At 51.0% G+C, this 71,201-nt stretch overlaps 2 long non-coding RNA genes across 2 annotated transcripts; both read left to right on the top strand.

Moving 5' to 3' along the window:
* Positions 1 to 17,957: 17,957 nt before the first annotated feature.
* Positions 17,958 to 22,548, top strand: LOC143271695 (uncharacterized). The gene is made up of 2 exons (XR_013048886.1): positions 17,958 to 18,344; positions 21,983 to 22,548. It is a non-coding gene; the product is annotated as an uncharacterized LOC143271695 (long non-coding RNA).
* Positions 22,549 to 30,760: 8,212 nt separating this feature from the next.
* On the top strand, positions 30,761 to 41,088 carry LOC143271985 (uncharacterized). Its single transcript, XR_013049327.1, has 2 exons — positions 30,761 to 31,472; positions 40,679 to 41,088. It is a non-coding gene; the product is annotated as an uncharacterized LOC143271985 (long non-coding RNA).
* The last annotated feature ends 30,113 nt before the right edge of the window (positions 41,089 to 71,201 follow it).

Here is a 71,201-nt window from a genome sequence, read left to right as displayed (position 1 = left end):
GGGCCAGACAGAGACGAATGAGACGCAGCCTCCAATGACAACACAAAGGGTATCACCTGACAGAACATGATTAATTGCCGGGAACTACACAGGCGGGCGGCTGAAGTTCGCACACGAAGGCTCTGCACCAGGCAAACTCACAGCTGCGGTGGTGGGGAGGGCCTGCCTGTAGCCAGCTGCTTGCTGAGTGCCTACTGTGTGCTAGGAGTCTCTTCTAGGTGCTTAGGCCGGTTGCTGGGAACAACCCAGGCAAGGTATCGGCTCCCCTGCAGATTACAGTCTTGTGGGGGGACCAAGAATAATGACCTAAGCTGGGCCTGGTGGCACATGCTGTTATTCTCAGCATTGGAGAGGCTGAGGCAGAATTGCCAAGTTCTAGGTTAGTCCGAGCTACAGACTGAGGCCCTGTCTCAAACAAAATAAACAACAAATAAAATACAGTAATAGTGACCAGAACACAAGGCAGCTGATTACGGGTGGGAGGGGCTCTGAAGGCAGTGAGAAGGCGGGACTTCCCGTCTGAGGGTGGGCTGCACTGGGAGATGGTGGAGCCAGCCGTCAGAGGGCTTGTGGGAAGGGTGGTGTAGGCGGAGGTTCTGGGGCAGCTGTAAAAGCAGACAAGGTGGGCCTGGCCTAGGCTGGTGTGGGAGGGAGCTGAAGGAGGTGAGTGGGAACGCAGGCCCAGCCCCCAGAGGCCTCAGCAGCCCTTCTCCCTTCTCTGTGGCCTCTCGGTCTGTCTTTGTCCTGGTTGTCAATGTCCTTTCTGCTCATCGGCTTCACGCTCTACCCAGGCTCTTTCCAGTGTCGGGTCTTCGCTTTCTCTGCTCCCTTCACTTTGGAATCCCAACCCTGTTTCCCTGGGGTGGCCAGCTCCTACACATCCTTTCAGGCCTCCTCCTGGAAGTCCCTCCATCCCCAAGCCGCCTCTTCCAGAGAGCCTCACACACTGCCTTATGGTCATCGCTTCCTGGACGTGGGGCCCTACTCCTAAATGTCATTGATGAGACACAGAACCATGCCTCTTCTTGTCAGGAGGTGGGACTGGGGGGAGGAAGGGGAGTCCCGGTTGGGGGTTGCAAACCCAGGCCTCTGGGATGTCCCTCAGAGTCCTGCTGAGGCGGGGGTGGGGGGGGGGTGGGGGGAGGGAACCGAAGCAAGGTATCCCCACCTGGCCCCGCCCCCAGTGGGGGGGGATACCTAAGCTGGGGGCGGAGCCGCAGCTGTGTTCCTGAGTTGATGCTTCTGTGTGCCAGGAAATGACTTGGAGATGCTCTGTCAAGCACAAGATATAAATTGCAGGCGGTTTTAAACGTTTGGAGAGATTGCTTTTTGAGTGGCAACCTGCATCTGTGCGTATCGGAGGGGGCGGGGCAGGGGCTCAGTTACTTTTCTCTATTTGTTCTCTTCCCAGGGGCTTGGTTCCTTCTTGGCCTGGCAGGACCCCCGCTCAGCCTGGGATAAGAGGCAGGGGCCTATGGGAACGGTGGGAGGCAGGCGAGGGGCTAGTAGGCTCTGGCCAGGGGACTAATGGACAGACCTGTAGGGAGGGCAGCGGGCCTAACTGGGGTGGGCCAAGCCCTTTCCCTGCTCCTGTTTCTGGCAAGATGGGCTCAGGGACCCACCCACCAATGCTTCCCAGCTCGTCTGATTTCCAGGGTCTTGATTTTATTGCATTCCTCTCATTCCTCCTGACTCATCAGATCCCACGGAGGCTCCAGCACAGCTTAAACACCCTTGTTCTAGACCTTTGGGGCCATAGGCTGGGACCTTGGGTCTCCCGGGGCATGAGGTGGGTGAGAGACCATCTGTCAACTCTGAGGATTGCAATGGGGGTCACCTGCTGACCCCAGAAGCAATTATTCATCGGCTCCTTCATTCATTCGCAGTAGAAAGGTTTTGAGTGGTTACTCAATGCCTGGTATGGTTTCAGCGCTAGAAATACAGAAGGAAGTGGAACTAAATATGATCTACCTTAGGAGTTTACATATGCATTTCTTCCTTAGTTCAGCATCTTCCTCTCCCTCTCTCCCCCTCCCCCCCCCATTTTACACCTCCTGTTCCACAGAGGAACCCAGGCTGCAGGCAATCCCCCACTAACTACAGCCTCTGTCTAGCTTTAGTGTCTGGTGCAGCAATAGGGATCCTCACTTCCACATCCAGGAAGGATGGGGGAAGTGGGGCGGAGTCAAGAACCTGGTCAAACCTGCAGAGAACGGGCTTGCCCGGAGGGAGGGCTTCTCTCCCTGTCCAGAGGGGCTAGCTGCTGTCCCCATGCAAGGGGGCCTGCCCTGGGACACAGTCTGGGCTAGCCATTGAGTTGGAGGAAATGGCTCCTGGGCATGCAGGGGCTGGGCTGGGTTGGGCTGGGTTTAAGGCAGTTGCCATGTGATTCCCACGCCTGGCCTGGGAAAGGAGCTGGCATTTCTTCACCACGGTTGGGAGGATTCCCAGGGGACCTGGCCTTCCCACTGCTCACAGAAAGCTGGTTACAGTTTGAGTTAATGCTCCTTAGAAGGAGCCGATGGGTCCCTCAGGGGCCTTTCAGGAGATTACAGATTGCGTTCAAGCCCATCCACCCTGGAGAGGGAGAGGGAGAGGGAGGCGAGCTCACCGCATGAGCTGTCTGAGCCCAGAAGCGAGGACACCGAGCCAGGCTTGAGTTAGCCTAGAATGAGGCTGGGGGACACAGAGAGAGAGCTGTGTATAGGTGGGCGTGTCAGGTGGGCGTGTTATCATGCTTGTGTGACACACAGGGGACAGACACAATAGAGGGGGAGCCGTGAGGTCACATCTGTGGTAGCTCTGAGATTTGAACTCAGGCAGCCTGGCCCCAGAGAGGCGATGCTGTCCACCGAGCTAGGTGGTGAATTTGGGAAACTTACTTGGAGCTACAAGCGAATGGGTCTCACTAAGATGGTGCAGAGTCCTGGGCTGGAGCCGTGTGCTGGTTGGAGCTTATACCATCCTAGTGAATAATTCCTGTCTGTGGTGTCCAGTGGCTTGATGGGAGATGTGGGGCTCAAGTCTCTGGCATCCGCCACCCCCACCTTAGAGTCTAAAGGCTGCAGGCCCTGAGGGATGTTCTTTCCCTGCCCTCTTGGCCCCCCTGCCTGGATGCTGGCTTCCCTTCCTGTCTAGATGCCTAGGCGGAGACTGTGCGATATTTTGGGAGGGGATGCTCAGGGCTGGGGATGGGTCTGCTCTGGGTTGAGGGAGGTCTAGGGGCCTGGTAGCAGCAAGGGAAGCTATATCGTGAATTACACACACTCCAGATCCTCGCAGCCCTGTCTCCTGTCCTTCAGAGACTCAGATACATGGCCTCAAGTTGGGCTGTGGGATACTTCTGAAACTCCTAACCTGGAGGTAGAGGGAGGTGGCATGGGTGTAGCTCAGAGACAGTCAAAAACCGTTCGTTACCCAGAAACCAAGGAACACAGCCCTCTGTCTCTGGGGGTCTCGGGTGACTGAAGTTCCAGGCCACTTTCTATCTTAGACGTCAACTGATAGCCCCCACTTAGGCTGTACAGACATTCCAAAGATCTTTTATTTCTGCTTCCCGGGGTTATGCCAGAGTTCAAGGGTCTTCGAGACAGAATATGAGGCTACCTGGCTCCTGGGCTAGTGCTATGGATAATTCACAGCTCTGTTAGACACTTGCTCTGGACATGCTCTGGCTCTTGGCCTGGGTCTGGGACACTGGCTGATCTGTCTCGACAGGGAGGGATCTTATCCTTTCTCCCACCCTGGACTTGGAGTCAGGATCCCTTTCTCTGGGCTTCTGGGACCTCATCCCACAGTCTTGGCACTGATGGAGGTTACCTAAACAATGAAAGACTGCAGGTTACAATGTATGGGATAGAAGCAAGGGATGACATCCCTGTGTCTCCCACTGGCCTTGCAATTTGGTCTCCACAGTCTATTGGCTCACTTGGGGTAATAGGTCTATTTTAAATGGCCACTTTTAGGCATTAAATGGGTTTCAATTACGAAATTAGAATGTGCAGTCTCAGATAAGAATCCACATTTCAAGTTTGCTTCAATGCTGGCTTTTACCCTCCTTAAGCCAGAGCAGCTGACAGGTTGCAGGGATGTGGCTGTTGTGGGAAGGGGTAAGGGAGGGGAGGGGTGACAACCATTTTTCAGTTGGGTCTGGATTGGGCTTTGCATTCCTAAGGCTGGCTGGCCGCAGCTCCTCCTTCCTCCCAGCTTCCGGTCCCCGGGGTTTGGTGGGGGGGTCACACACATTCTTGCATTCTCAGGCTCAGTACCCCTAAAGTTCTGTTTTCTCTCCTGGCTCTGTAGCATACATTTGCTCAGTCTTTGTCTCCATATATTCTGGGTACATAGGCTACCCCCCAGGGCAGGGCTCCTCCAGCCCCAGGATAGTCAGGTTTCCCAGGAAACCTGAAATTTCCCAGAAATTAGACCGAGGAGGATGCTCGGCTTTGGTAGGCAGCACGTATTGTATCATGGTGTGTCAACTTCTTGCTATGTATGTAGTGGAAAACTCTTCTTGCTGTCTGCCACCAAGAGGGTCGCCAATGGGTATCTGGTTCTGGTCAGGTCCAGCTCAGGTCCACCACTCAGATGTGTCTTAGGGAAAAAAAAAACCAAAACCAGAGCTAATTTGGATATTGAATCCCAGCTCCATCCTAAATGAGCTATGTGACCTCGATAGCTCACTTAACCAGCTCTGTCATCTGTAAAACAGAGACTACCTTATAGATGGCTGGGAAGAATAAACGATGTAACCAAAGAACGTGGGGCAGGGTGCCTGGCCCATGTGAGCACCAAGTGACAATGGACCACTGTTCTTATTGCCCGTAGACCCTGGACCTTGGGGGGAGAGAGACAGTGGCCAGAGCATAACTCAAGAAACTGGGAGCAGGAGTGAGGAGTTAGGTGGTAGCTCATGTTTTGCGACTCTGAGCAACACAGCTCACCTCTTTTGAGCCTCAGTTTCCATCGCTGTAAAGTGGGCCTTTCATGAATGCGGTCCGTCTCAGGGCTGTTGGGTGGATTTATTGAGATAATGTGTGATGCTCGGAGCTCGTGGCTTAGTTTATGGAAGGCAGTTGATAAAAGATAGCCACTGTCTTCTGTTACTGATGGGAGACGGGCTTTTCCTAGAGGGCTTAGAAGCACCCGCGCTCTCAGATACTCCTTTAAATCAGCTACCCCTCCCTGGCTTATCTGTTCCACTTTAATCACCCAAGAAACAGTGGAGGGACCCAGATATTCCCAGGAAGCCCTTGATTTATAATTACTGTTCCTCCCAGGCAGTAATTCCTCCCCCACCAGCCCCGTCCTGGTCTTGCGTGCTGGAACACAGTTAGCTCTCCATTGTCTGAGCTGGGAACTTCAGTATCAAATTAAATGCAAACAGATGGATCTTGCTCATCTGTGTTTTTCTCAAGTCCCTCAGCTGTCCTGGAAAAAAACAGGGCAGCGACGAGGACATCTCTGGCCCGCCTTGCTAATGAGCAAGCTCATTTTCCTTGTCCTCCTCCTGCCACAAGGAGAGAAGGATTGTTTCTCTGTTTGGCAAGCCAGTATCAATATTTCCAGAGTGATGCAAGGAAAAAAACGGCCCGAGGCTTGATCGGTGATTGAGGCTGCCGGAAGTTGGCTGGGCAGGGGGCTCCCTTTTTTCTGTACTCATGTACACCAGCCCAGTGGAAAGCCCAGCTAGGAGACCCCTCTCCCGCCTGCTGCAAAGTCATCATGCCCTCCTCTTCACCAAAAAGCTGCCTCTCCCATCCTCTGTCAGATGGAGGCCCAGGCAGAGCGAAGGATGTGCCCAAGTTCATAGGGTAAAAATGGGGCTGGGTGTCATAACTTCTCCTCCATGCTTTTCCGTGATACTGCAAAGCTATACAGTCTTTTAGGAAGTGAAATCTCAACTGAAAACACAGAGGTGCTTAGAATAAAGTGTGGCCAGAAGGAAAGAGCGAGGCAGGAGCCCAGTCCGGGGGACTTAGGTGCCTTTAAGGCGTCCTGGGGCTCTACGGCACCTGGCTTGACAGCCCCTCCAGGAAACTTACTATTTTGATCCCTCATATCTGTATTCAGGAAGGAAAATTCACGGTCTGTAGTCTGGGTACTTCTAAATCGGCTAGATATTTGGGGTCCTGTCCTGTTGGCCTTCTTTTTACTGTGGATATTGAGGAAGAAGGGATGGGGGCCCCCGGGACTTTCAGAAGGGACAGTCAGAGACTAGACTTCGAGCAGAACTCTGCTTTTGGGCGCGCCTTCACTCCAGTTGGGCCTGCTTCGTGTTTGCCCTGGGGTGCAGCGAGAGCACGCTGTGAGGGCCGCTCCTGTCCTTTGCGTCATGGCGAAGGCGGCCCAGGGTTCTCAGCCTCTAAGCTGTCTGTGTCCACTGGGAGGACAACTGACTGCTCCAAGATGTCTGCTGTGAGAAGAGTCTTCTCAGCCTTAGGACAGGGACGACGACGGTGACTCTGTGACCTGGCATATTGGAAGGGCCAGTGAGGGGAGAGGCTTGAAGGTGACTGATGAAGTTCCTGGTTCCAGTGTTCCGCATGCACTGCCCCTTAACTTCCTATGTTCATTTTTTATTCAACAAATGTCGATGTGAAACCCTGGGCCCTGGCTGGTTGCCAAGGATACGAGCTGGCTGGGAGGGCTGCTGGGTGCGAAGGGCAGGGTTGCACAGGATGCTCAGGTCTGCCGCTGACACCCGTGGGATGCTGTGTGCGTTGTGGTGCTTTCTTCTCACAGGGAGGTGGCATCACGGCAGCTACTGGTTTCCACGATTTATCTGTCTGTCTGTCGTCTGACTATCCATCCATCTATTCATCCATCCATTCATTCATCCCTCCATCCATCCATCCATTCATTCATTTAAACGAGAAGCTATCCTCCTATTTTGGCTCCCGATAGCCCCACAACTTTAATCAAGCCTACTTGGCAGCTGAAATGATTGAGAAGGTGTGCCATGATGCTCCTGATGCCACGGAGTTTATGTGGATTCTAACACACAAGGAGGATGGAAACGGCCCTCAGGAACTGGGTGGGGTGCTGACTTTTCCTCTTATCCCTCCCTGCCACACAGTTTCAATACGTATATCTGAATACTGTGGCCACAAGTTGACTTTCTCATTGCCCAGAAGTGGAAACCAAGGCCCTCAGATGGTTAGACTTCATTAAAGTCACTAAACTAGCGAGCAGCAGAGCTGGTGTCTACACTTGGGTCTTTGGACCTTGTCCTTGTTTGTGCCAGGTAAACCGGAGCATCATTTGGCCAAGTGAAGACATCTTCTGCATCCTTTGCCATCAGCATTCCGAGTCTTTGCTCTCCTGAGGTGGGGCTAGGCTGCACTGGGGTGGGGGTGCGTGGTGGGATGCAGGGAAGAAACAGTTCACTTCAGAGGTAACCTCTAGCTCAGGCTTGCCTTCTAACTTCCTCAAGTTTCAGGCCACACAATTAAGGGCTTGCTAATAAGCCATCCGTCTTGTCCCACAAAGAGCGCGGCAGGCCTCCCGCCGGCTCCCTCCTCCTTTGGGAGGGGATCAATGCCTTATCTCAGTCGGGCCTGTGTGGAGGAAGGAGGAAAGTGAAAGGACTTAATTAAGGCGCAGAGAAGTGGAGAGGGAACGGGCCTGTCATCTCTGGCTCTCTGGCTCCCAGTATCCACCCTCTGAAGACAGCACGCAGCGGCAGAGTCCAGGGAGACAGCTGCTTAGGGGTTCTACTCAGGCCACAGCCCTCTGCGGGGGACCTCAGGATGAGATGGCAGAAGATCAGAGACTCACAGGGCTCAGCAACAGCTTGTCCCTACTGTACCCACCTGACTCTCCCCTGCCCAGCCCACCCCAACACTGATCAGGCCTGGCCCTGGCTGTGGGCAGTGAGCTGGGGCCATGAGCTGAGGGAGCTCTGCCATCGGGCCACGAATTTCATGTTCTTCCAGGTAAGAAGAGCTTTCTTGGCCCTGTTTCCCTCTGTGCCTGTGAGTGGAATGTCTCTTGGTGCTTCTGAGGGGAAGGGACTGTGTGTGCTCAGCCACCCAAGCTCCCGCTCTAGGTTTTGGATGTAGAAGGCTTTCCATAGCCCCTGTGCTTGAGGACATGATCACCGGCTGGTGGCACTGTTTTGGGGGAGGCTGTGAACCATTTAAAAGGCAGGATCTTGTGGGGAGTGGTGATGAATGGCTTTCCTCCTAAACATTGTCAAGTTGGAAGACTCAGTAGCCAGGGCCCTCCGGCCTGTGGTGAATACTCCCTCTGAGGGTTTTCCTCTGTCAGGCAAGCCTCTGCCCTCTGTGGGCTGGCTGGTGACATGAGCCATCTCTGGTTTCCTTGGCTTCTGCATCCTTTGTCCTTAGCTATGTCGAATTGTCTGCCTTCACGAACCCTGCCGGCTGCCTCTGGCCCGGGGAGAATGCCTGCCATTGGGGCTCCTCTTTCACTCTATCCTGTCACACCCGGTCCAAGAGAGCAGGTGGCACCGTCTTAGTTCTGCGACTGTGACAGTCCTGCCCGCAGGGGGAGGGCAGACGGGACCCCTGCATCCCAGAGGATCCCTAGAAACCCGTTTCAGCTGCCTCGGTGTGTCCCTGGCTCTGTCCGCTGCATACCTTCCTTCCGGGCTATTCCGGGGCACCAGGAGTGGAGGATGGAAAAAGGATGTGCAAGGGTTATACCTGTAGCATTGTCCTGCTTCTTCACCGCCCACAAGGGATGGGAGTTGGGGGACCAGACTGGGCCTCCTTCTTAAAGCACAGGCTGTATTCGCTGCTTCAGCTGCTCTCAAGAGAGAGGCCTTCATGCTGGGGCCCATTGAGACTAGTTAGTCGAGATAATGCATTCATTCGGGGGATGTTCTCTGAGGCGGTAAAAGGGGATGGTGGAGACTGAGTGACCTCTGGCATGACCCGTATTGAGCTTTACGTTAATGTGAGTGTATATAGGATTGCCCCCCGCTCATCACCCTCGTGTATAACTATACAGCTCTGACCTTACCCACTGCCCCAACTGTCCCTCCTCAGCAGAGCATAGTCTGAGCTGGAGAGGAGAGAGAGAGAGAGAGAGAGAGAGAGAGAGAGAGAGAGAGAGAGAGAGAGAGTGCTCAAGGTCAGTTTTTATCTCACTCTTCCCTCATCTTTTTCTTAGGGTCTGGTCCCTCATCCACACTCACCCCTAAGTCCCATCCTCCGCAGCAGGACTGCGTTTTGACCAGTTCATGGGACAGCGCTGCCTTCCGCCTGTTCGTGCTCCGGTGGGGTCTCTTTTTGAGCAGCTCCCGTGCCCACAGGTACCCCACCATTGTTCTAGCCATCGCTCCCGTGCCGGCTCCAGCAGGTGTTTTTAACAGCCCTGGTGCCGCAGGACTCCAGCTCACACTTTTCAGTCTGTGGCCACCCCTGCGGGGCTTTCCGCCCTTGTGAGGACATGCTCAACAGTCACATACCTGCAGACCCTGAGCATGAGTCAGTGATGTGCTGGCTCATCCTGGCTACCAGCACAATTACATGTTCAGAAAACTTGCCAGGTAGATAGGACGTTGTTTGAAGCTGGTTCCACCCCCCTACCCCCCAAGGCATGCCAGGCAAGTGCTCTGTCACTGATCCATGTCCTCAGCCCAGTAGCTTGAAATCAACTTTGGTGAGAATATTTACACCAGGGCCATGGGCAAAGTGCTATGGACGACCCCTTGTATTCTCATCGGTTTTCCAGCACACTGCTGAACGGGCAACACTTGTCCTGTGGGCGACCCTTTATCAAGGGGCTCAGGCGCTGCTGGGTAAACTGCCTTTCCTTCTAAGTCCTCAGTGGACAGATCAGAGGCGCCGGCCGCAAGGACGTCTTCCTTCTCCCCGGCATGGCCAATCCTGTTCTCACAGTGATGGCAAGTCAGCGGATGCATCCTTGTATTAGATTTCTGCCTCCCCCACTTCATTTGCTGGAACCATGACTCTTACATCTTCGGATACACGCTCTCCATAAGCTCTTTCTTGGCGAGCTGTTGTCCCAGGCAAGCTTGGACTGTTGTTTAAGTGCAGGCTCTGTCTATTTCCCCTGCCCAGAGGGACCTTTTCTACGCTTCCACTCTTGCAGTCTTTCTATTCCTGTGTCTAGGTGCAATTGTTCAGAGTTTCCCCAAAGCAACAACTCCTGATTTGCCTTCAAGCACCTTCAGTGGGAGTGGAAAGGATTTTAAAATATTCAGTTGACTTCGGCAGCAAAAGGAACATTTTCTGGCCTGGTTATCACCTGTGAGTCTCTGGCCTGATACTTGCACAGCTTCCCTCTCTGATTGATTTAGTTTCCATTTGCAAGTATAACCACCACCTGGGTCGCCTCCTGTGCCTTGTACTCCTCTGCCACTTCCCAATCACAGCTGCCCAGGAGCCTTAGCACCCGGGGCCTCCGTCCTCAAGTCATCAAGTTCAGACAGCTCTTTCCCAGTCATGTGTTATATGTCTTCATCTCATTTCCAGTTTCTAACGCAAAGCTGCTCAAACTCCGCCCACTGCCATGCCATCCGTGACTCAGTTTCCCATTTTCAGCTGATGGGCTGCACCCCGTCTCATGGATTGCAATCAGTCGAGCAGGCCTGGTGCCAGCTGGAAAGACTTCTAGTTGACTGGATTGTGGACAATCGCTATGGCAGCCCTGGGCTTGTCTCTTTGGGGTCGTCCCATTCCAAGAAAAGTAGGTTGGGCAGAAAGGAAGAGAACTGGGCACTCTTCCCTCTGTCCCTCTGCTAAAGAACACCAGGTTAAGAAGGCTTTCTTGGGGATAATTGGCTATCAATCAGAGGATCTTAGACTATTCTAGATTTTTTGGGTAAACCTAATGAAGGATGTTAATTCTGTGGTCATTTGTTACGGCAATGGTAGGATACCATGGTTCTCACACGGGACTTTATGAGCACAAGAAAAACAAAAGATCTTCAAGCCACTGAGATTTCAGAGCCTGCCTGTTGTAGCAGCCAATGAAGCTCACGCTGACTAATGCAAGACCTGTTAGCTACCAGCCTCACTGTAGCCTGGAGGCAAAGAGAAGAGACTGGGTTCTAAAGCATGTGAGGCCCCGTTTAGGTTGATGGTCCTGACAGGAGTGGGTGTAGCATCAGTCCATTGCTATAACAACATTCCCAAGGCTGGGTACTTTATAAAGATAAGAGGTTTGCTTAGTTCCTGGTGTTAGAGCTGGAAAGTCCGACTAGCATTATACTGGCTCTGGTGAGGGACTTCTTGGTTGAGTCCCATCGTGGTGCGTGACATCATGGTGGGAACATGTGTCAGAGGAGTGATCATGTGGAAAATCGGAAGACAGGTAGTTAGGAAGGGCCAGACTTCTTATTCTGTAACATCACACTCGGACAGGAACTAACTGGGGTTCCCTGAGATCTACCTTAACCTCTTCCAAGGATGCAACTCCCCCACCAGTGGCATAATCATCCACTAGGTGCTACTTCTGTGTGCACATGTATGTAGGTGTGTGTGGGTGCACATGCAGGTGTGTGGAGGCCAGAGGACAACCTCACGTGTCATTCCTTAGGAATACCACCTGATTTTTGAGACAGGGTCTCTTCTTGACCTGCGACTTGCCCACTAGGCTAGGTTGGCTGACCAGTGACCCCCAGGGGCCCCCTTGTCTCTGTCTCCCCAGTGTTGGGGTTACAGATGTGTGCTACCATGCCTGGCTTCTTTACGTGGGGGTTGGGGGGTCCAAGCTCAGACTCTCATGCTTGTGTGGCGAGCACTTTCCTGCTGAGCCATCTCCCAGCCCTAGGCCCTGCTCCTTAAGAGTCCTTCCACCTCCGTACCCCCCCCCCCAGGATTAAACCTTCAACACACAAACCCTTGGGGGAACAAACCGTATCCACATCCACACCGGTGTTCAAAATGAGGCCGCCATCTCCAGAGCCCCAGGAGGCAAGACAGTGGGCCAAGAGGAGAAGCACAGACAGTGAGCGGTCCATGTGGGGGACCACAGAGCAAAATATTGGTTTAGCTGAGGCTGGTCCCTCAGCCTCCTCGTGTGTGAGGCATGGGTTTGAGTGGGACCCCATACCTGGGTGTGTCTGTGCCACACGTGCGAGTGTGTGGACACCATACGTTTGCTCGTAGCCAGCGCCTCGTCTCCAGCCCCTGGATCTCCAGGGTTAACACTCCGCTCAGGCGCTGAGAAGTGCAGCCTCTCCACATTGGTAATTGAAATCAATTTCTCAGCCTTATCTTTAGGAAACCTATATAGTCTAGACTGTAATCTGAAAGCCTGAGCTCGGGCAACTTTTAAATGAAAACCCTCTGCCTGGGGGGGGACGGGGAAGAAAGGAACAAGTGGCTCACCTCTTGTCGCAATTTCTCAAGCACAAGTGGGGTGGAAGTAGGGGTGGGGGGGGGCTTGTATTTTCCTTTGGGTGGTTAGCTTTGAGGATGTGACAGTGTGCCGGAGGATCTGTGAGTGTGTGTGTGGGTGAAGACGTGAGTGCTGGTGGAGTGTATTAGTGTGCATACATCTCGGTGATGGAGCACGTGTGTGTGTGTGTGTGTGTGTGTGTGTGTGTGTGTGTGTGTGTGTGTGTGCAATGACCACCTTTTTATCTCTGAACCTGGGAGCTCGTGCACAAGGGAGGTGGGTGATTACTGTGGATATGTGTGCAGGTGCGTGGAATAAATTCAAAGGCTTGTAACTGTGACCAGGACACTGATGCGTGCTCATGCCACTCATTTCAGAGGGTGTCAGCCAGTGGGGCGTCACCTCTCCGTTCTCCTGGGCTCAGAACAGCAAGTTTTTTCTCTTTGCTACCTCCAGTGGCTTTACCAATTTGCTGCTCATGCCTCAAACCCTCCTCCTCATCTTTCCTGTACCCATAAGGAGGACTGGCCTCTCCCTGGCTACTTGAAAACGTTTCTCCAGCATCCCTCCTATTCCTTGAATCCTTCTCAGCTTTCCTCAGAACAGATCTTCTCTCTCTCTCTCTCTCTCTCTCTCTCTCTCTCTCTCTCTCTCTCTCTTTTTTTTTTTCTCCAGACAGGGTTTCTCTGTGGAGCTTTGGAGCCTGTCCTGGATCTCACTTTCTAGACTAGGCTGGCCTCGAACTCACAGAGATCTGCCTGGCTCTGCCTCCTAAGTGCTGGGATTAAAGGTGTGTGCCACCGCCGCCGCCTGGCTGAACAGATCTTCTCTAAGGAATGGTATGCCAGCAGGCAGGAAACCTGGCATGGCTCAGTCTGTAGGCCTGGCCACTGGGCATCCCCCATTGGTCTCGAAGAAGGCTGGGAGGGAGGCGGGAGGGTGCTAAGGCCTCTCCCTGAAGCCTCAAGGTAGGGCAGAGAGCAGGGGCATGCTCCCTTATCATAGCCCGTCTGCAGGTGGGTAGCTCCTCCTTTTTGTCCCTGACCCCTACTCCGGCAGAGGGTCCCCGCTCTCCTCGAAGCCCCATGGATTTCTCATTTGAAGTCAATCAGCCTTGAAATCCTTGCCAGTGACTGCAGAGTAATTGTAGAGCTGGTAATCAATGCCAGACGCTCAGCTGCCCAGGGTGGGGTGGGTAACTGAAGCACGACCTCCCCTGGGCTCCAGCAAAGACGGGAGGAGGGGCTGATAGCAGGGTCAGAGGGCCCGGCCCAGAGGCAGCCTCACCCCACCTGGGGCCCAGGCCTCCAATTCAGATCAGGGGAGACTGTGAGGGAGGCAGGAGGATCTCCTAGCAATTGCTTTCCACACAGGGACAGGGTGGCTGTGGCAGCAGGAGGGACATGTGTCTTGCTGCCCCAAGGACAATCAGAAAGTTGGGGGTGGACATGAAGTCTGCACGGAAAGCCAGAAAACCAGCTTTGGATTTGTGATGAATCATCGTTATTAGTCATGGAGGGGCTCTATCTGCTAACTTACCTCTCTTCCCAGAGGACCCCTGAACCCGATGACGCACTCTGGTAAGTGACAGAGATGCTGGCGTATTGGGAATGATGACAGCAGCTAAGGGTTGAATCATAGTGATCATGCCGAAGAGGGCAGTGTGGAGCTGGGGGATTAGGCTGTCTTCTGACCCGAGGGTGGGTGACTGGTGTGGAGAGGTTGAGATGATGATGGTGTGGCTGTGGTGGTGGTGGTGATGATGTCTGGGAGTGGGAAGGTGATGATCTTGGTTGGTGGTGTCTGTGGAATGGGAAGGTGATGGGCTTGGTGGTGTCTGGGGAGTGGGAAGGTGAGGGTCTTGGTGGTGTCTGGGGAGTGGGAAGGTGAGGGTCTTGGTGGTGATGTCTGGGGAGTGGGAAGGTGAGGGTCTTGGTGGTGATGTCTGGGGAGTGGGAAGGTGAGGGTCTTGGTGGTGGTGATGGTGGTGATGCATAATAGAGCAGAGGATGAGGACTTTGGGGAAGGAGATCAGAGGTAGGGTGTGGACACAGGCTGTATGGGACGTAGAGATACAAGCTACAGAAATGGAGGAGGGAGCTGGATTTAGAGCTGAGACATGCAAGGGATGGCCAACGTAGGACTGCTTTGACCAGGTGGGTGAGCTGCTCAGGCAAGAGGTGGATGTCCTAAGTGCCCAGTCACTAAAGCTGGGCAGTGGGTCGCCTTCTCAGTGGCCATGTGTGCTGTGGGTCCCCTGTGGGCATCAAAGTCTGTGAAGGGAAAGCTCAGATTCCCCACGGGGTTGGAAAAGCCAAGGCAAATGGTTAAGAATAAGCGGATACAACTGGGGGACAGGGATGTTCTGAAGTGGGGTGGCTCAGGACAGAGGGCATAGGAAGGGGGAGCAGAGGGAGAAGGTTCAAGGGCTGCCACCATGCACCATGGGCAGGAGGGTGAGGAGCACAGAGACCTAGAGAAACAGAGAGTTGTATCAGGAATCTTAAAAGTTCTTATTAATGAAATCAAACCTGAGCCAGGTATTGGGGTGAACTGGAAGATCAGAGAACCAGAACAAGCCACAGCTACCTCACCTTGCCGGATCCTCAGCTGGTCTTGCTTCCTCAGACTGGAGGCCTCTGAGTCCTCATCCAGAATGGGTCTCAGCTGAATTGCTGCTCAAAAGCCTAAATGCTTAATCAGGCCAAATGCTTAACCAGGCCAAATGCTTCTAGTTTCTGGTCCTCACGCCTTATATACCTTTCTGCCTTCTACCACCACTCCCTGGGATTAAAGGCTCGCTTTATGGGATTAAAGGTGTGATGAGTCAGTCATCATGCCTGTCTGTATCCTTGAACACGTGGATTTCTGCCTCTGTAATGCTAGGATTAAAGGCGTGTGCTACCACTGCCTATCCTTTATGTTTAATATTGTGGCTGCTCTGTCTCTGACCCCAGATAAGTTTATTAGCATGCACAATATTTGGGGGAATACAATACCACAGAGAGGGGGCAGGCAGGATGGCTCAGTGAGTAAGGGCGCTTGCAACAAGCCTGATGACCCGAGTTCAATCCCCTACATGATAGAAGAGAACTGACTCCCACAAGTTGTCCTCTGACCTTCACGACCATGCTCTGGCATGCACACCCAAATCAATCAATCAATGCAATAAAAATATTTTAGAGAAACATGGAAGAAGGGGAGAAGAATAGATCAAAAGATACTCACAGAGGCAAACGCACACACACTCACACTCACACTCACACACAGGCAGACAAGGAGTCACATGGATACATGAACCCAGACCTGGTTTGGCACAGTAGGAAATGCAAGTGCGCACACATCCACACAGAGAGAAGTGCCAGTGTTTGCCCTCTTTACATGACGGTTAAGCATGGAACCAAAGGAAAGAGGCAGAGCCCTAGCTGGGCATGGGGCTAGTCGAGTGGAGCTGCCCTGTCTAGCAAGTGGCTGCCCATCAGTCTGGGGTGATTTGGGGGAGATTAGTGAGGTCTTGGAGACCTGTCTTATTCCTGGGCCTCTGATGTCTGCCCCATGTTGGGGTGGTGGTGGTTTCTGGTGCTGTGGGTCAGAGTTGCTGGGAAAGGCTCTGAAGGAGGGAGGGAGGATGGAGGAAAATAATGCACAGGGCCGGGTAGCCTGTCTAGGGCTGCCAGAGGATGCCCCAGGCATGGCGAGGACACAGCTGTCCTTTCTCTTCCTGGAACACTTTCTGAAGCATCACCTCCAGAGGGCACCAGACCCTTCAGAGACTCTGGACAAACCCCAGGGCTCATCCTTTGCAGTGGCAGCTTAGGGGGCCAGTGCCAGGCACAGGGGACGCTGTAAGTCAGAGCATTTTGGTGCATAAAATCTGGAAACATGAGTCTATGAATTGTAATCGAGCATGACGAAATCTCATCAACAGAAGTAAATACGAAATGCAAGAGGATAGGACATGCAGCTGGAGTGCTCTTCACCCATCCCTACCCTGTCTGCAGATCCACCCCAGCTTTATTCTCCACACACACCATGGCAGCACTGGTTAGCTCTGAAGGCCACTGGACCCCTGAGTCCTTCCTGTCCCCGTTGAAGGACGCTGGTCAGTTGCCTGTTCTCCAGCTTCACGGCCGACCACTTGCCTTCACTGTTTGTCATAGACCCTTGGTTGGGAGAGTCTAGAGTCTAGTTCTCACACCCACTGCAGGCCTGGAGCCAGTGACAAACAGTGCCTGTTCCCTGTCTGAATCTTGCTGAACACTGTCCCTATCCCGTCTTCTTGTAGACCCATGAGTGCCTCTGCTGCGTTAATCTGTAGCCTTCAAGATGGGGCTGGAGCAGACTGAATTTTGCAGATTTATTTGGCTACAGTCAGTTTTGTTCTTGATGTCAGTGTCTCCTGGCTTCAGCCTCTTTCCTTGGAATAATGTTGGGATAAGGTTTGTAAACCCGAGTGGAAGGTCCTTTGAAGTCTAACTCTGTAGGCAGATAGGAGCGTCCCAGGCTCCTGACATTTTGGAAAGAGCAGTGACTCATGACAGGTTGGAGAGGGGACATCATGCAGGGGTAGCCTCCTTCTTGAAGGAGTGGGACTCTGGTTTCAGACATACCAGGCCTGTCTGAATGGCCACAGCAGAGAGAGAGAAAGAGGGAGGGAGGGAGACAGAGAGACAGAGAGAGACAGAGACAGAGACAGACAGACAGAGAGAGATAGAGAGACAGAGAGGCGAATATGAGTGTGACATCAGGACAGTGGTCACTGAGTGCCCCTCTGAGTAGCAGCCTTCCCCAGTTCCCACTGGGCAGAGAGTGCAGAGCTTACCCTGGAAGCCCCTTTTCAGACAGGGGCACTAACTGGCTTCCATGGAATAAATCCTGGCTTAATGTAGGGAGAAATTGGGGTTATCAGGGACTCCCCAAACCTTTAGTTTGTGATCCTACAAGCCCATTGGGAGGAAAACAGCTCATGGCGAGGCACACTCAGGGACTTGTTCACATTTATGCATATAACCCTGCATGTAGTCACAGGTACATCATGTTATATATCACAGACAGAGCCCAGCCCCCCATGTACCTCACAGACAGAGCCCAGCCCCCCATGCACATCACAGACAGAGCCCCAGCCCCCCATGCACATCACAGACAGAGCCCAGCCCCCCATGCACATCACAGACAGAGCCCAGCCCCCAATGCACATCATAGAGCCCAGCCCCCAATGCACATCACAGACAGAGCCCCAGCCCCCCATGCACATCACAGACAGAGCCCCAGCCCCCCATGCACATCATAGAGCCCAGCCCCCCATGCACATCACAGACAGAGCCCCAGCCCCCCATGTACATCACAGACAGAGCCCAGCCCCCAATGCACATCACAGACAGAGCCCAGCCCCCAATGCACATCATAGAGCCCAGCCCCCCATGCACATCACAGACAGAGCCCCAGCCCCCCATGCACATCACAGACAGAGCCCCAGCCCCCCATGCACATCACAGACAGAGCCCAGCCCCCCATGCACATCACAGACAGAGTCCAGCCCCCCCCATGCACATCACAGACAGAGCCCAGCCCCCCATGCACATCTTTGGTGATCTTCCCCTCTCACATGACGGGAGGAACTAGGAATGGACAGCATTTCACTCTTGTATGCTTTTGGTAAATGTGAAGAGATTTCTTTCAGAGTAATTGAGATTTTTTTTCCAGTCCTGGGGATTGACTCAAAGCCTGTCATGTTAGGCAAGTGGTCTACCACTGAACTGTATCCTCCACTTTTCTTTGACTTTTTATATTAAGACAGGGTCTTGCTAAGTTTTCTAGGCTAGCCTTGCCCTCTCTCTGGATCTAGCTGAAATTGGGACTTGGAGTTGTGATCCACCTGCCTCACCCTTTCAAGTAGCTGGGGCAGGAAGCTTAAGCCGGTGAGTCCAGCAGAGAAATGAAGGATCTTAATCCGATGGCGTTGAGTTAATGAAAAGGAAGATCTGCCTGGGTGGACCTGGTTGAATCAGGTGAGGCTTTGGAAGTGAAGAGGCATTCTTCTGGCAGCTTTGAAGAGGCACGCTGCCATGAGTTCTCCATATTCAAGCAAACGGGGTCTACCAACAGCCACATGAACTTGGAGAGGACCTGAGTCTCTAGAGTATAGCTTGATCAATGCCTCTGTTGTAGTCACTACTGGCAAGGCTGTGTTGGGTCTCCTGGCCCATGGATACTGTGATATTTGATATTATTATTATTATTATTGTTATTATTATTTTGTTTTTCTGAGACAGGGTTTCTCTGTGTAACAACCCTATCTGTCCTGGAACTCTCTCTGTAGACCAGGCTGACCTTGAACTCACAGAGGTTCACCTAGCTCTGCCTCCCAAGTGCTAGGATTAAAGGTGTGCACCACCACCACCCGGCAATATTTGATATTTTAAAGTGCTCTGTGGCACTTAGCTATGCAGCAACAGAATGCTCACATGTAAACATTCCATGTGACCAAGATACATAAATATAGACAAACACACTCATGTGTACATAGACATAATGCAGACACTCATGTTTCCACTTACACATTCATTATATGCACACATTTATACATAACACAATATTTATATATAAGAAATATATGTAAACGTAAGTAAGTGTGTATGTATTCTTAGATGTGTGCTATGGGATGTTTTTTCTGTATGCTGTGAATATGTGTTGCTACCATTGGTTAATAAAGAAGTAGCTTTGGCCTATGGCAAGACAGATTATAGCCAGGTAGGATATTCAAGCAAAGATATAGAGAGAAGAACGATGGAGTCAGGGCAGATACCAGCCCACTGCCCAAGGAGCAACATGTCAACAGACCAGTAACACCATGGCCACATGGCAATACACAGATTGATAGAAACGGGTTAATATAAGATGAAGAGCTAGCTAGCGAGAAGCCTGAGCCATAGACCAAACAGTCTGTAATTAATATACGCCTCTGTGTGTTTATTTGGGACCAAACAACTGTGGGACACAGGAAAACTTCTGGCTACAGATGTGCTTGTACATAGCTCTTAACATGAATGAAGGCATGTAAAGTCTACGAGAGCATCCCTATTCACATGAACACAGACAAGACAGTGGAAACATGCTGGTTGCTTTGTATGAACTGGCCGCTGCTCTGAGTTCTTTATGCCTACTGACCCAACAAATTGGTAACCACGCAGATGCATACACATGATCTATGCACATTGATCTGCGTGTTATCAAACTTCTGTAAGATACTACACTGCCCTGAGCCACAAGAGACAAAGGCTTCCTGAGGGTTTCTGGGGAGTGTGCCTACCTACCTCGCTCAGTCTATCACCCACAGGTCAATTCAGGCATCCTTGGGCCCAGCTACCATCACCCGCATGTAGATTTCAGTTTTTCCACTAGGTGGCGCTAAATTGGCACCTTGGGCTTGCTGGGAAGGCAACTCCCACTTCCACGGGGTGTGTGTATGGGTGGGGGGCAGGGCAGAGCTTGCGTCTTGGGTGAGGAGAACAGTCAACACTGCTGGCCACCAGAGCCCCATTTTCCATCTGCCCTTTTATTCCAACTTAATCCAATATGTCCTTGGAGTCCCAGTTCCTGAGGCCGTTGTGGCTGTCCTCAGCCAGCAGCCAAGCAGCGGCTAATAGTGCTGGCCGGTTCTGGCCTTGCTTGACAACCCCCTGCCAAAGACACCTGCTCAGCCTTTATGAATTTGTTTTAAAAAACCCTGATGCACCATTCACTGAACCCCAGGGACTGTTCGAAGTGCCTTACAAATGTCAACTCATATGGTCCCCGTAACAACCTTAGGAGGTAGGGCTTTAAAAATATTTATTATTCTTTATGTATGCATTTATTTATGTATATATATATATTTATTTATTTGTGTGTGTATGTGTGTGTGCATGCACACACATGTGTGTATGGGTACCCGCAGAGGCCAAAAGAATCTTCTGCTCTAGGCTGCTGTGAGTCACCTGACATGGTACTGGGAACCAACCTTGGATACTTGCACATTGATCTGCGTGTTATCAAACTTCTGTAAGATACTACACTGCCCTGAGCCACAAGAGACAAAGGCTTCCTGAGGGTTTCTGGGGAGTGTGCCAACCTACCTCGCTCAGTCTATCACCCACAGGTCAATTCAGGCATCCTTGCGCCCAGCTACCATCACCCGCAAGAGGAGCAAGCACTCTTACCCACTGAGTGATGTCTCCAGCCCCTTAGGTAGACACTTCCGATAGGAGAAGCGTAGACCAGAGTTTCTGTCACTTGCCCAAGCTCAAACAACTGGCAAGTGATGAAAGGTTAAGGATTCTTCATCCCGTTTTAGAGATGGGGGAGCTGAATAACGCAGCACCAAAGCCAGTGGTCTGTGGAGGAGCCTGGCTTTGAACCTGGAGCTCAAGCCCAGGGCAGGGTCTTCACCCTGGGTCATGGGATGAGTTCAGATGAAGGCCTAGGTTGTTGATGAGTTGATGATTCGTGACAGGAACAAACACCCCCCTCTGCTGCTTCGGTGACTCCCTCCTCCGGGCTTGCCGTCCCAGAAGCCCCTTCTGAGCCAATGGGCTGTCTTCGGTTTTTATGTGGAGTCCACAGAAAAGGCATAAAAGCAGGGCCCGCTCCCAGATGATGCCCCGCTGCGGGTGAGTCTATAGACTCAGACACTGGAATGGGCCTTTTACAAGATACACAACCCATTCTACACTCAATTGCATCCCATAAATCAGGTTAACCTTTTCAGCGCGGCTCGGGGAAAATTAATTACTCATATCGGAGCACATGACCTTTTTCCCGGCCACACAAGGCAAGCTGCTGGGGAGTGCTGGCTTCCTGTCCCTCACACTATAGCAGCCTGGCCTTCAGGAACCCACCCAGGGCCACACAGCCACGGAGAGCAGCTAGTTATGGGCTTCCCAGGGATATTCCCAGGGTCTTCCCAGTGCCCTCTCTACCCTGCAGAAACTGAGTTCTTACAGGGGGGGGGGGAGAGGGATAGGGGAGCACAGGGTGCGCATGTCAGGAAGGGGAGCTTCCTGGTCCTTCCTCTTCCTATCCTAGTTTTGCTGGAGAGGGGAGGGGTGAGGAGAAGGGACAAACAGTTTAAGGTTCTGGGTTCCCTCCTGGGAGACCTTTATAGACACCACAGAGAATCTAGCTGGGATTCATTTGGTAGATTTTCCATTCAGGGTCTGCCGCTGGCCCTAAGGAACATTTCACAGGAGTATCCAGCTAGCTGACCAACATTCAACAATGGGCCGTCTCCCATCTAAGCCAACAGCAGTCCGTCACCTGCTGAGTAGACACCCACACAGGCAGTTTGCACTGGAATTTGCCCTGGGGAGGAAGGGTAAAAGGGTACAGGCCCTCTAGAGACTTCTACTTAAGCTGGGACATAAGACTTGCGGTGCAGATTTACTGATAGGTAAGGCAGGCTCTTGACCAATCCTAGGATAGTTTTGTTCTCAGAGGGGCTGGTGTGTGTGTGTGTGTGTGTGTGTGTGTGTGTGTGTGTGTGTGTGTGTGTGTATTCATGAATACAGGTGCATATTTGTGCAGATGAGCACACACACATATGTGGAAGCCAGAGGTCAAGCTCAGGTTGTCTATTCTTACACTTTGTCCACTTTGTGTTTTGATACAGGACCTCTCACTGGCTCTGTGCTCTCCAAGCAGGTTGGGCTGGCCAGCCAATGGGCTCCAGGGATCTCCATGCTCCTGGCTCTCCAGAGCTGGGATTACAAGAATGCACCACTATGCCTGGCCTTTTACTTGAATGCTGGGGACCAAACTCAGATCCTCATGTTTTCAAGACAAGTGAGCCATCTCTTAAACCCTCCACCCCATTTTTTTTTCCTGGTGCCTGTAATTGTTGCTCACAACAGAGGCAATGCATTCTGGGAAAAGTAGTCCTTTGACCATTATCCCAGCCACAAATGCCTGTCCTGGTGAGGACAGGATGTAGAGGTTCAGAGTTTTGCCTTTGAATCTGAATAGATTTTTTTAAATTTGAAACCTGGCTCTGCTCTTTGCTCAAGCTGCCCCAACTTGGAGCCTTCAGTTTCATTGTCCTTAATCAAAATAAAAAGCAAGCTTTCCTAAGATACACCTTTCAGGGAAGCTGTGGGAAATCACTAAGATAATGCCTGGAGAGTGCTTAGCACGGTACCTGGTACTTAGCAAATGCTCATTAAACACCAACTGTAGTAATTACTATGATCAGCTGCTAGTATGATTCTTGGCAGCCTGGTGAGCCGAGTTCCGAACCTGATCTGGAGAAACGGTGTGCTTTGGAGTGTGAGCTTTGGAGGGTACTTGCAAAGCACAGAGCTGGAGCTGGAGCTGGATGTGGGGGCTCATGCCCGAGATTCCAGCCCTTGGGGGATGGGGGAAAAGAGACGATGAGTTTGAAGGCAGCCTAGTCTACATGGTGAGCTTGAGGCTAGGCTTGGCTACATAATAAGACCCTGTCTCAAAACCAAAACCAAAACCAAAACCGCATACAACAAAAAGAAAAACACACTGCCAGTCAGCTTGCTTCCTTGGGTCTGGACTGAGGTGTTTGTGCCTCTGACCTTGAGCAAATGGCCAAGTTTCTCCCTGTCTTGGTTCCATCAAAGAGAAGGACGTTCAGTTTCTGGCCCTGAGAATAAAGGCAGCCTTTCCTCTTTCTTCTCGTTCTTGCCGAGGGTTGGTGCTCTCAATCCCACCAGCAGGTTGCTCGCCTGGAGGGCCTGGCATTTCTGTAAGAATAGCCACCTGTGCCCCCTTGCCTAGGGATTCTTGGGGTAGAGGAGCCAAGCAGGTGGAGGTGAGGGGCTAGATGAAGCCAGAGGAAGTGTGGACTGCAGGTCTTCCATGAGACGATGCATGGAGCGGCGGGCCACGCAGTGTGCCAGGGGATGGAAAGGGACACGATGCCAGAGAGGCAGCTGGGGCACCGCGGGGCTGCTGGGGGCAGATGTAAGCTCAATTAGCAATGGAGGGTACTGTGTGGAGGAAGCAGGCTGACATCTGTCACGTGTGCCTAGTCCCATCTTCAACCCACAGGATCCCATAGCTGCCTTCACTTCATTTCACCTGTAGTCCCAAGACCCCGAATGGACTGACCCATAGGCCGCCAGCCGGATCCATGACTTCCAGACCTGCACATCCATGAGCCAGCAGGAGGCCTTACCCTTGGATGACCTCAGGAGCCTTGCTTACCATCAGCCTGAAGCTCCTTCTTCTGTATCTTTTGCCTGAGACCTGCCAGCCATTCCTAAGGGCTGGTGCCTGCAGCCATAGTGCTATGAGACTCTGTCCCAAGCCATGGCTGACTGGACTCAAGCTTGGCCACTGATATTTTCTGTCTAGTGGCCAGCAAGGGCGGACCTGTGGGTGGCAGCAGCACTGTGCATGGGGGAGTAGAGCATGGTCACCTTCGGTCGTCAGTCCCATGGAGAGGCTGAAGGACAAGGGGAGGCTCCAGGCAGACGGAAGGAGGAGGCTTCCATTGGCTTCCCCGTCCGTCCGTCCGTGGGAGGTTGGGCACCGGTTCTGCCTCTAATTGTACCAAACACCCCCATATCCCTCAGAACACCTTGCTTTACTGGGCTCTATTTTTGCCCTTTGGGCCCTGTGACTAGCAACTTGAAAACGGTTTCTACAGCTGAGGAGTGTGTCCTGGGCACGTGGGAGGTGAGGGAGGGGATAAGGAAGGAGGGGTGAGTAGAGGCGAGGGAGGGGGGTAAGTCAGAAGTCAGGAGGGTGAGGAGGACCGGGAGCATGATGGTCCGGTGTGGGTTGTGTTTGTGTGTGTGATATGGATAGGGAGAGGCTGACTGAGACTAGATACATGGTTGAACTATGACACACCACTTCAGAGACAGGATATAGAGATGAGGGACTCCCAGGGGAGGGAGCAAGGAGACCACAGGATGATCACAAGTCCATGGGGCAGGGTGAAACCTTTCCTAGTGCCCAAAGGCCTGGGCCACCAGCTGCTGTCCAGGGGGCCAGAGGGCTTGCGGACTGCTGGGAGACGGGGGTGGGGTGGGGTGGGGGAGGTGGGGGGTGGGGGGGGTGGCCAGACAGCAGCGGGTGTGAGACAGAGCCTGCCCTGGCTGGGCCTTCCCCATCTGTGGCCAGCCATCCCACACAGCTGGGAAAAGGCCCTCTGCTAACCCCAGGGGTCTCCTCTGTATGTGTGTGTGGCGGGGGTGGGGGTGGGGTGGGGGGGTGGGGGTGGGGTGGGGGGGTGGGGCAGGCATGGAGCTCAATCAAAGCCCATGGCTGATGAGGCCTGGTTGTTGATCTGCCTCCTGCCTGTATCCCAGCCCCCTCCACAGTGACACACAGACACAGTGACACAGACATACAGACATGCCTTCTTTATCACACACATTGACACGCAATATAGATACAGGGAACACACACACACAGTACTTGTGTAAACATAGACACATAGGCACACTGAAACACAGGCATGGACACACAATGTACATACTAGCCCAGAGACACCTATATGTGTGTGGATGGACACCGACACACAGATCCAGACAAATGTACAGAACCCCAGAGACAGAAGGATGCACAGTGACCCTGAAACACAGACACCCAGAAGAACTGACAAGCACAGATGCAGACAGATGTACATAGTCACAGATCTCAGACTCTCAGGATAAATGCAGACAGATGTGCAGACACTTGTGGACATGCAGAGGTTGACTTAGCCAGCAGATACGTGCCATGAACATCTATGCGCATGCATACCAGGCTCACACCACACACACACACACACACACACACACACACACACACACACACACACACACATATAGCACCATGTGGACATGGCCTGGACCCTCAGATGGCTCTGGTGGCTTACACTGGCTGGGTCTTGAGGACTGTTTCCAGTCAGCTTTTCCTTCCATATCTGGAGAAAATACTGCTGCTCAAGGGCTCCTTGTTCTGTGTTGTGGTCCCTGCAATGGCCGCTGAGCGGGTTCCTCAGGGTGGGAGGGAAGCTGTTCACTTGGTCTTCAGAAGTGGGATGGGCATGGCAGGATTCCTGGACAGGGCCATCACTGGGGAGGGCCAGGCAGGTATATGTTGGGAGCAACAGAACTAGGCTCCATTCCAGGCTGAGGGTCAAGCCTGGCTTTCCTGGTTGGGATCTGTGGACTCTGGATATAGCAAACAGGGCTTCCTGGGGCTTGTTGGGGCCCAGGCCTAGCCAAACTCTTGCTGAGAACCGAAAGTCTTTATCCTGGAGACATGGAAGTGACTATGTACGTGTGTACAAGTATGTGCATCTGTGCATTCACATATGTGGGCACACACATACACATATATGAGCACATGCCTGGAGTCATGCCTGTGTGGGCACTGCTTTAAATGTGCAAATGCATGTGTATGCACATGGACATGCCTGTGTGTAGGTTTGGTGTGCTTGTATGTGTGTGCCTGTGTGCACGTCTGCATGGCGGTGGGAGTGTGGCTGTACATACACAAGAGTGCTGTCTTCTGAGCTGCCAACAATGCCTGCCATCGCTCTGTACCTCAGCCTGGGGCAGCTCCAGATGTTGTTCCAACATTCCTCATTCACTGCAGAAAATCAAACAAACAAATGAAAAATTAACGCCATTGTTAGCCAGGGATGCCCCCAAGCGGGCGAAGCTGCCTCCAGCCAGCCCAGCTGGCGCAGATGGTGGCGGCTCCAGGGCTCACCTTGGGCCTTGGCGCCAGCACAGATAGGATCAGTAGTGGGCTGGAGAGAGCAGACTGCCGTGGGTAGGGCCCTGATGTGACTGGGGAGGCTGCCAGGGCCTCAAGGGAGTGTCTGTCTCCTCTAGGCATTTCTGCCCCAGGCATTTCCTATGGTTCCAGGCCAGGAGGGCAGCATGCATCAGGCACCTAGTGCATTGCAGCTAGCAGGTACTTACGGGGCAATGTTAGCCTGGTTGACTTTTGCATATGATTCCTTACATCAACAGCATTCGACAGAGCAGGAAACTGAGGCTTGGAGAAGTTATTTAGGTTGCTCCATGCTATGACGTTGGTGTGTTGAGGCAGTGATAGTAGTGAGCCACCTCTAAAGTCCTCTCAGTTCAGGGACTTCTCACTACACCAATACACGTGGTGATGGATTAGAGGTGGCCGCAATATTTCCACCATCTTCCTTCTTGAGGGGTGGCATCTGATCTCCTGGCTGTGGATCGGGGCTGGGCTTCGAGACTCCCCAGGCTCAGCTCTGACAAGTCTGGCAGCTCTTTTGTTTGTTTGTTTGTTTGTTTGTTTTCGAGACAGGGTTTCTCTGTGTAGATTTGGTGCCTGTCCTGGATCTCGCTCTGTAGCCCAGGCTGGCCTTGAACTCACAGAAATCTGCCTGGCTCTGCCTCCCGAGTGCTGGGATTAAAGGCGTGCGCCGCCTGGCAGCTTTTAACCTGTTAGGAACCTCTCTGGGAACGCTGAGCTGCCACAGGAGATGTCCTAGAATCTGTCCTGTGTAGAAGCTCTGTGTGAGTGTTCCCAGGGAGGCTGTGGCCGAGCCAGCTGCTCTTGGTACCGAGTGTGTGAGGAGTCATCTTGGACCCAGATGACTCTGCTCTCCAATGGGAGCTGCCATTTCTGTTAATGTCCCAATGGCTTGTAAGAAAATTACCCAGCCAAGGACAGCCTGGATTTCATTTTCTTTGTTTTAAGTAATTTTCTTTTATTTGTGTGTGTGTGTGTGTGTGTGTGTGTGTGTGTGTGTGTGTGTGTGTGTGATGCATGCACACAGAGGCCAGAAGGTGTCAGATTACCTAGAGCCACAGACGGTATGAGCCCTCCCATGTGGGTGCTGTGAATCCGACCCCTGTCCCCCGTAAGACAACAGTGCTGTTAACCGCTGAGCCATCTCTCAAGCACCAACAGCCTGGATTGATCCATAAAACCATGAGCTATGACAAAATGCTTGTGGCTTAAGCCACTTAATTTTGAAATAGCTTGTTGATGCAGCAATAAAACTACACACACACACACACACACACACACACACTTATATACTCCCCACATCCATACCCATGCACACCCACACCACATTCGACACACACCTCTCCAACCCCCATAAATGCATGCACTTGACACACACACACAGTAAGACCCCACTCCCACCTGCACACTCCAACACTCCTTGGTCTTCCTCTGATCCGTCCTTTCCTGCCCCGAGCAGCACCACCCTCCCGTGTGCTGGCCCGCCCTGCTTTCCAGGGTGGGAGGTGCTCACACCCAGGGAAATGACAATGGCTCCTCATCAAGCAGCCGAGATCATTGTTTGTGGACTTTCTCATTTGAATTCTTTCCAAGAATCAGAATGAGTAATTTCATACGGAAATGCACAAAAAACAGTAATTACTGTGGTTGTGTCATAGTAAACAGTTCCGCCGAGTGGGCCCTTGCATCCTTCGTCACGCCTTTCACATCTGCTCCAGCCCTGCACCTACAGCCCAGGAGCTGGGATGAGGAATGGACGGCCCTGAGAAGAGATGGAGTGGATTGGATGGGGGAAGGAGGCCTTTTTTTGAGGGGGTGTCCTTGGTGGTGTATCCTTGGGTCTGTGTCCAAGAGCTTAGAAAGGCCCAGCCTCCAAATGCCATGTGCCACTAGTTGGCTGGGTCCTATGGGTACCAGCCTAGGTGGTGACATGTGCCTTCCTGTGTGTGTGCTTGTGTTGATGGGTGTGAAACAGTGGTTGTGGGTGTGGCCATATGTGTGTTAGCATCAGCCTGTGAATGTGACTATGGCTGTGAATACCCACGTGGCAATGTGTGGCAGTGTGTACATGCAGGTCCCTGGTAGTGATTTCATATACGTGGATGCATATATTTATGAGGATGGCTGGGATGGAGTAGCTTTGTGTCCCTGTGTAGGGCTAAGTGGTCCATTGCCTGTGTGTGCCTGGGGAAACAGCTTCTCATGGGTAGAAGAACAAATGTATACATATGTGTACATATGTGTGCATGTGAGTGTATATGTATGTGGGCACACGCATGTCATAGACACCGTGTGAACTGTATATCTTGGTGAGAAGCCATGATCCTGCCGGAGTGCAGAGGGTAGTATAGAACTTGCCTGACGGTGAAGGTCATTTCCAAGGTCAGGCTGGAGGTGTTTAGTACTAATCATTCAAACATCATTTCTGGGCATCAATATGGTCGATCCAGCGAGGAACAAGATAGGGAAGACCCTGTACTGTTGGAACTTGTTGTATAGAAAGAACGGAGAAGAACCGATATCATATCCTAATAATTATACCATCATTAAGTTCCAGGAAGGCAAAGAACCCAGGGCTGTGTGGGACCCCACTGCTCTGACCCAGGGCTGTGTGGGACCCCACTGCTCTGACGTAGCCTCAAAGGTCAAAGCTAACGAGGCTTCTCTGAAGAAATGACACTAGACTGAGGCCTAAAGAGAGGCGGGGGCCAGCCAGGCAGAGGGGGTTGGGGACAGCGAGGTGGACGAGCGTTAAGAACACGGGAAACAGCACATGTGGAACTGCTGTGTCATAGAGCAAGTTCCTGTGAGGAAACACAGGAAGGGTGGGAGGTAAGGAGGAATACCAGCTCCTTGAGGCCTTCTGGGACGGGGCCAAGGTTTGACCCTTACCCTACAAGCAACAAAAAGGCAGGGACAGTTCTCTCTTTGAGCCAAGGGCCAACTGTCTGGGGCCAGGGTGGGTAAAGGAAGCTGGTGGGGAGGCAGATGTGGTCCTGAGGGCAGTGGTGGCTTGGCCCAGGAGCACATGGTGAGGGGAGGAACGGAAGAGGGTCCAGGAGTCTCTTGGGTGGGGACCAATAGGCATGGATGGGGGGATGGTGCCTCAAAGTAAGACATTGGGGAGACTCCCAGGTCCGGTGCCAGCTCCGGCTTGCCACAAGAGCCGGGGACAGAGAAGGTGCAGCATGAGGAACACCTGCTCCAGGGGAGGGGGGAGTCAAAATGCTCTTCTCCACAAGTGGCGGGAGCACCTGGGCAGGTGCAGATGCCCGGAGGTTGGAATAGTCCAAAGTCTGTTAGGAAGGGAGGCTTCTGCTGTGGTATGGGTGGGGGTGGGGTGGGGAGCGGGGACTGCTTCAAAGGGGAGTCAAGATCTGTGTGGGGAGCCAGCTCAGGTGACAGACATGGGGGTGAGGGTGTCACCTTTCATGACCTTAAGTGCAACCTACATAGGGTGGGGACCGTGAACGAGTCACCCAGACCCGACAGTGCTTTGAGGTGCACACACCTATGCGTGCACACACTACTCTTGGCAGCAATATCTATAGCAGCCGATGGTGGAGGCCGCTCAGTGCTCACCAGTGGATACACTGTGGCATTTGGGTGCAACTGAATGTCAGCTTCAGAAAGGAAGGGCGTTCTCACATCTGCCGCCATGTGGAAGAAACTTGAGGATGCTGAATAAAAGAAGTCAGGCATAAAAGGAGAAATCCAGGGCCAGGGATTTGCCACACAAAACCCTTGCCACACAAACATGAGGACCTGAGTTCGGACCCACATAAAGCATCTCTAATCCCGGGGCTCAAATGTTAAAGTGAGAGTTTGAGACAGGAGAATTCCCAGAAGCTTGAGGGCAGCTAGCCTGGTGGACGCAGCAAAGAGCCAGAGACTGTCTCAAGCAAGGTGAGACCCTGTCTTACCCAAGGTCGTCCTCTGACCTCCGCATGCACACTGTAGTATATCTGTGTCTGTATTCACATACACGAATGTGAGCACCACGCACACACAAAGAGGGGGGGGGGAGAGAGAGAGAGAGAGAGAGAGAGAGAGAGAGAGAGAGAGAGAGAGAGGGAGAGAGAGAGAACTACAGTATGCTTCCACTCACACGGAACATCTACTGTCATTAGATTTATAAAGAAAGTAAAAACAGGTGCTGCCCCCAGGGGCTGAGGGAGGATGCAGGGAGTCACTGTGTCGTCGGGGACAGCATTGCAGTCTGGGGGAAGTTAACATTCTGGAGATGGATGGTACAGATGGTTGTGTAACAATGTGAACACACTTAATGCCACTGAATTACACAATTAAAACTGGCAAATTGTATGTTATAATATTGTAACGCAATTAAAAGCTGAGATCCCAGACTCTGGGGCCAGCTATTCTGTTATCGTTTCTTGGGTGTGCAGCTTAGGGAGGGGTGATAATTAGCACAGCAAAACGCAGGCATTTGCTCCAGTCAAATGCCACATACTAAATCAAAACTATACTTTGAATTCTAATAAGAATGACTAACTCTGCCTAGGAGAGGTGGAAAGAGAGACTCGGGGAAGGCCGGGTTTTGGAGGGTGAATAGGAGTCCTTGAGGAAGGACTCCTAAAGGAAGGCCAGACAAGCAAGAAACAGACTTGGAAGTAGAGATGAAATAGGATCGAATCCTAGCTCAGTTGTTACCTGTGTGAGCCACGGCATAGAGCTCTCCAGCCCCAACCTGTGGATTGAGTTTAATGAAACGAGAACATGCTGCAGGGTTACTGCAGAGATTGGGATGGGGGTTGCGAGGTGCCTGGAGGACCCAGTGTTCAATACACGGTGAGCAAAAAGTTCTTGCTTGTGGGCGTTTGTGTTCAGAAGTCAGAGGCCAGCCAAGGGCAATGTGGAGGCTTGTGCAGGCTCAGTCAAGTTCATGGGAGCTTGGAGCCTTTCCTGACCCTCCCTCGGCTCTCCGCATTCATCGCTTTGACCAGTTTGTACTGATCAACTGGGAAGCAGAAGATCTGGGTCCCAGATCCTAAAAGGTGAGGCTGAGGAGGGAGGTCTCGGGAACCTGCCCTGTCTGCTGTTCCCAAGTCAGTGCCAAGGACAAACACTGTGACCCCTAGAGACAGACCGCAGAGCCTTCCTTCAGGGAGGTTCATTGTACTCCGTGTCCCTCCAGGAGGGCAGGCGAGCAAACATTCTTGCGTGTGGGTACTTGTGTCCAGAAGTCAGAGGCCAGCCAGTCAGAGGCTGACATGACCGCAACATGGTCAGGACTTCTGCAGGCTCAGTCAAGTTCATGGGGCTCAGACCCAACCAAGTCTTCCCAGCGGTGACCTTAGGCATATCACAAAAGACATCACCCCTCTGCGCCTTAGCTTCGTCATTGGACCACCCGGATCTCAGACTGCCTGGGTTCGGTAAGTTTAGATGAACCAAGAGCTATATAAGACCCTGGGCTGCTGTGGGGACAGGGCATGAAGGTGAAGGTGACCGTCTTGGTGCTCACTAGCGTTGTGGGAAGGCTTTAGTCATTTTTGATGCCCTAGGCAAATGACTTCAAGCACTGGGTCTGGAGGGGCTTGGATGTATCCCTGTCAGCTCTTGGTTCGCTCAAGCCTTTGAGCACAGGTCTTAGAGCAGGGACTGCAGCGGGAAGTGGCTGAGGTAGAAACTCTCAGAGAGAAGCCTCTGGCCTCACAACTCCAACTTCGCCTGGGGGCTTCACAGAAATATCCATTCTCAGACTCGGGACCAGACCCCTAAAACAAGCTTGGGGGTACCCCTCACACGGTGCTGAAACTTGAAGTCAGATCCACTGCCAACGCTCCATCCTTGTGTGCACCCTTGGATCTGCTTCTGTGGCCCAGCTGAGAGTGCTCTGCCAGAAGGAGGCGCAGACCCAGCTGAGTCTCTCTGTGACTGTAGCATGGGCGGGGGACTCTCTTCCCTCAGCCTCACCAGCAGGGTGGATGCCAGGGGGATCTGCATAGCTCATTAGCTCTTCTCTGGGCTTCAATCCCTCTTAATTAGTTTTGCAAAATTATTCATTAAAAAAAAACCCAAATTCATTACAAATCAAATGTGGGTCCTTGCTAAGTTTGTATGCATGAGTGTGTGTTTGTGAATGTGCAGGTATGAGCGCGTGTGTGTACATGGATGTGTGGAGGTCAGAGGATAACCTCGGGGGGTGTACAATGGTCTGGAATCGGCCAGTTAAGTGAGACTGGCCGTCCAGCAAGCCTCAGAGATCTGTCTCTACCTCCCCAGCCCTGGAGTTACAGGCACGTACCACCATGCCTGACTTTTATGTGGGTCCTGGGATCGAACTCAGATCCTTGGGAGGAATTTACTGACCGAACTATCTCCCCAGCCCCATGTCTGACTGTATGGGTGTGGGTGAACATGTATTTGTGCCTGTGTCCCAAGGCTTTGTCTTGTTCAGGTCCCTGAGCCTAGCACCCACTTCTCAGGGCCCCCAGCTCGCAGTCTTGATGGCAAGGATGGACGACTGTAGACCTATTCTGGTGGCTGGGCATCCAGGGTAGACAGCAGTACCCAATGCTGGTGAGGACATAGGAAGGCCAGTGTCTGAATCAGAGCTGGTCCAGTCTGAGGACAGGAAGAGGCTGTCAGAACATTACATGTCTGATGTTCTCTGGTGCCTGAATCTCTAGGCATTAGGTGCCCTGGAGCTCAAATTACAGGTGGTTGTAAGGTGTCTGACGTCGGTGCTGAGACCCGAACTCAGGTCCTCTGCAAGAGCAGCAAGTGCTCTTAGCTGCTCATCCACCTCTCCAGGCCCCAGGCTTCGTTATCCTATATCCTCTGGTCTTTCTACTCTAATCCTGAGAGCTCTGGGATGAACTCCTCAGGCCTCCCTCCCAGGAGAAGCTAGCCAAAGAGCTGACTGGAGAGCTGCGGCTGGGGGTGTCCAGATATGTCAGGCCTAGAGTCTGGACCATCTTCCTATCCTCTCCCATCATCTCCATCCTCCCTGGGTGCCTTCCCTGCTGGGAGCAGCCCCATTTGGAGCCAAGTAAATTTATGGCATAATTCCGCATGGAAATGCATGGAAATACTGCCAATTACCATCAAGGCAGAAGGGGAGGCTGTGTCCCCCGTGCCCTCCTTGGTCTGCTGTCTGCTGGTTCCTAACTCCTTGAAGCCACAGGGAGCCAGGAGCCAGCTTGCATGGCCCAGATTATTGGAGTGGGACCTTTGTATAAAACTCTTGATTCGTCTCACCTGGCCTTGGTGGTGTGTGGCAGGAAGGGGCTCCTTCACATTAAACTTGAGCAGACCTGGAAAATGTCATTCCCCAGCCTCAGCAAAGCCGACAGCTGATGCGATTTATCTAACTGCGATCAGTTCATCAAACTAGGGTAGGGCTCAGCCGCTGGAAAGCCTGGGGTGGGGGGCGGGGGCGGGAAGTCTGATACAATCGGGTCTGTTTAAAATGCAAAGGCTCAGGAGATTTAGGAAATGCGGTAAGGGGGGTGTTGGGGTGCGTTTAGCAGGCGTTGAGCCAAGCTGGCGGGTGGGGGGGGGGCCCAGCTGGCCAAGTTCCTTCAGCAAAGGCATCAGAAGCAGCGGAGGCTCTGCGTGCATGCATACGTGCGTGCGTGCGTGCGTGCGTGCGTGCGTGCTTTAGAATCTGCTCTGTGCTGGCCACAGGTGCTGCCTGAGCCTCATCCCGTCCACAAAAGGAGGATGCTGTCTACTGTGTGATTCTCAGGGGGTGGAGGAAGGGTGATGTAAGGCCCTGCCCCATCTTTGGAAACCTCACAGTCTAAGAGGCAGGTCATGGAATCTAGGACAGGGTTGTGTGTGAGAGACTCGAAGTGCTGGTAGGTGATCGTGGTGGGAGAGGCCCACGGTGGAGCACTCGGACCCCGTGGTCAGAGGAGCTTGGTTCAGACCTGGGTCTTCCCATTTGCTTGCCAGCTGTGTGTCCTTGAGGGAGATACATGCCCTCTCTGAGCCTTACTTCCTCACTTGTGGAAAGGGGAAACCGTTCCTCCTGAGGGGGCGGGGATGGATAAATACTGCGTGTGTGTGTGTGTGTGTGTGTGTGTGTGTGTATGTGTATGTGTATACGATGCTTTGGCATTAGGCTTGGCACACTGTAAGTGGTCAGGGGCGGGGCTCACCTGAACTGAAGAAGTCTGTAAGCCTGGGGAGGAGGTGGGGAGGCCATCAAGGCTTTGACACATGGGAAAGACTTGGGCTGATAGCCACATGAGGGGATGGGTCATAATAACGAGGAGAGACATGCGTGGAAGCTGTCTGTCTGGCGTCACCGTCCCCACTACAGATCCTAAAGGAGCGAGGGGGAGACCCCCACGACTGGAGTGCCAGAGTCATGTCCCTGAAGAGCAGCTTCCCTTCCCTCTGCTCAGCATCTCCCTTGCCCTCCTTCCCTTCATATCCCCCCCGCCCCCCGCCCCATGAGTGTTTAATCATTTGGCCAGAACTGGGTTAGAGACCCATTTCCTGCCATCAGTCAGGACTGGGCAACATTGAGACCCAAGCAGGGGAAGAAGGGACACTCTGTGCTGTCCCTTTAGGACATGGTGCTCTATCCTGCCCATCCCAGGCTGCCCTCTGTCTCCACAGTCAGCTATGCTCCCAGGGAAGTCGGGGGGGGGGGGGGGGGGGGGGGGGGGAGGGGTAGCTGGGACTGGCTGGGATGGAGGGACTGTGTGGGGGAGGGGAGAGGTTTGGCAGTATGGCGGGGACTGTGGGGACAAGGTCCCCTAAAACAGGTCATTGACACTCTGGATCCGTCTAACTGACTCTTGACAGAGCAGGAAGATGGAGGCTCATGAGGGAAACTGAGGCAGCAGCTCAGGCATGGCTCCTGCTGTGGCAGGACTCAGGTTCTCTCTAGGCTTTCAATCTCAGGCGCCCAGGCTGGAAGATTCTCACTTCAGAGGTCTGGGGTGACTCTGGAGGACAGTCTACCGACTCCAAGAGGTGAACCCTTTGGGGTTAGGCGCCATTTGGTTAGGTTTGCAGGGCCTCTCCATGTTCCTCTCACTTTAGCTAGACACGGAGCAGCAATTAGCTGAAAACTTATTATATGCCAGGCTGTGGGCCAGCACTTAACATATATTAATTTATTTAAGTCTTTATCAACTTGAAGAGACAGACTTGAGGAAAATTAACTCTTCTTTCCCCCCTGAGCAAATGGGTTCTGAGTGGCTGGATAATTGCTCAAGGTCTTATTTCAAAGTCACCTCCTCGGAAAATTTTCCTCGGCTGGATACTGAGGCGGTGGCTCAGCGGGGAAAGTACATTTGGCATCGGCACAGGGACCCAAGTCCAGATCCCTGGAACTCCCGTGAAGGCCAGGGTGGCCATGCACTTGGGACCCTAGCGCCTGGGTGTGGAGACAGGCAGGTCCTGGGGCTCATTGCGGGCCACCGGGAGGGAGGGAGGGAGAGAGAGAGAGGGGGAGGTGAGAGAGAGGAGAGAGAGAGAGAGAGAGAGAGAGAGAGAGAGAGAGAGAGAGAGAGAGAGAGAATCTTACTTACTCTCCCCATCAGGCTTCTCTGCCTTACGGCTGTGTTTTCTTTGTGATTTGTTTATCGTCTGCAATCCAGTTCATGTGGTAAGCTCCACGATGGCAGAGGCTTTGCCGTCCCATTCTCAGTGTCTCCAACAAGGCGGACATTTGTTGATTGAATGATAATGGATGACTAAATGCATGAATGAATGAGTGCCACCTGCTTGCAGCCCTGGCAGAGCACCTCCTGCCACTGTCAAGGGCAAAACAGGTGAGCAGGAGGGAGAGGGTGACGCGTACAAGAATGAACAGCGTTAAGTCAGAGATGCAAAAATACAGACCCCAGCCAGGCCTTCCTGCAGTTAGTGAACAGGAAGAGTGTGACCCTTTTAGTACCGAGACAGAGGTAGGGTGCGGGAGGGGGCGTTCTCAGAGTCACCTTTTGGGGTCAGAAGAGTGAGACCTGGGTGAATCTGCTATCTCCAGGGAGCCTGGGAGCATGCAGCCCACAGAGGCGGGGCTGGGGCCTCTGCGGGGCTGGGCACTGCGCCCTGAGTTCAGACATTCATTAGGATTTGGGGCAGGGGGAGGGATTCTATTTGTCTGGGAATGACAGGGACCAGGGAGAAGGGCTTCTGGAGATGAGTGGCAGGAGAGATAAGCCTGATGTGTGACTTCTGACGCTTGGTTGGTTTGAAAATGAGTCCTGGACCCAGATACGGGATTGACGTGGGATCAGGGAGGGTTGTTCAGCTTTCTGCCTTCCGACTTTGAAAGGGGTCCCTGGAGGAAGAGACTGGGTCCTAGTGCCGGAGGGATGAGCTGGTTGGGCCAAGGGTCACCTTGGCTGCTGGGGACAGACTCCTGAGATGGTGTGTTTGGGAGACAGCTTCAGTGTCTCTGGGCGGGCCTTTTCTTTGGTTTTGAAAGCCGGAGTACTCACCGGTGGTGGTGCTACAGTTGGCCAGGCCCCCACATACCTGTCTCCATGCCCCCTTTGCCCTCTTTCCTGCCTTGTGTGTTAGAAACCTGAGTGGGTTCTTTGTTCTGCTGGGAGCTATGAGCCAGGAGGGGGATGGGACTCTGAATTCTACCTCTTGTCTTCGCGGTTGAGTGGTTGGAGGTTGGTTATCACCCTCTGTGAAGGCCCTGGGTGTGTCCCTTCTCTTGCCTTTCAGACTTGGTTAATGTCAGTTGGCTATTCCCCAAGGCCTCATGTCCTACGCCACACCCTGTTGACATCCTGGGGTCCTATGCTGCACCCTGTTGACATCCTGGGGTCCTATGCTGTACCCTGTTGACGTCCTGGGGCCCTATGCTGAACTCTGCTGTCATCCTGGGGTCCTATTCTACGCCACACTCTGTTGACATCCTGGGGTCCTATGCTGCACCCTGTTGATGTCCTGGGGCCCTATGCTGAACTCTGCTGTCATCCTGGGTCCCTATTCTATGCCACACTCTGTTGACATCCCTACTAATTTTGGTTGGATTTGAATATGACTCCTGCTTCCTGCTGGGATCGTCACAGACTTATTACCACTGTCAGTAACGTTGCTCTGACTTTCCCGGGGATGCCCCACCTCCCACCAGCCCCACTCTCCAACTTCCCTCTCCCACCACCACCTCCAGGGTCGTCATGGTCTTGGCTATCCCTTGTTTCTGGGCCAGCGTCTCATGGCCAATCAACTTTGAGCTCCCAGAAAGGCCAGATTATCTCACCGAGGTAGAGGCCGCAGCCAATCCCCAGTGTGCCATATCTGCAGGCCTCCTGCTCCTTGCCTGGCTCTGGTCTTTTGTTTGATCTTAGTGATGTGGACCTAGAGGGCACGGGTGACTAGAGCTGGGAGAGGAGAAGCGAAAGGGGGCTTGAAAGCAGCCCAAGAATGAACTGTGAGGACTGTCACTGTCCCCTCTTCTAGGAGCTGCAGAAGCCGTCCCAAAGTGCAAGCTGAAGCTGCGAGGGCCATGGAGGCTACTGGGGCCGCAGGAAGACCCTGAATCAGCCCCTGGGGTCTGCATGATCAGGGTTCTACTCACACGGGCCCTCCTCACTCTGTGACTTCTGGGGGCAATCTTCCTTTGTAGGGAAGGAAGTGCAACGCATCAGAATGATCAGCCTCCGTGGGCTGCCTGGTTCCAGGCTGGGGCAAAGGCTCACCTACAAGTGCCACTCGGAGTCTCCAGAGGCTGCACCTTTGAGGGAGCCCCTTCTGTACACCCTGCCCGGGCCTCTTCGTTCAGCCATTGCCCTGCAGCTCTAACTGGAGCAGAACCAAATGAAAACAGTAAAGCGTGTAAAGGCAATAGAAATAGGAAAAGCTGCTTCCACAGTACTCCCCAAAGCCCAGGAAGAAGCAGGGAGGCAGGTCTGTTGCCTGGGTTTCCAAAAACATGAATTTCTTATCTGTGCAAGTTTGTGCAGCCTTGGGGCCAAGGGTGAGTCCCATCGCTGAGGGCTAGGTAGTGGACATGATAGATCCAACCGATTCTGCCTTCTCCTCTCTTCTCAGGACCTCAAGCTTCTCATCTGTAGAATGGGAGAAATGGTAATGGGGTGATCAGCAGTCGCTCAATGTATAGAGGTCTTATGCTATAACCTTGATTTTCAGGAAGGACATGGAGACTCAAACAGGAGAAGTGATTTGTTCACATTCAGATCTTTCTAGTCTCACCGTCTTTACACTTTCTTTGCCCGTCTTCTTGAGATGTTTGAGACAAAGTCACACCCCTGTTGTCAGTTCTGCACTGGGGCCATGGAACAGACAAGGGGCTATTTCCTGTGATGCCTGCTGCTCAGCACAGGGACAGGTCTCCATGGCAGGGCTGGCTGTCACTCTGAGGAGAACCAGGCAGAGATAGCTTTGGGAGGACATAGGGGCCCTGCCTTTGCCATCCTTCTTGCCGGGTGGATATGCTCGCATTCTCTGTTTTGCCCTGGGAGAGGTGGCTTTACATTCATCGCCCAGTTAACCATCTGCCTAAGTCCCCAAGGTGTCCTGTAATTTCGTAGCATCCTCCTCCAGGGACTACAGGCTTGGCTGTGTAGGTTGCTTTGGACAACAGGACAGTAATAAACTTGGGGCAAGCCTCGGGCTCTTTTCTGAAAGACGGAGACTATGGAGCTGAGGCAAGCCCCTCCCAGCTGGTGCTTCTTCCTGGCCCTGGCACTCCTGGAAGGCAGGGGCTATTGTGGTTTGAGTGTAAAATGCCCTCCACAGGGTGTGTGTTGGGGCTGGTGGTGCTTTCTGGGCAGTCTTCAGATCTTTTGGGAGATGTGGCTCCCTGATGAAGCAGCTCAGTGTGTGTGGGGGGCTTTGAAGGCGATCCCCACTCCTGCTTCTGTTCTGTTGTGGTGTGAACTACCTCTGCTACACGCTTGGGTTGCCACGAACTGAACTGCTGTGCCAAACCCCACCCAGCATGGCGGACTAAATACTTGGAAACAGCCAGAAGGGACATTCTCTTCCTCTGGTTATTTCTATCAGGTATTGTGTGGTCCCTGTGATGCAAAAGTAGCTAGCACATGTCTGTTCTGTCTCTGCGTCCCAGGCCTGGCACAGGACAGGCCCACACAGTCACTGTCGTTGGCAAGAGTGACTCAGTGGGTCCGGAAGAGGATCACCAAGTAAGTCTCTCTCTCAGCCAGTCCTGATCCCCATCCTGGGCTTCCCCATGGTTCCTAGAATTCTAGCTGGCTCCGGTTCCCAGGACCACACACCAAAGCCCCCTTTTCTAGAACGAATCGCTTGAGTTCCTTCTTCCCTTCCCCCTCCCACTGTCCCTAGGTCACCTCGAGTGGCTCCAGCCTGGCCTTGCCAGAGCCCCTGATGGTCTCAGACCTTCCCCAGCACCCAGAGCCCAGGACGGCTGCACTCATGTCCCTGGACCCCAGGCCTTTCCCCTCCTACGGCCGCTGTTGGTAGTCCCACTTTCATTACAGGGAATTCCCACATCTGATAGAAGGGTCACTTTGATTTTTACAATTTAAATTCAATTTAATATTTGAATAGGTAATAAATTCTCATGGTTCAAGGATATTTATAATACAAAGTCTCCCTCCAACCCCGCCCCCCCCCCCCCAGACTCCTAGGTCCCTCACTAATGTGGCATCACCAGTTTCTGTGTATTCTTTGGGATAGTTTGGGAAGGCAGAGACAGGTCTGCACACACACACACACACACACACAGCTCTGCATCCAGAGAGTTCTGAACTTTGTTCCTACAGGACACTATCTTGTAGTCCAGCAGTTCTCAATCTGTGGGTTGTGACCCCTTGGGGGGTCAAATGACCCTTTCACAGGGGTCACCTTAGACCAACTGAAATATCAGATATTTACATTATAATTCATAACAATAACAAAATTACAGTTATGAAGTAGCAATGAAAATAATTTTTATGGTTGGGGGTCCCCACAACATGAGGAACTGTATTAAAGGGTCACAGCATTAGGAAGATTGAGAACCACCATTTAGGCAGAAGGCGTTGTTGTGGGATATTTGTTTGCACTGACACTCCAGGACTTCCAATAAAGTTAAGCCTTGAACCAGAGGGTGGAGTCAGCGACTGGCTGACCAGAATTAGCCATAGATGTGTTAGAAGATGGAGAGAGTTGGATAGAGAGGGACAGGAAGAGCTAAGGAGGGGCTTGGAGAGGTTTCAAGGGCTTTTCAGTCTGGAAGTGTGGAGAGGCAGGGTCAGCTGATCATTCCTCTGTTGCTCTTTGGATCTTTCAGGTTTTTACCCCAATATCTGACTCTCGAGTTTTATTTAATAACAGAACAATATAAGTAAATGCTTCAAGGTATCTTCTCCTTTTTTTTTTTTTTTTTGCTCTTGGAAATATAATCCATACGTGATAAAATCAATTCTTTTTTTTTTTTTTTTTTTTTTTTTTTTTTTTTTTTTTTGGTTTTTCGAGACAGGGTTTCTCTGTGTAGCTTTGCGCCTTTCCTGGAGCTCACTTGGTAGCCCAGGCTGGCCTCGAACTCACAGAGATCCGCCTGGCTCTGCCTCCCGAGTGCTGGGATTAAAGGCGTGCGCCACCAACGCCCGGCTAAAATCAATTCTTTTAAAGTGTTTTTTTTTTTTTTTTATTTTTATTTTAATTTACGCAGTTCCCTGCCATTGGCTAGCATTCCTGTCACACCGCACAGAACGCTGCATTCATTAGCAACCGCTCTCCCACCTGGATCCACAACCCACACAGCCACTGACCTGTTTTGTGTCTCCGTGGATTTGCCTGTTCTAGACACTTCATGAAGTCACACACAGACAGGCGACTCTGGTGTCTGCTTCTGTCTTTAAAGTCCGTCCCCACTGTAGCGTGTGTAAGTGCTCGGCTCCATTCCTCCTCATTGCCGAATAATGTTCCATTGCCTGGGCACACCACACTTGGTTCATTCACCCAACGTGGGTATTTTGTTTCTGTGTTTTTAGTATTGTGATGATGCTCCTACGAACATCAGTCTGGACAAGTTTTTTGTGTGAACACTTTTTTTTTTTCCTATAAAAGAATGTGAACATGTGTTTAATTCGAGTATATGCTTAGGGAAACATGGCCAGGTCATTGCTCACTCCTTTGAATGGCTTCTTGGTATACTATACCACTCTTTAAGGGATCACCTGTTGATGGATGTTTCATTTATTTTGACTGTTCTTTCAATTTGCGTGTTCACAGTTCATAAGTTTGTGTGTGTGTGCGCGTGTGCGTGTGTGTGTGTGTGTGTGTGTGTGTGTGTGTGTGTGTGTGTATGTGTGTGTATGTGTATAATATCTAGAAGTGTGTTTGACAGTGACAAATGACGTAGGCATTAGTGGTTTTAATAGATCCAACCAAAACTGCCTGTCCCACCCGGAGACAGTACCAGCAGCAAAGTGTGAGCTGCCAGTCTGCTGGGTAAGAGGTGGATCATCTGGTTTATTTCCAGTTTGTCTTGGGGGTGAAGTAGCTGTCCTTCCAAACGCTGTGAGTCCTCTCCATGCTCTTTGTCCATATTTCTATTGAGTTATTGATTTATGTGTTGTTGTTTTTTTTTTTTGTTTTATTTTGTTTTTCGAGACAGGGTTTCTCTGTGTAGCTTTGCGCCTTTTCCTGGAACTCACTTGGTAGCCCAGGCTGGCCTCGAACTCACAGAGATCCGCCTGGCTCTGCCTCCCGAGTGCTGGGATTAAAGGCGTGCGCCACCACCGCCCGGCTGTGTTGTTGTTTTTTGAAAGAGTCTATTTAGTTCAAGAGGTTGGTTTTGAACTCCTGGTGATCCTCCTGCTTCATCCTCCTGAATGCTGAGATTACAGGTATGTACTACCATGTCCAGCAATTTCTTAAACATTTGTAAGAGCTTTTCACGTACCAGATATATCTCCAGCTTGTTATTTGTCTGTTACCTATTCTTTAGACCTATTTATTTTTAATTTTATGTGTATGAATGTTTTGCTTGCAGGTATGTATTATGCACCACATGCACAGAGTGTCAATGGAGGCCAGAAGAGGGCACTAGATCCCCTGGACTGCAGTTACAGATGGTTGTGAGCCACTGTGTGGGTGCTGGGAATTGAACCCAGGTCCTCTGCAAGAGCACCCAGTGTTCTTAACATCTGAGTAATCTCTCTAGCTCCAATATTTGTCTTTTAACTTTGCTAATGGTCACTTGTACCTTCAAGAAGTTTTCTAGTCTTATGTAGCCAAATTAGCACACCACTCCCCGCTTCTGAGGGCCTAGTCAGAAGATTTTTCACACATTAAAACTATTGTTTCAAATTTATCAGTGGTTCCTTTTAGGCCAATTATTTCATTAAAAACATTTCAATCTTTGGTCCATCTAGAATTTGCTTTGGTATAAGATATGACGTATGGATCTAATTTTACGTTTTCTCAATGGCTAATTGAGTGTCCTAATAATATTAATAAGCAGTTCATCTTCTCCTCAATGATTTTGTTTTCCTCCCCAACTTTATTACAGTACAATTGAGAAATGAACATTATACATTTGGGATGCATAATCTATTTTGATTTATGCATGCATTATGAAATGTTAAATCAAGTCAATTAATATATCCATCATCTCATTATTATTATGGTTTAAATATTAAATGTCCCTCACCGGGTCACACTTTGAATGTTTGGCCTCCAGCTGGTGACTTTATTTTAGGGAGTTCTGGGAACTGTAGGAGGCGGGGCCTACAGTCATTGGGGCGTGTCTTGTTGAGTCTATTCACTTGCTTCCTCCCATCTTTCAGCTGCTCCCATCTGCTGGCATGTGAGCCATGCTGCTTCCCCACTTCATGCTCCTGTCACCATGATGGATGTTTAAGAGAGTAGGGCCAAGCCAGGCAGTGGTGGTGCACGCCTTTAATCCCAGCACTTGGGAGGCAGAGGCAGGTGAATCTCTGTGAGTTCAAAGCCAGCCTGGTCTACAAAGTAAGTTCCAGGACAGCCTCCAAAGCTACACAGAGAAACCCTGTCTCAAAAAAACCAAAAATAAATAAATAAATAAATAAATAAATAAAGAAAGAATGTAGGGCCAAGCGTGTGTGGCCTGAGCCCTCTGAAACCATGAGCCCAAATCCGTATCTCCTTCTGTAGGTACAATACATCTACAGATGTAGTGAGCTGTTTCTGTCAGGAAACAACTTCATGATTTAAATGTGAAATGTCTCCCCACAGGGTCATGTGTTCCAACACTCAGTCCCTGGATGGTGACAGTTTTGGGAGGCTGTGGAACATTCAGGAGGTGGAGCCTCAATGGCGGCAATGGATCTCTGAGGGGCCAGCTTTGGGGGTTATAGCCTGCTGGTGCCTAGGCTGAGCTCTTAGCTTTCCTGTTCTAGCAAGATGTGAATGAGCTGAGACAAAAGAGAGCTGTTCTGTCAGCCGCTCCGCAGATGGGGCAGGGTCCACCGCTGTGTTTACCCTGTCACTGCCTAAACAAGTCCTTCCTGCCTTGAGCTGCTTCTTGCTACTGGCTGAGGCATTGGGTCACAGCAGCAAAAGTGACTGATAGTGCAACTGATACACTTCAAACACATTTTTGAGATGAGATCATTTATGTGCTAACCTCTTGGTGATTTTCGAATGCCCAAAGAGACCAGTCCATCCAAGTCCAGGTTGGTAAAGCCACGAGTTAATTGGGGTTATTTCTGGAGCATGGGTGGCACAGGCAGATGCATCCCTGAACAGTGCCCCCCCCCCCAGCACAGATGGCAACTCACGCAGGCGGCGTTTCCAGCTCCCTCTGCAGCCTGCAGGCAGCTGTCCCACCAAAGACTAGCCTCCCTTCACCCCCAAAGTTGTTCACTGCTTATATAACATCCAGGTGGGGGCACGTGGATCTCATCTCAGGCTCCTTGTGAACCTCCCTCCTAACCTCCAAGAGTGAATGTTTCAGCCTGGAAGAGACAGTTCCACAGTTCACGTGTTATTATTAACTGTAGTCACCCAGCTGACCCACAGGAAGGACCCATCATGCCTAAGAGAAGCAGCGTATCCACCCCTCAGTCCTGCCAACTACCCTTCTATTCTCTGTTTCTGGAAGTTCAGCTCTTCAATTCTAGGCATAAATGAAACCACATAAGGCTTTCCATGCCTGGCTCATTTCATTGGGTGTAATGCCTTCAACGTTCACCCATGTTGTTGTAAATGACAGGATTCCTGAGCTCCCTTCTATTTCCCAGTATGTCTCTGTAGGGCATTGTGGACTAAATGTGGGCGTTGCAAACTATTTGGCAACAGTAAAACATTTCTGAACTCATGGAGATTAACACTGATTAAAAATCTAACATGTAATGAATCCAGGGTACTTACCTGTATTGTGTCAGGGGACCTCACTGCGGCTGTGGTTCTGAGCACATGACATGGGCTTGTGTGCATGCGACTGTGCAGGCTGTCACAGCGTACAACACCAACGGACGTTGCCCGACACGCCTTGGCTCAGTGTGGAGACTATTCTTTTATGAGCTGCAGCGTTCTTTCCTGTATATACAGAGCTTTGGGCTCTTGTAGAAAGAGAATGGTTTCATTATGGAAATCAGGCTTTTAATATTTTCCTACCCCCTGTTCCTCAGCATGTAAGTTATCAAGTTGGTAGAGCTTTGGATATATTGTGTTAGAATGTTTGATTTTAAAAATTGCTGTTTGAGGTGCTGACTTGAATTTCATAAAAAAAAAATCAAATCATTAAATGAATTTTGGCTTGAGAGTGGAACAGACTTTCCAACAGTTTCTAAAATGGCCCTACACATACTTCTGCCATTTTGTGCTAAGTATTTATGCAAAACAGTGTTCTTAGCATTGGCAATTATAGATTAATAATACCAATCAACTCTGGAAAATATTCAAGATGCTCCATGTCCTTCAGCATCAGATCTAATTCTTTAATAAGAATAAGCTGGCACATGGAACTCAGTAGTATGTATATAAGTCATTAGTATGCATGTAACTCATTAGTATGCACGTTTGCGCACTGTCTTTAATGCAATGGTAAAATTCTATACGTAGTAAAGAATTGTTTTCAGATAAGCTTCTTTATGATTTATTATCAGTAAATGTTTGACTTATATACCTATTTTATATCCCCATATACCTAGGGTCTTGTAAAAGATTCTCAGGTGGAAAGAGGTTGTAAGTAGAAAAGAAGTCCGAAAACCTTGCTCTATTTAAAGGCTGAGGAGTGGGCTGGCGCCTGCCATCACCACTGCCATAAAAAGGCAGCCGTGGTGGTCTGCACTTATAATCCCAGTGCTGGGAAGGTAGACACAAGTAGATCCTGGGGCTCACTGGGCAGTCAGCCTAGCCTAATGGGTGATCCCCAGGTTCTGGTGAGAGACTGTCTCAAAAACAATGTGGACAGCTTCTAAGGAATGGTGATATCTAAGGTTGACCTCTGGCTTCCACACTCACGAACTCATGGGCACACACACTTATGCACATGTGCACTCGCACACACATATAAAGGCTGCATAGTATTCCATCATGCATACATTCCACATTTTACTAATCCATTCATCCGCGGATGGACACTCATTTTGCTTCTATGTCGTGGCTACTTTGATTGACGTGGGGGGTACCGATATCTCAATGCCTTTAGATGCATACTCAGAAGCAGAAATGCCAGATCATACGGTAGTTCTTTTTAAATTATTTTTGAGGAACTTCTGTACTATTTTCCATTCCAATTGTACCAATTTACATTCCCCTAATGTACAAGTGTTCCCTTTTCTCCACATTCTTGTCAACATTTGTTATTTCTCTAGCAGTTGTGAGGGGATATCTCACTGTGTTTCCCTGAGTAATTTTTTTTCACATACCCTTTGGAAATTTGCATTTTTTCCTCTGGATCCTCAATGATTGCTTGTGCACTCGAATGAGCATGTGCCTGCATGTATGCCTGTGTGCCCGAGTGCCCGTGTGTGTGTGTGTGTGTGTGTGTGTGTGTGTGTGTGTGTGTGTGAATTACCAGACCTTGAGCATGCTAAGTAACTGCTCTACTACTGAGTCCCATCCCTCCAGTCCCTCCCCAATGATTCCCAGTGCCAGCTCTATCATCAATGACATTGTCACACGGCTTTGGCCTTTTCTTTGCTTCACACTTTATTCTATTGATATGCTTCTATCTGTCTACAAGAGACCGCCCTAATTTTGTTAATTATTGAAGTGTCAGATGTGTTTAAATATGTGACAGGGCTGGCCTCCCCTCCAGTCTCTTCCTTTCAAAAATTTCCTGCCTGTTTGCACGCTTATATTTTCCCTATGAACTCTGAAGTCACCTCATGTTATTAAACATTCCTGCTTGTGTTTTTACTGAAACATAGAAAGGCTGTAGGTTAACTGGGAGAAACAGCTTCCTCACACTGATTCTCTTCAGCAAGATGTGAGATGTCTTTCCAGTCGATTGAGTCATTCTGTGAGTCCAGCAGCAGCAGTTTACAGTATATATATATATATATTTCTCTCTCTCTCTCTCTCTCTCTCTCTCTCTCTCTCTCTCTCTCTCTCTCTCTCTCTCTCACTCTCTCACTCTCCACATTCCAGGTATTTTATCTTTTTGGTTGCAATTGTAAATGTCATCTGTTTCCTCATTACATGCTCCAGCTGGTTGTCATTGTAAAATATGGAGGCCATTGAGTTTTGCATATCAATTTTGAAGCTGGTCATATCACTAAATTTCCATATTCCTGGTAGTCATGTTTCAGCCCATTCTTTTGGGTACAGCGTGGCTATGTTCCTGTCTTCTGGCAATAATGATAATCTTACTATTCTAATTTGCACGTGAACTTTCCCCCAAAGGCTCATGGTTGGACACTTGGTCCTCAGGTGGTGATGTATCGGAAAGGTGGTAGGTGCTCCAGTGTGTGGGGCCTGGCGAGTGGAAGTAGTTCATGGAGGGATGCCCTTGATTGGTATTGGGACCCTTGTCCCCCTGCTTTCTTCCTAGTTGCCATGACATAAGCAGCTCTTTTTACCCTGCCATACACGTCTGTCACAATGTCCTGTATGCCACATGCACCAAGTCAGGGGACCCAGTGATCACAGACTGAGATCTCTGAAACCCTAGGACACAATCATTTCTGCTTATAAGTTAATCATCTCGAGTGCTTTGCCATTGGGCTGGAAGCCGACTGACACGACTCAGCAATCTCTAGACAGCTACTTCTCAGCTTACATCTTGATAAGCTCACTGTACACTGAAAAGAGATAAGTCAAAATTGATTTATAGTACTATACCTGGTGTATCTCCTATCATAATCAGCAGCATAGTACACCGCCGAGTGGGAGTTATTTACTCTTGTGGTCATAGGAGTAATGGGGAGCTGCCGCTTAGGCCACTGCCTAGCATGGCAAGAAAATATCCTGTCACACATTGTGAGTCCAGGAGTGCTAAACGTATAGTCTACATACATTTCCTAGTGGATTCACACGGCCTAGTGGATGCACTGTGAAGTCAAAAGTCCTAAACTGAACTGTAAGAGTGGTTTGGTATGTGGTCTAATGTTTTTTCTTATCTTATTGCATTAGCCAGTACTTACAGTGTAAGTACTTGTAGAGGGAAGGGTGGAGATACTGGGCGCCCTAGTCTTGTCCTAACTTTAATGGGAACACTTTTAATATTTCCTCATTTGAAGTTAATATATACATCATATCATATATCATATCAGAAGTAGCTATTGGTTCTTATTTCAAGAAGTTTTTAAAAACTTAAGAATGGCTACTGTATGCAGATGAATTATGCTTAATTCCTCTAATGTAAGTTAACAGTTTTCCTGATACCTACTAATCTCCCTCCCTCCCCTTTCTTCCCTTCTCTTCCTTCCTCTTTCCTTCCCTCTCTCCCTCCCTCCTTCCTAGGCAAGGTCTCATGTAACCCAGGCTTGCCTTGAGCTCTGTGTATAGTCAAGGATGACCTTGAACTTCTCATCCTCCTGCTTCTGCTTCCCAAGTGCTGAGGTTACAGGCCCATGGCACCACACCCAGTTTATGTGGTGCTGGGGCATGAATCCAGGGTCCTGTGCATGATGGACAAGCTCTCTACCACTGAGCTACGACCTCAGCCCTGCAGAGCATTTCTTTGGCTCCAGTGGTTCATGGTGTACTTTCTTCTGTGCTGCAGGATTCTGTTACTGTTTCATTTAGATTTGTTCCGATGAAATTCATGAGTCAGATTGCTATTTGACTCTCTCTCTCTCTCTCTCTCTCTCTCTCTCTCTCTCTCTCTCTCTCTCTCTCTCTCTCTCTCGTGTGTGTGTGTGTGTGTGTGTGTGTGTGTGTGTGTGTGTGTGTGTGTGAGAGAGAGAGAGAGAGAGAGAGAGAGAGAGAGAGAGAGAGAGAGAGAGAGAGAGAAGGAGGGAGGGGTTGCTATCATGTTTTTGCAGTTGGGCACTACTATTAGTATTAATACTGTGCTCACTTTATGAACAGAATCTAGCAACTTCCTTTTTTTTTTTTTCAGTGCCTTGCAACATTTTAAACAGTGCTTGGAGAGATCCATTTGCAGGTCCCAGCTTCATCCCGCTCCTGGCCTGTGGGGAGAGGTCTCAGTGACTTACTTAGCTCCATCACTTTTGCAGTTATCCAGAAGTGCAATTTACCACAGATCCCAGGGCCAGGACTTCCGAGGTCCTTCCTCCCCGAATCCTGGACCGTGAGCTAGGCAGCCTGTCAGCCTTCCAAATGAAAAGGTCAGCGCAAAGCTGCATGGAGTGTACAGCTCAGGGAACAAAGGCCCGGGCTTGTCAGCGAGAATGTCCTTAGGCTGTGAGGTGGGCTACCGAGGCTGGCTGGGCGCCTCTTGCTGCTGTCTCTCCTCCCTTGCTGGGTAGCTGGGCTGCCCCAAGCCGCTCTCCACAACAGCAGCCCTGACATTTCTTCCGTCTTTGAGTTTCTAGGTGGCCGCAGGGCTTCTGTGTGTTCTTGGTCACTCCACCTTTTGTTGGGGCACACTGTGTCCAGTGACCAGCAGCAGGTGAGCAGTATCTAATCTTTTCTATTTTGCCCAAGGAAGCTTCTGGCTGGCACTCCATAAACCCCACCTCATAAGCTGTGGGTATCTCTCCCCACCCGCCCTGTCCTCCCTCCTGCTCCCGCCCCTTCAAGCCTGCTGGCACAGTTTAATTTCCAGCCCTGGTATTTCTTCCTAGCCCGTGACAACCTCAGGTGGAAGCAATTTCACCGTCTTGTAACTCACCGGGTCATTATAATTAGTATCCGGGCACCTGGGGCGAGGGCGGAAGGAACAGAAGAGAGTCGATCCAGCCAGGCGGAGAGCAGCCTTGGTGGACGGGAGGTGTGGGTACCCCCTCCTCTGCTTCAGCTTGTCACTAGGAGTTTCCCAGGGTCCTGGATTCACTGGCTCTTGCTCCCCTTCGCCTGGTAAGTGGGAAATCTGTGAGGTCAGGGTGGGCAAGCATGGTCTTGAGTGCCCACAGCAGTTGTCTATGACTTGAGAGTGGGGTTCTAGGAGTCCACATGTGAGGCCTGGGTCAGGAGAGGGACTCTGGAAGGAGAAGAGGCTCCATACCTCTTCTGCCTTCTGCCCCCAAGGGTCACTAGCCAAGAATGTGCCCTCCTGGCCCTGGGTCACTGCATCTCAGAGCCAGAGCCTACGGGGCTACTGGCAGCAATAGTGAGCACACCCAGGTATGACAAGGAGTGAGTGGGTGTGAACCTAAGAGAAACTCGTGTGTGTGTGTGTGTGTGTGTGTGTGTGTGTGTGTGTGTGTGTGTGTGTGTAGCATGTACTCATGCATATCAGGAAGCAAAACGACCCCTTATATAGGGGAAGGGAAGAAAGGTGCTTGAGGGTCAGGATGTTGGACCAGTGTCTCAAAGTTCAGAAGAGACCCAGCAGGATGGAAGTAACCCCAAGAAGCCTGGAGTTGGAAGGGTGGGTCTCTTTTCCAGCTCACATGACTCAGTTCCCATAACTCTCAGTCTGAGTTTTCAGGTTAAATATTCCAGATTCGGCTAGAGAGTGATGGCCCAGTGGTTAAAACACTGGCGGCTCTTCCAAAGGACTTCAGTTCCATTTCCGGCACCCATGGCGCAGCTCACAATCATTCGTAACTCCAGTCCCAAATGATCTGCTGCCCCCTTTTGGCCCCCATGGGCACTGCATGCCTGTGGTGCACAGACACAGGCAAAACACCCACCCCACATAAAATAAAAATAAAGGGAAAGACAATTTTAAATTCCAGATTCTTCGGAGATTCACTCTGCCACTCATTCATCCATTTGATATTTACTGAGCCCTTGCTGTGTGGCAGGCAGAGTGCCAGCACTACAGATACGGCAGTTATCCAATGAGACATGTTTCTTTCACATCTAATCTGGTAGGGGTGGAATAGTCTCGGCTTCCTCTGAGTTAGGTGTCTAATCAGCTATAGTTTAGGGTGGGATGGGGTTGTGAATCAGCAAGTCACCCCCAGTTGCTCTAGGGCAATAATCAAAATAACCCATAAAATATACATTAGTTCTTGATTGACATCCCAGAAAGCAGGCTGTGAGCTTAACAGAAGAAGCATGACCAGGCACATAGGCAGGAGGCATTTGATCTGAAGAGACTGTGTATCCTCAAGGGGTCCACTCCACCACATCTCCTGGCCGGTCTCTCTGCATCCTCTCCTACCAGAAGCAGGCCCAGTGGCCGAGTCAGTCACAGGGCGTGGGGCTAGGATAAGGGACACACCTGCCCCCCCACCCCCTCCCCTCCTCGGCCCCCCTTCACTCTGCTCCCTTCTGCTCCATAGATAGGGACTGGAAGCTCCTTCTGGGATCTGCCCTGGCCGGAGCCAGCCCAGCACTCAGGGCAGCCTTGGTTAGGGATGTCAGTATCTGCTACCCACATCCCAGCTTTGACCTCCTCTCAGAGGTCAAGTCTGTCTTGTTCACTGTCCTCCCCCACCCCCCCAACTGTCCAGCTCAGAAGGCTCCCCGGCTTCCCTCCTATATCTACCTTTCTATCTTGGGGTTTTTCTGGTCCTTGAAAGGACTCCCCAGAAATTTCCCTGATCAGTCACTGCTGAGGGATTCCCACTTGATTTAGTCTGCACTCAATTCAAGAGGCCTGGGTCACCATCCCTCCCGGGCAGATCCTTGTAAAGGGACCACTTATAATAATACCATTGTTCTCTGCAGCCTGGGGGAGGGGGGCAGGCTGAGCCCCCAATGAAGCAGGTCTGCCATTAGAACCCTGCAGAAACAAAGTAATAGCCTGTACAGAGAGCCATTTGTAATGTTGCTATAATTCCCATGATTCATTAAACAGAAATGGAAAATGATAACATTTCCCCTGGAAAGAACCCTCTTCGCGGAGCCGCACGCTGCGTTAGCTGGGCTCAGCTATTTGATTGACTAAGCATCTTGTTGTGCTGATGTGAGGAAGGCTCATACTCGGCGCCATTTGCTTTTACATCAGCTGAGGAGGAAGCAGGAGAAGGGGTCCCGGGTGGAGGCAGGGTTTGACCTTGGAAATGGATTTACTGTTCCACCTTGGGTAGATCAGTTTGGCGTCTTTTGCAGGGTGAGGTCATTTAGGGCTGGGGGGCCATTGGACCAAGACCCATTCAGCTTCCTTTCCTCTAGGGAGGAAGCACCAGGCCTGCCTTGGGTCTGCCTGTGTCGTGAGTCCCAGGCTGACCCTACTCAGTCTCAGGGGGTATCCACTTCGGGAGGTCACACAGCATCCAGCCCCCCTCAGCACAAGCCCTGGTAGCCCTGGCCACTTGCTCATCTCCTCCTTTGCTTCCTGGGGCCTCACGCTGCCCACTGCTCAGTCTCCAGTTTGGAACCTGGATATGGCCTTGCCTCTCTCTTTCTAGGTAGCAGCCAGGTCCTGGGGCGTTTCGGCACAGAGGCCTCCAATACCTTTCTGACACCTTCTATCCCTTCACATGCCTGTTCTGGCTCAGCCCGCCATCTCCTGACATGCCTTCCCTCACTCCCCTGCCTGTCTGCCCAGCAAGGCCTCTGCAGGGATCAGGGCCACTGTCCTGAAAGGCCACCTCACAAGGCCTGCTCCTCATGGTCTCACTCCAGAAACTACCGGGTGTGTTCAGGGAGCCTTCACTTCTAGCCACTCCCGGTACTGGCCTCCCTCTCCTGTATACCTCAGGCTTTAGAGAACTCCCAGGGTCCTGAGGGTCCCTCATGCTTTCTCTCTACATGTCCCCAGGCAGACACACTCCTGCCTCCCTTTGTCCCCTGAAAGTCCTGACTTGCTCCAGCCTGTGAGGTCTCTGTGAGCACAGGGCTTGAATCACACTTACTTCTGGGTTCACAGCCAGGATTTGGTTGGGCGTGTGGCAGTTTCTCAAGAGAGACTCAAGAGACTCCTGTTGCCACACTCTCCTCAGGAGGAAACTGAGAGTCAGTGACAGAGCTTGGATGACTTTCCAGGTCTCTCAGGTGACAAACGTGGCCCCAGCTGTGGTGGCGGAGGGAGCAGATCCCCCAGATTTCCCAGGTGCCTCTCCTGAGCTGGTCACCGTCCAGTGATTAGGCCTATGTTGATCCAGTGCTCAGGCCATAACGTGGCCCACAGTTTCCTGACTCAGACCTGCCCTGAAACTTTCTGGCCACCCCACCCTGTAGAGTGACCTTCCTAGAAATGCTATTGACCAGAAGTCGGGCGTGACCGAGCCCAGCTGGGAGTCCCTCCTCTTCCTGTGATGCCGGGAGCAGAGCCACTCACTGGGACTGGAGAACAGGACTCAGGAGTGGGACTCCGGGCCTAGTAGATGCAAGGGTGCTGAGACTGTGCAAGCCCCACCCCCTCCTCTGTGATTGCCATCCCCGGTGCTCCTTGTGAGTCAGCAGAGCCCAGAGAATGCCCAGCATCCTGAACGGACCCTAGCCATGAGCCCACCCCAGGCAGGGGTATAGGAGCTAGGCCCTCCCTAGCAGAGCTAAACCCACCCTGGCTAGGTGTTCGGAAGCGCTGGACGAGTTTACAAGGGGAAAAGCTGGTCTCTGCCCGGTGCCAGAGTGAGCCCTTCCTTGTGGTCCTCCAGGAATATTTCTAGAATACTCCCTGGGGTGGGGAGGTCCATCCCTAACCGAGTTCTGGATCTAAACACCAGGATCCAAGTACAAGTAGCTTATTGTAGAGGTGACCAGGAAATGCGATGGGGACAGGCCAGTGAGGCAAGGTGGAGGAAGAAGCTACAGAACGTCATGTGTTTTACCTTGTCACTGTGGGCGTTGAGGGTGTAATTCGGCAGGTGGCAGTGTGGTCTTGCCCGCCGAGCCTCTCGGTCACTGGTTGTATGACCCTTGGGCATATTTAGCCCTGTGCACGGGGGTGGGGTGGGGGTGGGGGTGGGGCGCTCCTCCACCAGAAAGCATCACGGGTGTTGGGGTGAACTGGAGGATCTGTCACCCCTGGCCTTGCTCCCCTACTGTGTTAGGCACTGCCCACCTTCAGCAGTTTTTCCCAGGACACTGGTGCCCTCAGCTCCGCCCTGCCCAGACTCTCTCACCTCATTCCACCGACTGTGCCCACAGCTTCTAGCTCGTGTCCCCTCCAGGCCACACTGTCAGCACCTCCCTGCAGCCTGGCTCCCCGGGAGTTTCTGTCACCTGCTTTGGCTCCTTCCGCCTGGGCTTTTTCCTTTGCAGCTGTCAGCATGAGCTTTCTAACTCCTCTTATTGCCCTTGTTACACTCGCAAGTGTGATCGTGGATGGGCAGTGCTGTGTCTTCTTACAGACCAGGCTCAGAGGGTGAGACCCAGGGATACTTCTTAGTGCCTGTGCCCCAGCACTTAGCAGACGGGACAAGGACCTTTCCATTGCTAAGAGTTAATATTCTGACCCGCCCCTTGAAATCCCACCCCTTGGGGCCACCCTTCGTCTTGATGTAAAAGCCTCATTTTAAGGAAAAACTCTTCCCCTTCCTCTCTTTCCATTCCCACGAGGTGTGTGCACCTCTGCTTTCTCTCCCTTCTCTTCCTTCCTTGTCTCCCTCTTTCTATCTTTCTCTTCATCTCTCTATTATAATAAACTCTCCACGTGGATACAGCGCCTAGGTGTGAATGACTTTCTACGCCCCACCCACCCACCGCTGCATCTGCCCAGCATGTTTTCTATCACATGTGGGGTACCCTAGCCTGGCCAGCTGGGGGTTCCCCACTTGTGCAAATTCATAACACTAAGATCAGTACCTGAGAAAGTCAACTTGAAGGGAGACAAGGCTTATTTCAGCTCACGGGTTCAGAGGTTTCGGACCCTGGTTGTTTGACCCTGAGGTGAGGTGGAGCGTTGTGGTAGGAGAACATGGTAGAGGAGGCTGCTCACTTTATGGAAGTCAGGAAGTAGGGGCGGGTAGTGCAGGACCCAATATCCTCTCCATGGCCCACCCTCAGTGACATCACTTCCTGCCCGAGGCTCATTTCCTAAAGATACCACCGAGCCAATAGTACCACAGGCTGCTGTAGAACCTCCTGACAGGGAGCAGTTTAAGGGAGGGAGGTCTAGTTTGAGGGCATGCAGTCCATTATGGTTGGGAAGGATCTCCTTGGTAGCAGGAGTGTGCAGCCAGGACACTTTTGGTGGAAGAGTAGAGTGGACATGGGCTATAAGAGTGGGCTGAGCTATAAAATATAAAACCCCAGGTCCTGTCCCTGTGCCCCATTTCCTCTAGCTAGGTGCCAACTCCTAAAGGTTCCATAACCTTCTAAAGTAGAGGACTGAGTGTTTAAACACACAAGACTTGAGGGGCGGGCGTTTCATTTAAAATGCGACTCCTGGAGACCCAGTCTACAGCCCATGGCTTTGGGGACCATCACAGGAGGCACCCAGTACACATCAACTGGTCTGACCTAGCAAAGAGAAGCTGGCTCCATCTCTTCTCTGTTTGGCAGCCTTCCTGGCTCTCTAGTGACCTGAGAGGCCTGTGCTCCTGACTCCAACATACCACACAGCAGGCTCTGACCCCGAGGACCTCTCCAGACATGAGTTCCAAAATGTTCTCTCTCTCCCAGGTCTCCATCTGGCCATGCAGGAGCCCTGTGCATTCCTTCCTGAGATCTAGTGGGGTAGTAAGCTGCAGGCCAGGCTGGCAGGTGAGGGGTGAGGCGGGCTAAAGTGGCAGGAAGGTAGGGAGCCAGCCTCAGTGGGGGACCAAGGACAGCCGAGAGCTAATGTCCCACCGCAGACATCTGTAGCCCAGTGCTCAGAACACCTGGGATATGTTGGTCTCACTGGGGCTCTGCTGAAGGAATACAGCCTGGCTTGTACACATCAGCCACTTCCTGTCATTTCCCACATCACTTCCTCTATGAAGTCTGCACCGATTCTGCCCACAGGATGGACTGTCTTCTTTGATGTCTTAACATTTGGGATTCCTATTGGACTATCTGTGTTCCCTTAGAAAATGAGCACTTACAACATGCAAACTCGCATGCCAGGAGACATCTGCATACTTTATCTCGTTTAATGGATATGTTATTTCAATATTTTTACGTTGTTGAGAAACATAAGACAAGTACATAAAATATAACAAGTAATTAGAAAGGCGCCATACACGTAAACAATAGTCTGGTAGAAATAGAACTTTATAATTGATGTGATAACAGAGAAATTAAGTGATTGATTTTTGGTCATGCAGGAAATAAACAGAATTGGAATTTGAACTCCAGAGTGGCTGGCTTAGGTATGTGCTCCCACTACCCCATAGCTACTAAATAAAAATACACAACGCTCAGTTTAATGTGAATTTCAGGCAAACTATAAATAACTTTCTAACAAGTTTTCTGAAGTCCCCATTTCATGGAGTGCTATGGTGTAGGCATGTGTCCACCGTGTTGAAGTCTGGTCCTCAGGGTGGCGTTACTGGGCTGGGGGGAGCTGATGAAAAACCTTTAGGATGTGGGACTAAGTAGGTGGTCCTTAGGACATTGGAGGGTCCCTTGGATGGAGACTGTGGGACCCTGGGCTGCTCCTTTTCTCCTTTGCCCCCTGCTTTGTGATGTCATGGTTTCCTTCTACTGTGTCTTCCAACCAGGATAACCCCCTCCGCCCTGCCTTATGTGAGAGCAAAGAGACCATGGTTTACAAACTGAAACAGTCCAAACTATGAGCCGTGGGGAACCTTTCTTCCCATACATTAATTCTCTCAGATATTTCTTTATAGTGATGGAAAATAGACCAATACATGGAGCATCCTATGTGGGCCACGGTCATGGTCTTTCTGCACAATGACTGAGTCCAGGGCTCCCTTTCTCTTTAGGCTGATCTTCTAGGAGACACCTTTGCCTTGTTCACACCTGGGGTCCCCACATACACCCCAGGCCAGGCTTCGATGGTGCTTACTAATGCTACATGTGTGGGCTGGATGCCAGGCAAGACTCTGGCCAGTTTTGATGGACCTTGGTCTTATTCTTTCCTTAGCAGACCCTGGGTGTTTTCAGAGATAAAGGGCAGTTGGCATTTCTTCACCCTGACCCTGATCTGCTCCAGCTCTGCCAGCTGTAGAGATAAGAACCCATCCTGCAGGATTAGCTGGGGGCAGAACTCTGGCCCTGATCTGAACGTGGCCTTCTGCCCCAGGGGCATGTGAGGACCACGAGCTGAGGCATGCTGCTTCCATTTTACAGAAAAGGAAAGATGAGCTAGATGAATAGAAATGGGTTAAGTCATAGGAGCTAGCTATAAACAAGCCTAAGCTATCGGCTGAGCTTTCTTAATAAGTCTCCGTGTGGTTCTTTGGGAGCTGGCAGGCAGGACAGGAAAATCTGCCTACAGGGTGTTCTGTGCACTCCTACATCTGTACCATTCAGAACACGCCTGGAGTATGTCCACTTCTGAGCCCTCCACAGGGGGGACCTGTACACACTGGAGGATGTCCAGAGGAGCTACTGAGGAAGGTTCTTAGGAAAGGTGGACAGCGAGCTGTGCTTCTCACCGTGGCTGTGGGGGGCCGGGCAGAGGCTCTCTGTATCTGCCAGGGTTCTGTGCTCTCAGATCTAACTCACTGCTGATTAAAAATACGTGGAAAAGATTTGCATCTGTGATGAACATGTACAGACTCTTTCCCTTGTTTATTTATTGTTTATACCTAAACTATATGGTATGACAGTTATTTATGTAGCACGTACATTGTATTAGACATTTTCAGTAATCTAGAGATGTTCTCAAGCATGCAGGAGCATGTGGAGGTTACAAAAGATACTGTGCCATTTCATGTAAGTCATATGGTGTGGGGCATGTCTCAGAGCCCATCCCCACGATACTGAAGGACGACTGTACTCTATCCAGCTCAGGGTTGGGGGTCATGACAAAGGCATGCCCCAGGCCATCATCTCCCATACTGGGGTTTCCTCTGGTAACCAGAAGCCATGAAATGATGTGTTTCAGTTCCCTGAGTCAGAAATGGACAGGCTGCAGGGGGAGCAATCTGCCTTCCACATACAGCTGCTCAGGCCAAGGCTTGACTCTTCATCTCCCCCTGCCTTCCCCTCAGAACAGTTTGGTCTGACCCAAAGCAGTCCAGGCAGGGTTGGTGACCCTAGGGAAAAGAGGGGAGAAAACCCCATCTCCCACCTTCTGGAGACTCCAGGACCCTGCCGCTTCCTAGAGCTGGCTGTATCCTGTACACTTGTCCCACACTACCTGTCCCTCAGCTCAGCTCACTTCAAAGTTTATTTATTGATTTATTTTATAAATAATATCTTTCTATTTAACCCAGGTTTGTTTTAAACTCTCCAGCTCAGATGATCCTCCTGCCTCAGCCAGCCAAGTAGCCGGGACCATAGGCGTGCACTACCTGGACAAGCTCTTCTGAAACATGAGATATCTTTCTAGGTGTTGGTGAGCACAGCATACGAAAGGCCTTGTTCCTCTTGAGCCACCCTCTGGGAGACAGGGGAGAGGACACAGCCACTAGAAAGTGAAGTAAGAGCTTGTCAGTTGTGATGAGTTTCGTGGAGAAAAATGAAGAATTTAGGCACATGACGAGACAAGACCCCCAGCCATGGACTCGGAGCTGGGGCAGAGTCTACCCTAAACACCATAACTTCAGCATTCTGTGTACCGTGCACTGTCACCAGCCAGGCTCCGCCCTAGCTGTCCCCATAGTGTCCCCAGTAATCTCACAAGGACCCTGGGAGTTTGACACCTGCTTCTAAAGGAAACTGGGCCTGGAGAGGTCATGACACTGTCCAGGTGTGACAGACGACAGTGCCCGATTCAGTCCGATCAGAAGCTCCGCCACGGCACTCTAAATTCTTCCAAGTCTTTCCAAGTGGGAAGGCCAAGCCACCATTTATCTTTATTCTGTCTCCACTTCAGGGGGATTCGAATTCAGGCCCCTGAGGAGTCTTCTGGAAGGTAGTCCTACGATCAGAGCTTCTACTTGGGTGTGGTGGTGCCTGTCATCCCAGCACTCCAGACACGGAGGCAGGAGGATCATGAGGTCCAGGCCAGCTTGGGCTGTGTAGTGAAGTACTGCCTCAGAACACAAAAACAGAATGAGACCTATCAGTCCTCCCCATATTTCTCTTGAGTCTTCATGTCTTTGCAGTTAGGTTCTCTGTTTTCCAGGGTCTAGGCGCCCTCAGGGAGCTTGGAATTTCCATGAAACCATACCAATTTCTGCCTACCATCTTGCCGCCCACCCCAAAAATACTTCTATGATTGAGTCCTTGATAAGAGCCTGTCTGTCTCTCTGCCTAGTCATCAAAGAGCTCCTTCATCCCATTTCCTCAGTTGCCTCCTATATGGGGTTAAATGTATCCCCTGTGACCAATGACATGGGTTGATGTTGCCGCCCCTGGTCCCTCAGAATGTGACAATGTTTGGAAAAAGCACCTTTTGTTTTTGTTTTTGTTTTTGTTTTTGTAGACAGGGTTTCTCTGTGTAGCTTTGGAGCCTGTCCTGGATCTCACTTTGTAGACCAGGCTGGCCTCAAACTCACGGAGATCCACCTGCCTCTGCCTCCCGAGTGCTGGGATTAAAGGCATGTGCCACCACTGCCCGGTGGAAACAGCACTTTTTGAAGAGATGATTAAGTGAAATGTGGTTCTTAGGGCGGGCCCTAATCCAATCTGCCGTCTTTAAAACAAGAGCGTAGAGGGTTCGGAATAGAGCTCAGCGGTACAAGGTTTGCCTAATGTGCAGGAGGCCCTGGCTTCAATCAAAAAGAGGAGGGAAGGAAATCAGGTGGACAGGCCGGAAGATGTGAAGGAAAGGAGGGAGGGAGGAAGGGAGGGAGGAAGAGATTGGGAGTCTGACAAGGATCAGAGAGGGGTCTGTGGGACAAACGAGTGTGGTCCTCAGCTCTGGCAGCTACTTCTTGCCCTTTGAATATAGTCACATGACTTCTCCACATCATTGTGTAGCAATTTCCTCTGATTTGAATGAAATATTCCATTCCAGAGAGAAGCTCCCTAAGACTCATGAAGTTATAAAGAGAGACTCCTTAAAGCTCAGGAAATAAACAACTCACAAGTCTTAGGAAGTCCCTGAAACTTATCACAAGGCCCCTCCCTCGACAAAGTTATGTAAGTAGTAAAGACTGCTGAGGAGAAGAGATTCTTCTATCTGTTGAGCTGCCTGTAGGTTGTGCAGAAGGTTGCGGCTTTCATGATCTGAGGGTGGATTGGATGGTGCAACTGCCTTTGCATCATCCATGCCTCTGTGAATAATCCCTCACCCATACTTTGGTAAGGAACCCTAATAAACTAATAAGTTCACCAAATTGGACCAAATTTGGTGGTATAATGACTTAGGTTTGTTATTGGTGCTCTATCCAGTAGATACTTATTCATATCTCCCAGATACAGTGTCCCACAACACATACCTGACTGTTTCTTCTACACCCATTTCATGGTTTGCTGGGAGGACCTAACAGATAAGCCTGTAGGACCCATTTGTACACGGTGATTAGTGACACCACGTGACTCTAGCCTGTTATTTGTCCCCAGGTCAGCTGACCAGCATGCCAGGCATCTGGGTCACCACCCCATTCTCCCTTTCTTCTGGGCCTGGCCAGCCCCCAGCCCCTGGATTCTGCCTCTCTGTCACCCGAGTCCCACCTATCAATGCATCTGTCTGCTCTTTTATAGACAGTCTCTGACCTACGGTGGTTCAGCTTCTAACTTTTAACTTAACTGTGGTGCGAAAGTGATTCATATTCAGGAGCAGCTCCACTTCTGTAGAGAATTTTGATTTTGCCCACCTAGCAGTTTGCAGCATACTTCTCTTTCTTGATGCAGGCCAGCAGCAGTAATGGCAGCAACAGGCAGCCACATGCTGATGAGGGAAGACAGCTGATGTTCTCCAGTGGCTTCGTACTAAGCTGTGACACTCAGCAGGACAGGTACATTTTTATAGGTCTCTGATCACGTCCACCTATGACAGGCTGTAATTCGCACTGTAAGTGGAGGGGCATCTGTGTATATAGGAAATTATATCCCCATCCATAGAGTCCCTTGAATATAGTCCATCTCCCACACTTCCTTATTTTCTCTTTGAGTCAGATTTCTAGAAGAAAGAGCCTAGACACAGTTCATTCACTTTCTGACTTTGTTTGCAGCTGCCCACCTTGGTAAGTTCCTTTCTTTCTCTGTGCCTTGGTTTCCTTGCCTGTAAAGTGGCTTTCATAGTCGTCACCTCACCAGCACAGAAAAAGAATTAAGGAGTTCATGAGTCACACACACACACACACACACACACACACACACACACACACACACACACACACACACACACACGGTGCAGCCCGGCACAGACAGGAACAGTGGATTGTAGAAATCACTTCTGTTCATGCTGCTTTGTTTCTCTCTGATAATCCTCACCTCCCATGGTGTCCTCAGCCCTCAGCTGGCTGTAACCTAATTCCTCCCCCTCCCCCTACCAAACACTCTCCAGTTTGAACCACCCACTACCTCCCAGTGGCCACCTTCCAGGCATCAACTTCTCAGCAATATTTGGCAGGACAGGAAGTGATGGGAGAAGGTGGTGGCAGCAGAATCCCAGGGGAACACAAGCCCAAGGCCAGGAGAGCTCATGGGACAGCCTTATGGGGAAAGGGGCACATGATGTAGGATGTTTCAGTGCCCAGGGTGTGGCCTTGCATCCCCTTGGGGGCAGGGACCAAGTTTCTGTTAACTACCCCAGAATAGCATCTGGGGTTCTCTGATGAATTACCCCAGGACTGGGAGAGTGGTCACTGGGAAACAGCATCCTGCCATGTGCACAGCTGGGCCAAGGTGCGGGAGGTGAATGTCTGGGGACGTTAACCCTCCATGCTCAGTCCCCAGTCCCCAGGAGGTGGAGGCTCTTCCTTTTTAGCTCCTGCTGCCTTACTCCTGCGCTGCACCGACTTGCCTGGTTTGATCTCTTATTTATTACAGAGAATATTCTCTGTCATGGTGAGTGGAGGGGAAGGAGTCTCAGGAGCCCCAGTTTTCACTGCTGACCTCACAGCTGGCCTGTTTTGGACCCTGGCGCCTCTAATGGCCAACCTGACACTGCATCCTTTCTCCGTTCATTCACTGTGTTCATTTATCAAGTGTGTCAAGCACCCTTAGGGCACCAAGTCCTGGGCCAGGTGGAGGACAGGCTAGAGCAAACATGGAAACTGCCCGTGTCAGGCTGAAGGACAGTCCTGACTGCCTGATCCTCCCCCACATCTCAATACCTGTGCTTCCTCCCTTACCTGGCAGCGTAGACGATGTGACCAGGTAAAGGATTTTGAGAGTAGAAGGTTCTCTCCACCTGGCCAGGTAAAACCAATCAATATCTTCACAGGTTTCTTGGGAGGTGAAGGCAGCTGGGGCTTTGGCCCCGAGGAGGTGATGTAAGCAGACCAAATGACACTAGAGTTCTTTGAACATGGAGGAAGGGGCTGTGCGCCAAGGCATGCAGGCAGCCACTAGATGCTGAGAATGGGAAGAAACAGACTGTCCCTCTGGAGGTTCCAGAAGGAACTAGCCTGACATACCTTCACCTTAGCCTGGTGGGACTGCTTGTGGACTCCTGGTCCTCAGAACTGTAACAGAACAAGTTGATGTTTTTGTTGTTATTTTTTGTTTGTTTTGTTTTGTTTTTTTTTTCAAGACAAGGTTTCTCTTTGTAGCTTTGGAACCTGTCCTGGCACTCACTCTGTAGACCAGGCTGGCCTGGAACTCACAGAGACCCACGCAAGTTGATGTTTTAAGCCTCTGTCTTAGTCAGTGTTCTATTGCTGTGAAGAGATGCCATGACCATAGCAACTCTTATAAAGGAAAACATTTAATTAGGGATGGCTTACTGTTTCAGAGGTTTAGTACATTGTCATCATGGAGGGAAGCATGGGGGCATGCAGGCAGACATGGTGCTGGAGAAGTAGCTGAGAGTTCTACATCCAGATTGGCAAGCAGCAGGAAGAGAGAGTGACACTGGGCTTGGCTTGAGCATATAAGACCTCAAAGCCAACAACAAGGCCACACCTACTCCAGCAAGGTCACATCTTCTAATAGTGCTACTCCTTATGGGTCTATGGGGGGCATTCTCACCGAAACCACGACATTCTACACCCTAGCCCCCATAGGCTTGTAACTACATCATAATGCAGAAATGTATTCAGTTCAACTTTAAAAGTCCCCATAGTCTATCACAGTCTCAACCCTGCTTAAAAGTCCAAAATCTCTTCTGAGACTATCTCTTAACTATAATCACCTATAAAATCAAAATAAAAAAAGCAGATCACATACTTCCAACATACAATGGCACAGGATATGCACTACCATTTGTGGTGGTATTGTGTTCCCCAAAATATTGTGTACTCTAATAAATTTATCTGGGGTCAGAGAACAGACAGCCACTAGATACAAAGGCTAGAAAATGGTGGCACTCACACCTTTAATCCTAGCATTCCAGAGATAGAATCCCTCTGGATCTCTGTGAGTTCAAGGCCACATTGGAAATAGCCAAGCATGGTGACACACGCCTTTAATCCCAGAAAGCCAGCCTTTAATCCAAGGGAGTGGTGGTAGAAAGCAGAAAGATATATAAGGCGTGAGGACCAGAAACTAGAAGCATTTGGCTGGTTAAGCATTTGGCTGGTTAAGCATTCAAGCTTTGAAGCAGCAGTTCAGCTGAGAGCCATTGGGATGAGGACACAGAAGCTTCCAGTCTGAGGAAACAGGACCAGCTGAGGAACTGGCAAGGTGAGATAGCTGTGGCTTGTTCTGTCTCTCTGATCTACCAGCATTGACCCCAATAACTGGCCTCGGGTTTGATTTTATTAATAAGAACTTTTAAGATTCCTGCTACAACCATTCCAAAAGGGAGGAAAGGAAGCATAGTGAGGAAATACTAGACCAAAGCAAGACCAAAAACCAGCTGGACAAACTCCAAGCTCTACATCTCACCCTCTGATGTCAAAATGCCCTTCAGATCTCCAACTCCTTTCAGCTTTGTTGACTGTAACACACTTCTCTCTCTTGGGCTGGCTTCACTCCCTGTTGCCCTGTTAGCAGCTTTCCTCAGCAGATATCCAAATGGCTCTGGCTTCTCCAACATCTTGGGGTCTCCAAGGCAATCAAGGCTTCAACTTCACAGCTTCACGCAATGGCCTCTCTAGGCCTCCATTCAGGGAGACCTCTGCCACATACCTGGCCTCAGCTGCTTTCCTTAGTCGTGGAGGGAGATTCCATATCCCCTTTCTTCTATCCTTGACTCTAAAGCCATAACCACATGGCCAAAAACTGCCAAATTCTGCTGCTTGCTGGGGCTGGAACATGGTCCCCTCGTACAAATACATTTTCACCAGCTTTCTGTTTTTGATGGTTTCCTTCACTGCCTAAGCTCAACTGTCCTGGAACTCTGCAGACCAGGCTGGCCTCAAACTCAGAGATCTGCTTGCCTCTGCCTCTGGAGTGTTTGCCTTAAAGTCGGGCACCGCCAAACCTGGGCCTAAGCTTTCCTTTAATTCCTTTTCACAAGTTGGAAGCTTAGCTGGGTGGGGTCTTGCCCTGAGGTCACACTCCCTTTGTTCCATGTAACATCAGGCTTTTCTTTGAACTATTCATCTCCTTGAACACAGGACTTAGCTCCATTCCACTTCCTGGTGCCCCCTTTTCTCCTCAAACTCTACATTTTGTATTTTTCCTTGCTCAGCTTGCTCCTTTTCATTATAGATCTGAATAGGAGTGAACACTAGTAGCCATATGACCGAGTCAATACTAGTCTGTTTTGAGATTTCCTCTGTCAGTGCAATTAATCTGGAACTCTTCAATTTAACTTCAGGTGGACTTTTCAGATAAAGGCAAAAGCAGCCATATTCTTTGCCAAAATATCATAAGAAAAGTCTTGATGCCACATACTAAAATTCTTCTCCTCTAAAACCTCTTGACCTGGGCCCCCACAGTTCAAAGCACCCTCGGCACCACTGTCTTCCATGTTCCTACTAGTATAGCTTATTAAGCCCCACTTAAAAAATTCAACTGCTTTCCTAATCCAAAGTCCCAAAGTCCACATTCGTCCAAACAAAATTATGGTCTGGCTTTTCACAGCAATACCCAACTCCTTGTACCAACTTCTGTCTTAGAGTTTTATGGCTGTGAAGAGATGCCATGACCACAGCAACTCTTATAAAGGAAACCATGTCCAGAAAAGGAGTTGAGCAGGTGAATGGCTGGAGGAAGTGGCCTAGTTGGGATATGTGCTTCCTGCTCACCCCCTTTTTGTTTTTTGTTTTGTTTTGTTTTTCAAGACAGGGTTTCTCTGTGTAGCACTGGTTGCCCTGGAGCTCACTCTGTAGACCAGGCTGGCCTTAAACTCTGAGAGGTCTGAACTGCCTCTGCCTCCCAAGTGCTGGGATTACAGGCCACCACCGCCTGTCCTCCTCCTCCTCTCCTCCTCCCCTTTTTTTCCATTGAGGCCAGAAGGCCTTGGCAATGGATTGGGCAGTGTATGCATGTCTGTGGACAGTGAAGGGAAAATAGGATGATGTCTGGGTTTTTGCCTGGAAGCTGGGTGAGGAGTAGAAACAGCCTTTGTAGAGGGGGACCGTATGGGCTCATTTTGCTTTCAGGACGCTGGGCTTCAGACACTTGTTAGAAATGCAGAAGCAGACTTGAGGGAGGCTGTTGAGAATGTGTACAGGCAGTGAGGGAGAGGTCTGGGCTGGAGATCCGCATGCAGGGGCTTCAGTGAACTTGGAACATTTAAATTCTTGGGGCCTGCTGGGAGTTGTGTGGATGGGTGAGGGCTGTGGGCTGGGGGTGAGTGGAGTTCAAACTACACAGCACCTCCTAATACCAGGGAGACCGTGGTCTTGGCTGTCTCCCTTGGCATGACTGTGGGCCGGGGCCAAGAGGCATGCCTGGCATGTAGCAGGTGCGTCACAGAGTGAGGAAGGTGGCCCAGGTGTGGGCACACCAAGGACTGAGGCATATGAGGGTGTCAGCCTGAAGCCTTTGCTCAGCTGTCTCCTCTGCCTGCACATGGCCTGGAACACTCAGGACCTAGACTCTCTGCAAATCTCCCTGTTCTTACTACCACACCACTAGCCACTGTCTGAGCCACCTGTGGCCCACCTGCCTCTTGAGCTCTTGTCCACTAGAAGAGCCTGAGAGGTTGCTTTAAACCTTCAGAGTTTTCTTGTGCAGAAAGAGGAAAAGAGGACTCAGGGGATTCATATTCTCTCTCTCTCTCTCTCTCTCTCTCTCTCTCTCTCTCTCTCTCTCTCTCTCTCTCTCTCTCTCTCTCTCTGTTTTAAACCTGAGAATTGCGTCCCCTGACCACACCTTCCCTTTCGCAAAATGCGGACACTTGCTGGCAGGTGCTCCTCACCTGGCTCTCTAGGATTTCTCGGGCTGTCTTGCATGCCTCATGAGAATTCTCTGGAGTCTGGAGATGTATCCTAAGCTTTTTTTTTTTTTTTTTTTTTTTTTTTTTTTTTTTTGTGATCCAATCCTGTTGGCTTTTTTGGCAGCCAGGCAACTCAGTGCTTTGGTGGTTCCCATGGGGAGGCAACTCTACCCTAGCCATTACTGTTTTTCTGGATAGACTTTCCAAGAAGTCACTCCTGGGGAAGCAGAGGAACCAAGGGAGCTAGCCATACCGGAAAGGGACAAAGCAGACCCCAGAGAATTCCCACCAGGAGGGCAGGAAGTCTAGGAAATCCTGGAGAGAGGAGGGTGGGATCCTGCCAGTAAGCACAATGTCTTCGCTTTGTAAAACTCAGCTTAAAAAGTGGACTCAAAAGACCCCATTGATCCCACCACACTGGGGACCGCCATGGGAACCCCGGGCCTGCCTCCTGCGGCTCCCTAGGAATCCCCAGGAGCCGCCTGTCTCTCTCATTCTCCTCTGAAGCCCTGGCCAAGGGCTGGCAGCCGTCTATGAAGAAACAGCTGTTGAAGTCACCTTTCCCCACAGGACAGTCACCAGTCAGACCGCGGTTTGTTTTGGCTCGTTCTGGCACAGCCAGGCCCCTAGATACCTCTCTCCATTGCTTCCCCAGGGGTCACGTCCTGGAAAGTCTGTCCAGAAACCATCCATTCTCACCAGTTCAGTATCCTGTCTGTCTCAGCTTTGGCTTCTTATGGATGCATACAACATCAGCAGTCCCCGACTGCTAGGGTTGTTCAAAGGTTAAATGAGGGGCTGGAGAGATGGCTCAGTGGTTAAGAGCACTTCTTGTTCTTGCAGAGGACCCTGGTTCGGTTCCCGGCACCCATGTGGCAGCTCATGAACCATCAGTCACGGCAGTTCTAGGTGACCTAATGCCTTCTTCTGATCTCTGCGGGCACCAGGCACAGATGTGGCACACATACATACATATAGGTGTTGGGGGATCTCCCCTGGAGCTGTCCTCTCCAGACCCCATCCAAAGAGAGCCCGCCAAGCAGCGGCTCCACCCCTAAAGGGTACTTAAGGTTTGGCCCACAGACTTCCTCTCGTGATTTTTCCCTCGTGGCTTCTCCTCTTTCCTGGGCTACCTGGGAAAGTTTTGCTCAGATTAAACCTAGTCATTAATTTGGCCTGATCTGACTTATTGCATCTGTGGAGTTCCTCACTATGGTGGTTTTTTACTCATCAGCAGGCAAAAGACTTATACACATAAAATAAAATCTAAAAATGATTATATAAGATAACGTCTCAGTGTCCCCAGCTCAGCGAGCCCACAGCTCTGGCTCATCATTGTCTCTCTCCACTTGCCTAGCCTTCCTTTCCTTCCTGGCCTTTTCTTTCCCTCTCCTCCACCTTTAGGTTGTGAACATCTCAGGAGGGGAGACGGAAGGCTGCTGTTCTCGTCCAAGACCAGCTCTAGCTTATCTCTAGAGGACCAGCCATCTGTGTTTACCTAGAACCGAAGGGCTCTTGATTCACAGACTTTCAGGGCTGACCCTGGGAAGGCAGACCAGGCCTCATGGTCACCTTGCTCAGTGGCCCTCTGGAGGCACTCTAGGGCCAGGATCAGGCTCCACCCCTGCTGTTTCTGACGTAACTGGGACAATGAGCTGGGACCTTTTTATAGTGGATGGTTGCAGCCCTGGGCCAGGGGCACTGGTATGTATAGGTTTGTGTATTCCCATCTTCACGCCTCACTCTTTCTGGGGTCCCCTTGCTCCAGCCCTTTGTGGGCAATCAGGGCTGTGCAGGTGGCCCTAAAACCATCAAAGCTCTCAGCATTGGCTCTTTCACACCAATGGTCAGTGAGAGGCCCAGTCATTTTCCACCAGCCCCTTACCTGACACCACAGCACCATATACAAGTCAGTTACCACGCATGTCTCCAGGGACACATCGCCAATCTGGGTCAGCTATGATAGCATGCAAAAGCTTCTAGGCTTCACCTGACAGCTCACAGATGCCCGGGAAGCAGGCTCCAAGAGGCCTTTTCATTTTGGCTGCGCCAGCCTGAGGCTGGGCCTTGGCTCCAGGAGGGCAGACTCCTATACCCAGGACTGATGGTAGGAAAAGGTCTATGTGAGTAAGGCCTTGGGCCCCTCTGGACATGCATAACCTGTGGGCTTTGACGTCTTTGATTCAGGAAGACATGGTGTTCATTCTCAAACTTATCATTTGCTCACTGTGCAGCCTCAGGGACAGCAACCACACGCTCTGACCCTGCTCTGTTAACAACCTGGTCAACACGAGATCATTGCAGAAGGAGGGCCCGGCTTGTTGCTTCTTCTTGTGGGCTGAGGAGTCGATCTAGGGCTTCAGATGTGCTAGGCCAGAGCTCTACCACTGAGCTACACACCCATCCTCTTTTTACTTTTTGTTTTGAGACAGGGTCTCACTAGGTTGCCCAAGCCAGCCTTGAAGTCAGACTGGAGCCCAGCCAGGCCTTAAACGTGCAGTCTTCCTGCCTCAGACTCTTGACTACAGCAGCTGGGATTTCTGGCCTGAGCCACCACACCCAGCTTCCTAGGATTCCCTGAGCTTCCTTTGGTTATCTGTGAGCTGGGCTATGAATGTCCACTTCAGGAGGCTGGGATAACTCCAGGAGGGCGCTGGACACAACATCACTGAATATACAGAATGCCGGGCACCCTGCAGCAGCAACGGAAAGGTCTTAATGAGGAGGCCTTTGGAGGGTGATCCAGTTCTCTGCTCTTCTTTAGTACTGTGACAGGGGAGAAAGGAGGAACTGGGAGGGTAGGCTGAATGCTGCATGTTGGAGCTGGGTTAAGAACTATGGACGATAAAAGCCCACTTTCCAATTCCCTGGGCTACTACTGGTTTCTTCTCTCTGCACCCTCCCACCCTGCCTGGCTGCATTGATTTACTTGAAAGTTTTAATGGGTTATAATTGGAAAAGGCCTGGGTGAGATTTGCATATTGATTTGACATTTAAGTATATGATTAAATAAAAGCTGACTGAGGTCATCACTTGACTAAATTGGCTTAATGAGTGTTGATTACCCTGTGCATGTTAATTTCATTTACTCTGATTACTCCATCTATCTTTCCCAGCGATCTATCAGCACCTTTGACTCAATTGGACTTGATGGGACATGAAAGAGGGCAGGGGGTCAGTGGGTAGGGGGAGTCCTTAGTCTATCTGCTTGGTTAGCCAGCTGTCCCCAGAGCCTGGGAAGCTCTGACCCACCACTGTGTTTTCTCTTTCCCCGACTCCCACCCTCTCCCTCTTAATCACATGAGCTGATCACCAATCCTTTCTAACCAGGAGTACTGCCACTTTGCCGCCTGAGAGAAATCAGGCGCTGGCAGGGAGCAGAGCGGGGGTGACCGTGACACCCATGAGAAGTGATTCTAGCTCCCCACATCACACCCTCCCTTCCCGACACATGCAGGAACCTGTCTTGGATGTCTGAGCGCTCTGGTGCCCCCCAGAGTCTGCTTCCCTTCTTTACTGGCAAGGCATCATCTTCAAGAAGGGGTCCCCACAGCAAGACTCACTTCTTCAGTCTTGTGTTCGCCCCTCCCTCCGACCCACTCCCTGGCCTTGTCCAGCCCACTCTGTTCCCTTCCCGGTGCTGACCTGAAAGGACCCATAGACGTGGGTTCTCTCGCCTTCTGGCTTCCTGTGAGTGTTCAGCCAATGGGAGCCCAGGAGGAGACTGGAGGGAGGGAGGGAGGAGAACAAGGCTGGATGTTTGTTTATTTTTGGCATTCATTCCTGTTGGCTGAGCAAAGGTTTCCAGCCAGTCACCAGGCTCTCCCAGGGTTCCTCTTGGTCCCTGCAGCTCTAGTGAGATAACATAGTAACAGCCCCCTCCCGCCCTCCACAAGCCCACGGGAACTGCACTGTGGATGCAGCTCCCCACCCCCTGCCCACACCTTTGTAAATAGACCTTTCACAAGCTCTCCTTAAATCACCCAATTTGAGTGTGCCATCTGTTTCCCACTGAGACCCTAACTGATACAGCAGGCGACATATTTTTCCTTTCAGGAACCAGGACACACAGTCTGACAGCCTGGGAGTGATCGCGGAACACAAGACCACGTCCAGACTGGTAGAGCTGGGCCTCCTCTGCCTTCGTCCTGGCCCTTGCCTGATAGATACGTCACCACTCAGGACCCTTTGGACTCCCTCCTTTCCATCCTCCTCCCTGTCTAGATCAGTTACCTGGACCTTCTGGAGTCCCTGGTCCCTACCTGGCCTCACACAGGAGCCACACTCAGCTCCATTAGAACAGCAGTGGGATGGGGAGGCGCCAGGGAGTTCCTCACTGCACGCTTTCTCGCCCACCACGGCTTGTCTCCTAGGATCATGTCTTCTGATCTAAGACAGTTGTCTCCTCCTTGGCCTGTGTTCCCAGCCACTCTAGATACCGAGGCAGGAGGACTGAAAAGTTAAGACATGGCTGGGCTACAGAGTGAAATCAAAGCCAGCCTGAGCTACTTAGTGAGACTTTATCCCAAAATAAAAAGTAAATGAGGAAACCGCTGGTCGGTGGTGGCACACGCCTTTAATCCCAGCACTCGGGAGGCAGAGCCAGGCAGATCTCTGTGAGTTCAAGGCCAGCCTGGGCTACCAAGTGAGTTCCAGGAAAGGCGCAAAGCTACACAGAGAAACCCTGTCTCGAAAAACCAAAAAAAAAAAAAAAAAAAAAAAAGTAAATGGGGCTGGAGAGATGGCTTAGTGGTTAAAAGCACTGGCTGTTCTCCCACAGGACCCAGGTTCAATCCTCAGCACCTATACAACAGCTCACAACTGTCAGTAGCTCCAGTTTCAGAAGATCCAATGCCTCTTCTGGCCTCCTTGGGCACCAGGCACACTTACGATGCATAGACATACATGCAGGAATAATGCATAAAGTAATAAAAAAATAATTTTACAAAAGTAAACAAAAATAAAGCAACAAATAATAACTTACTATTTTCAAATAATGTCACATTGACAGGTACCAGGGAGTCAGACAACATATTTTTGGGGAGAGGGGTCCCATTCAACTAATTCCTTAGTGTGAGAAGAGATAACACACAGGAAAAAGGGTGAAACTGGAAAGGAAAAGGCCAGGACTTCTGGGACTGGAGCCAGGCAGACACCAGGCCTGGTCTGGAGGCTTGAACAGAGGCAAAGGCCTGGGTATGGTTTGAGTGTGTCTCAAGGGTTGATGTTGAGTGCTGAGGACAGTGGTATTGTCTGTAAGCCCAGGACTTGGGGGGCGGGGAAGAGATGGCAAGGTTCTGAGTTTGGACTGGCCTGGGCAGAGCAAAACTCAGCCCTTTAGCATGGGGCAGTG

This window comes from Peromyscus maniculatus, chromosome 2 (genome assembly GCF_049852395.1).
Source record: "Peromyscus maniculatus bairdii isolate BWxNUB_F1_BW_parent chromosome 2, HU_Pman_BW_mat_3.1, whole genome shotgun sequence".
In the NCBI taxonomy this organism is placed as follows: Eukaryota; Metazoa; Chordata; class Mammalia; order Rodentia; family Cricetidae; genus Peromyscus; species Peromyscus maniculatus.
The sequence above is the reverse complement of the archived record's forward strand: the minus strand, read 5'-3'. Positions and strand labels throughout refer to the sequence as shown.